A 64,792-nucleotide genomic window follows, 5' to 3' on the forward strand; every position below is an offset into this window, starting at 1 on the left:
CAGCGCTGCTCAGCTCCAATGACGCGCTGGCTCCAATGGAGCCTTTGGCTGAGGTGCTGCCAGAGTGGGTCTCTGCTCCCGTCTTCCCCCACCCCAAGCCCTCCTCTGGACATTTTTCTCAAAAGGTGGGCACAGATGACATGTTACCGGGCCGTGGCACTCTGGCATTGCAGGGAGGGACCCAGCTCACATGGAAGAAGCTGTCTGGTCCTCACCCCTGTGTCATGGAACTCAGCGCCTCCTAATCCCCTGGTGTCAAAACCCAATTCATCCTGCTGGATCAGGTGCTGTCTGAGTTCCCTAAGCCCCCTGAGGAAATCACAGGGAAGAAGGGAGGAGAGCTCCAGTCTTTTGTCAACTGTGGCAAGTTTGGGTGATTAAGCTAAAAAAGCAAAGTCATTTTGGTCCAGAGGATTAGTTTTGAGGTGTGTTGCAAATCTAGAAGTAACTTATTGCCTGCGAGGCAAACCAAACCCAAGATGACTCTCAGCTAATTGCCTGCCTTTCCTTGTGCCAAGCCTAGCTCCTTGGTATATAAAGGCCAGCCTCCTCTTCGTCCCCATCCTCTCCCTTCATCCCCCTCGGCTTTTGCTAAGTGATTGTTATCTGACCTCCAAGCTCTCTCACCATGAACAGACAAGTCTGCAAGACATCTGGTGGCGGCAGCCAGGGCTTCTCGGGCCGCTCCGCCGTGGTCTCAGGCAGCAGCAGGATGAGCAGTGTGGCCCGCTCCGGGGGAGCCAGTGGAGGGGCCTGCGGGTTCCGGGGTGGAGCGGGAGGCTTCGGCAGTCGCAGCCTCTACAGCCTGGGTGGCAACAAGAGCATCTCCATCAGCGTGGCTGGTGGCTCCCGGGCTGGTGGCTTTGGGGGAGGGCGTAGCAGCAGTGGCAGTGTCTTTGGGGGCGGCTATGGAGGTGGCTTTGGTGGTGGCAGAGGAATAGGAGGTGGCTTTGGAGGAGCTGGTGGCTTTGGAGGAGGAGCTGGTGGCTTTGGAGGAGGTGCTGGTGGCTTTGGTGGAGCTGGTGGCTTTGGTGGGCCCCGTGGCTTTGGTGGGCCCGGAGGCTTTGGTCCTGGTGGCTTTGGTGGCCTTGGTGGCTTTGGTCCTGGTGGCTTTGGTGGTCCTGGTGGCTTCCCCGGGGGAATCCAGGAGGTGACTGTCAACCAGAGCCTCCTGCAGCCCCTCAATGTGGAGATCGACCCCCAGATCGGGCAAGTGAAGACCCAGGAGCGTGAGCAGATCAAGACCCTCAACAACAAGTTTGCCTCCTTCATCGACAAGGTGAGGGCAAAGCTCAGAGGTGCCGTGGAGGGTTTGGGCTGCTCATGGGGTTGGTACATGGAGATGCCGGTGGGATCCGCCAGGCTTACAGGCGGGGGTATTGGCTTCTTGTCCTGATTCTGTCTTGGGCCCCTCAGACAGCAGGCATGTCTGTTTTACTCTTCAGGCCCTGTTTTCCCAGCTATGAAACAGAAAGGGATTTTAGCTTCTGATTTCCTTCTAGGGATAGGACTAAGGAAAACTAAGTGTGGGTCCATGTTTTCAAGAGAACATTCAATTTCTCTTGAAAAGCAGCTTCTTGACAATCTAAACCAGTTGGTAATCAAACTTGCATTAGTAAGAATCTTGGGACTGCCTCTCAGTGATGAGTGTTGGCAACTGACTTACTTTCCAAATGGTGCTATGTTGTAGTTGATAAATTTATATTTTATACATATATCAAAAATATATATTATATATATATTGGCTGATATATATATTTTAAAGATTTTATTTATTTATTCATGAGAGACACAGAGAGAGACAGAGACACAGGCAGAGGGAGAAGCAGGCTCCCTGCGGGGAGGCTGATGTGGGACTCGATCCCAGGACCCTGGGGTCACACCCTGAGCCGAAGGCAGATGCTCAACCACTGAGCCACGCAGGTGCCCCAGCCGATGTTAATTTGAGCTGTCTATGCTGGGGCAGGGAAGGGTGTGCTGGATCTTGGGGAATGAGCCTGGGGTTTGAAGTTAAACCCAGGTCAGCTATAAGCTGAGTAACTGAAAGGGAAAGCAACTAGGGAAAACGTGAAACAACTTAGGAAAAGTTAGATCCTGCTGACTATTTTCACTGCCTGTAGGAAGGTAAAGTTTTCACTTAAAAAATAATTACAATTAACTGTATTTACGCTGACCTTCTATACTTGTGTTCTGAAGGATTCCCATAGACTAGGGCAGTGCCGGCGGTGACTCTTAGCGTGGTCACTTAGTATCCAAGCCACTTTGGGCAACTTAATGTGTTAGAGACTCTGTTTCCTTATCTACGCAGGGGATAATCACATCTCTTTTATAGGTGGTTGTGAGGATTAAATGATTTAGAATAAGTGAAAATAGTGGGTATAGAGTCAACAACACATTGTGGCTCTGTCTCGTCTGCATTCTCATCCTTCTCAGTTAAACAGAACAAAACCCAGAGGGTGTTACAGATTGAACTAGGTTCATTGCCACATTTCCACTCTTTGGGACGCATGATTCCACTTTCTCAACTCAAGAGGCTAACTCCTTTTCTTTCTAACCTAACACAGGTGCGGTTCCTGGAACAGCAGAACAAGGTCCTGGAGACCAAGTGGGAGCTGCTCCAGCAGCAGACCACAGGAGCTGGCTCAGGACCCAACAACCTGGAACCTTTCTTTGAATCCTACATCAGCTTCCTGCGCAGGCAGTTGGATTTGGCTCTAGGGGAGAGAGGAAATCTGGAAGGAGAGCTGAAGAATATGCAGGACCTTGTGGAAGACTTCAAAAAGAAGTGAGGGCCCCAACTGGGGAGTTTCCCCTTCCGGGGGATTAACAGGAAGGCGTAGCTCCAATTTAAGATTTTAACTGTTCCAGACTATACCTTCAGTCAATACTCTTGGATGGATTTGTTGGGTGAAGTGTGACTGAGTGGAACGGGGTGAGAGGGTGGGGACTGAGACTTCTAAGTGGCTGATTATGACAGATTTCTCAGGATCCAGGCAGACCCCCTTCTATACTAGCCTCGATGGATGAGAGAATCCTCCCAGAGTTAAAAGCTGTTTGGGATGGAGAGCGCTCCACACTTACTGTGCATAGGAGTCACCTTGGAAGCTTGTCAGTCCTAGATATTCTGAATCAGTAGGTGTGAGGCATGTCCCAGGAGTCTGAGTCCCCATAGTTCCCAGGGGTTCCTGGCAGATGGTCTAGTACTCTTTCAATGTGCCCAATACTCTGTTTCTGGAGCTTCAATCAGTCTCCTGCATGTTCGGGGTTGTAGTTGATACCCTCTGAGGTCTATGAGAGGCAAATAGGGCCTCTCGAGGTGGGAAGGAAGTTCCAGACATCCCCAGGCTCAGGACTCACAGTGGTGGGCATACCTGCTCTGGGGAGGCCCCATTCTGGTTCAACTGCACAAACCTGATGGGCACCTGCTCTGTGCCAGGCTCTGTGGTGAGCTCTGGGAATCCAGTGGCAACTCGGATTGACATTGCCCAGGAACCTCTCCTCCTGGAACCATTTCCATTTTTTAATCTTTATGAGATCTAGACCCTGGGTGGGAGATTATAGTCATTAACAAGTAGAGGTCTCATAACCTTGATGCATTTGGAAGACAAGAGTTTATTCTTTCCTAAATTCCTGTAAGAAGCAGCTCTAATTAATGGGAAGAGACACAGAACAGAGGCAGAAAGCCTCTTCTGAGCAAATACCTCTCTGGATCTCATATACACACGTTGCACTTTGTGATGTCTGTAGAGTCAGGCAAGTAGTCAGCTTCCTTGATGTCTTCCCCCACCCTGCCTACCCACACTTCAGCCTGTTCCCAGACTTCGCAGAGAAGGTTGAGGCAGTGGCCTGAGCTCTGAAAGGCCTCTAAGCAGGACTGGCTACATAATCCTGGGGGCTCAGTGCAAAATGAAAATGCAAGGCTCTTGTTAAAAAATTATCAAGAATTTCAAGATGGCGCCAGCAGAGCCATTAGATGGAATGAATGTGAGGACCTTCTGAACTCAGTCAGAGCTCCGTGTAACTGCCTAGGTCACATGCCCATGAAGCTGTCTTGTCTCTGGGTGAGGGGATTCCACATGCATGTTTGGGATCCTCATTTTTTTTTTCTCTGTCCCAGGTATGAAGATGAGATTAACAAGCGGAATGCGGCTGAGAATGAGTTTGTGGGGCTCAAGAAGGTAGGAGAACTGGGAAGAGCAGGTTGAGGCTCTATTTCTGGGCACTAACCCCATGGAGTCAGCTGCCCTGGGGCCCAGGGACCCTATGCTGCGTGTAGATTTTACGTTTCTCCTTATGTTTTTGGAAATGAAGGAAGTTGCTCTAAATACATTGTTGATGAGGAAAACATCTTACAATGTTACTGCAATTAATTAATCAGTTAGTAATGTGAACTAATAATGAAGGTTTTATGTGTAGCATTAATCAAGGTTTTCAGCCTACAAGTGTACCCTGGATGTTATTAATAATAACAATCATCCAATACTTGCAGCTTACTTAACCAGTCATCATAAAGATGAGGTAGTGAGAAGAATACCCTCATTTCTATTCAGAAGGTTGGTAATATAATATCCCAAACCCAAAGTCACATGTTAAATAAATGTGATTTTCTACCCTTACTCCAATGCCTGGCTAATATGGTTTATATTTTGTTAAAGCATCAGGGTTTAATTGGTCAAGGCAACTAAAGGGAAGAAAACCGCTTTGATTTTCTTTTAAAAGGGAAAGTGAGGAGTGGAAATTAGGAGGAGGACAGGGGAGGGACAAGGAGGAGGGACAAAGGCTTAGGAAAGACCTGTGAGTGATGGAGGGGCAGTGGGTCATTCTTTTGGGTTTCTGATTTCCTGCCTTTATACCCTGCAGGATGTGGATGCGGCGTACATGACCAAGACGGAGCTGCAAGCCAAGGTGGACAGCCTGACAGATGAACTGAACTTCTTGAGGACCCTCTATGAGATGGTGATTCCTTGATTCCTTGGTTTGCCAAGCTCCAGAGCCTTCTTTTCTGCATCTTCCCAGACATGCTTCCCAAGTAGGAGTTTAGGGGATAGTCAAGTAGAAGAACACCCCCAAATCAGCAACAGGGCTTAGAACTCAACCATGCCCTGCCAGGGAAATGCTCATTTAGGTCTCCCAGCCTGCATAGACCTGGGCCATAGAGCCAGGGTCCCTTTCTGTCTTCTTTGTTTTCCTTCTGTCTTGTCCATTTTGTTCTACACCTTCCTTTTGGCTCCTAAACCAGTACCATAGCTAGCTCCTTCAGACTCCTCCTCCCTACTGCAGTCCCATGGAAACCCCACAGTTGAGCTCACTGGCTGATACTCTCAGGCTGACAACCTGATTATATTTGCACATTAACTTTTTCTTTTAACATGGTTTCTAGCAGCCTTTTGGCTATAGCGGGATGGGGCCTGAAATGCAAGCTTATTTTTCTAACTATCTCATTCCTGGCTCCATTGTTGGGATATATCTGCTGGTAGGAGATTCTTGGACTTCTTCATTCCCAGCATCTTCTGGGGCCAAGGGATGGTGAAAATGATCATGTTCCCCATAGGAGCTGTCTCAGATGCAGAGTCATGTCAGTGACACATCTGTGGTCCTGTCCATGGACAACAACCGCTGCCTGGATCTGGACAGCATCATCGCCGAGGTCAAGGCCCAGTATGAGGAGATTGCCCAGAGAAGCAAGGCCGAGGCTGAGGCATTGTACCAGACCAAGGTGAGAGCCCTCTCCTTGCCCCCATCCTCTAGGTTTAGGTCTTGCTGACCTTCATCAAGAATGTTCTAACACTGCAAAACCATGTTGATTGGTTTCTCTTCTGTCAGCTTGGGGAACTTCAGACCACTGCTGGCAGGCATGGGGATGACCTGAAGAACACCAAGAGTGAGATCGTGGAGCTTAACAGGATGATCCAGAGGCTGCGGGCTGAGATTGAGAATGTTAAGAAGCAGGTGGGTCTGGACCTAATGGAGAGATGCTGAGGGTCTTCTGGGCCTTGGGGAGAAAGAGAAGCAATAACTGCCTCTGTCACATGCTTTCTCTGTCCTTTCATGGTGTCACATGTGGGATAGCAGTCTCTGGGAGAGTCCATTCTCCCAGAGATTCCTTCTGGAATTGGATTCTTGGAAAGCTCCCTAAGGAGATATTGTTGCTCATTCTGGCTTTCCCAGCAAATCTTGCAACTGTAGGGATGGCCTTAAACAATTTCAGTAGAATCTGCCTTCAGCGAACTATTTATCATGTACTTCACAAAACCTCAATGGCTAATTTGTATCACTGGAATAAAGTGATTAATGAGGCAAGGGAGTTTTAAACAGTCTTGCAAAAAAGAGCCAGTTACTAGACCACTACTACCTTTACTAGCAAATCAGTGTTCTTATCTTGATGAGACGTGAGTTAATTTCAATGGGCTAAAGATAAATAGACCAATTGCAAAATGGACTTCTGTTTTCTGGCCATGTGCAATTGCAATTTCTAAGGTAGGGGATGGAGGGATGCTGAACGGGGAAGAAAGTTTTCAGGAAAGATCAGTTGTTTGTTTCTTGGTCACTATGCTAATCGGTCTCCTACCTCTCCCTGCCCCAGAATGCCAACCTGCAGGCAGCCATCGCTGAAGCTGAGCAGCGTGGGGAGATGGCGCTCAAGGATGCCAATGCCAAGCTCCAGGGCTTGCAGACCGCCCTGCAGAAGGCCAAGGATGACCTGGCCCGGCTGCTGAAAGAGTACCAGGAGTTGATGAATGTGAAGCTGGCGCTGGATGTGGAAATAGCCACCTACAGGAAGCTGCTGGAGGGCGAAGAGTGCAGGTGAGAGAGCATGTGGGGTCAGCATTCTCCAGATAAGATTTTAGAGTGACCTTTGATAATAAAGAAAGAGAGCAAGATGATTGGAGAGGACAACTCAGACAAAGAGTAAGGAATCTCCTGAATGACAGAATTTAGCATTCAAGTGCCATCATTTTTTTTTTTTTTTTGTCAATCAAGATCGTCCAATTCTCCATTTTACCAGGACATCGATGTTGTATTACATAGGTCTGTTGATCCTCCTTAGGAGCAATAAGTAAGGAAAAGTGCTTTGGGGTTATGACAAAAGTTATAGTGCTGTCCACTGGAACTTTCTGAGATGACAAAATGTTCTGTGTGCTGTCCAAGACAGTAGCTATTAGTCACTTGAGTACTTGACTTGTGGCGAGCGCAACTGAAGAACTTAGTTTTATACTTAATTTAATTTTAATAAATTTAGATAGCTTTATGTGGATATTGGACAGCACAGTATAGACAGTCCTGCAGCTTTCCACCCCTGCGGCTGTCCATAGGGAAAGGGGCTGATGCACACATACTCTGGAAAAAATAGCACAGTATCAAGTAGCAGATAAGGGCTTAGTGAGTGGATATCAAATGCCAAAGAACTATCAAGGGTTGAGAGATCCTTCTGCTGACTAGCTAGTTGCTCTAAGCATCCTGCATTGTCTCTGTCCTCAGGCAGTTCCCAATCTGAGGGAGGAAGCAGAACTCAGGTGTGAGAAGGAAACTTAAGGATTTTATATAAGTCTCTATGAAAAGGAGTGGGAGTGATGATGGTGCTATAAGTGTCGGGGATTGTGGGACGAAGACAGAGTGGTTGACGATAGTAAGGCACACAGTGGCAAGGTGCACAGACATGCTCCATGTGTGCTCAGGCATGTGGACATGCCTGCTCCATAAACAAGAACGAGGCACAAGAAGAAGGGCTGTGTGGGCAGGACATTTTCAGACTCATCATGTGTTGGGTGTCAGCTCTTCTCACATTTTACCCATATAAACCACTGAGGGGCTAACCAACTGGGGGTTAGGTGTTGAGCAGTCAGCCCGGAACAGATTCTCTGGAAACTAAGGGGAAGAGGATGGACAGATGGAGAAACAGGATGGCTGGTGAAGCTCCTGAACATCTTAACTCCCCCAGAGCAGCCTCTTTTCCTGGGGAGATGTGGTCATGAAGACTCTTGGAATAGCCTTTCTTCCTTTGGGGGCTTGACTCCTAGTGAGGCACATAGGGGCATGGCTCCCAGGGTTATGAACCCTCAGCTCCGTGGCTAATGACTCATGGCGGAAATAACCCACATCTTCTTCTCTTCCTTTTTAGGATGTCTGGAGAATGTCAGAGTGCTGTGAGCATCTGTAAGTCTCCCTTCAAAAATGTTCTCCCTGGGTTGCAAAGCGGGTGACCAGAGACATCCTCACTGACTGACCTATAGCAGGAAAGCTTGGCCTATGCAAGGAGTTCAGGCCACTAAACAGTGCTAGGGTCTCGGGCCATGGTCACACACTCCCCTGCTAGCATAAGTGGGGAAACCCTCTAACGCCAAAGCTAAAATGCCTGTGGTCTTGGGGAGTTCCCTAAGTTGGAGAACCAGAAATTTCTGTGGATGCTACTGGCTCTTGTTCTTGGGGGACACTAGAAGGCCAGGCTCACTCTTGTCAGGGAAGTTGAGCATCTTTCTCAAATTTGCACAACAAGCAGGGTAGGGTTGTCATCCAAACCCAGGTCTTTGCCTAAATTGAGTGCCTGTTCTCCGCAGCGGTGGTCAGCAATGTCACCAGCACAAGCAGTGGCTCTGGTGGAAGCCGTGGAGGGTTCAGTGGTGGCAGCAGCGGTGGCTACAGAGGCGGCAGTACCAGCAGAGGCAGCAGTGGAGGCTACGGAGGAGTCCGCGGTAGCAGCAGTGGAGGCTACCAGAGCGGCAGCAGCGGGGGCTACCAGAGCGGCAGCAGCGGGGGCTACCAGAGCGGCAGCAGCGGGGGCTACCAGAGTGGCAGCAGCGGGAACAGGCTCAGCAGCGGAGGAAGCAGCTCTGTGAGCCAGAGTGGAATTGGCTCCAGCTCTGGTGGCATCCAGACCTCAGGAGGCAGCAGCTATAAGTCTGGCAGTGGAGGCAGCACCAACATCCGCTTCTCTCAGACCACCAGCTCCAGCCAGCACTGCTCCAAGTGATCCTCTGGGGTTAAGCGTCCATGCCCACCTGCATCCCTCTCGGCCTGCCCACAGCACTTCCCACTCTGCCTGGCATCAAAAAATGCCAACCTCCACCTTGCTTTTCTTCAAGTTCCCTGGAGAAGGGGCTGAACTTCTTCCTGGCTCCTCCATCCCCACGACCTCTCCTAGGCCAGGGAGGTCCAACTGCTAATCCCAGATGGTGGTGCCTCTAGATGAGCCTATGATGGCTCCTGAAGATGGTAGCAGTACGTGAGCCCAAACAACTATGGGCCTTCCCAGCCTGGTCTGTTCCCACCCTGACCCATCTCTCTCTCTCAGAGATGATGGTAGTTGATGGTCTGAAGCAGGCATGTTTCAGCCCCGCTGAGGAGGGGGGTGCTAGAAGGTGAATGGTCAAGTTCTCTTGGACTGTTGGTTCTCAGGGTGCCCTCCCCACATCTGGGCATCATGTCCTGACTTACCTCTGCCCCTTTAATTCCCCCAGCTGTGGATGCTCTGGTGATGATTATTTTGCACTTTCTTTTCTCAATAAATTGCACTGTATTTCACATTCGGGTGTTTGGCTTTCATTCAAGGAGTCATAGAATAAGCTGAGGTTCAAGAGTGGAGAGAAATCAGGTGTGGATGGTGGTCTTCCAGAAGTTCAGTGGTGGGTATAAAGGATACTCAATAGTCGTGTCTTCTCCTTTATCCATTTGCCTGGGTTCTTGTGATAGGTCTGTCCGAGAGTGTTAATGTTGCTTAAGTGGGGGCCTCCACCCCCATCCATCCTCTTTGCCTCTGAGTTGACCTCTTGGACCCAGTCTTGGAAAAATAAGGTTTTGCAGTTCATCAAGAGAATAGATTCTACTCGGCCTGCGGTTCCTTTGCTCCAGCTCTCATGTCAGCCAGACAGTGAATTCTCTTGCTGCAAACGCAGCTCCTAGAGTCTGGAGGGATCAATGCATAACACCCTCTTTTCCCTGACCAGATTGTGAGCCAACTAAAAAGTAAGACAAAGGAATACAGGACCTGAGGATTAGGCTAGATTTCCCACCCGGGCAGACACAACATAGGGCCATCATGGCCTTCCCTAAGGGGTGAGGCCCTTCATGGGAGATAGGAGAGCAGAACATCAGCTTGTTATGAACAGTCAGATCCTAAGAGATGGAGGGGCAGAACTATGCATGCCCAGTTCTCCATTCCAAATTAGCTTTTCAGAAAAGAGAAAGAGTAAGAGAGCCACTAGTGGAGTTCACTCCAAATGGGTATAAAATTAGGATTGAGGAAGATGCATACTTGCCCTTACACTGGCATTTCCTGGCTGTTCCTAGAAAGCTGAAACCCAAACCTAGGGAGGAGAGGGACAATGAGACAGCCACTGAAGGAAGCAGGGGAATGGACAGCTTTGGTGGAGTCTCTGTTCCTTTCCCCACGCCCCAATTCAATCCCATCTTCGTGCCTTTGAGCGTGATAACATTCTGGTGTGTAAGTCACTGTGTATCATACATTATCTCCCCACACCCATAAGTCAGATCAGAGCTGGACTAATGAGAGGTCATTTGTACACTAACTGATGGGCCAAGAAGAGTGCCAGGACCTGGTCTCCATGTTCTCGAGCCTGATCCAATCTCCTACACTCACCTCATCTGATCTCCAAAATACAGCAGTTGGATCTCAAGCCTTGGAGGATACTAATTTTAAAGTTCCTATCCTTGAAAGTGTAATAAATCCTTGCCTATCTTTTCAAGGCCTGCTGGCAGAAGGTAGCCCCCTTTCCCATTTACTCTTGGCACAGCTCTGGGTACTGTGGGAGCAGGAGAGGCCATTCTGGTTTGTTGCTCTCACAAGCCAGCAGGAGACATTACAAGAAACATCACCAGCCCCTAGGAAGACACCCCAGATGCTCTGCTCCTTTGTTGCCTAACTAACTTCCTGGGTAGAGGCTGAGTGCACTGGACTAAGCCAGCTCTCATCAGACTGAAGCAGCAGAGTTTGGGGATGGTTGCTCAGTCTCTTTTCCATCATTCCATGTGTGGAGAGCTTGTTCCTGGGTGCTACTTCAGGGCCCTGGGGCATGCAGCGAATACTTAGGGCTTAACTGAAAAAATGAAGAGAGTCATGACAGCCAGACCTCCCTCCCCGCAGCCTGGAATAGGCCACACTCCAAGGCAGGATGAAGCTGAAAGTTGACACTGAGAGCCTGGCAACTTCTTATGAGCTCTTGTGAGGAGAGATGGTGGAGGGGGTTACAGAGGGAGGTGATGAAAGACTACAGGATACTTGGAATCAAGAAAGGGGGTTGATCAAGGCGTGTTGGAGAGGAAGCCTGGAGCAGGCCTGGCAAGAAGAGTCTGGGCAACCTGGAGGAAGGGCAAGGTTGTAGAAGAGATATCCAGACCAAAGACCAGGAGAATTCTGGGACTAGCATCATGTTTTATATTCTTGACACAGGCTGGGATTAAACCATGTGCTGGTGGAGCAGGGAAGCTTCCAAGGTGAGGGCCTCATTTTTGGGTCCAAGCTAGAGGCTGGAGAGAATCAAATGTCTCTAAGTATATGGGAAGCTGGCAGTCCTGAGCTTTCTGCGTCATTAAGAATCCCTCATATTCATCTCCCATGTGAAGATAGAGCTCTGGCAACTTTTTTGCTTTTGAAGGCAGCCAGGATATGCAGAATAGGTATTTACCTTACGGAATGGCCAGAGGGGTGACAGGAGCCTTCCCAAAGTGAAGCTTGAAATCCTACCAGTTATGTCTTTAGGATTAAACAATCTGTCTCCTAGAGGCAACTGCTTCTTCATTCTCTATCCTTTATCCTTTCTTCCTTTTTTTAAAAAAGATTTTATTTATTTATTTATTTGAGAGAGAGAGAGAGAGAAGTGTGGGGAGAGGGAGAGGGAGAGAGAGAATCTTGAACAGACTCTGTGCTGAGTGGAGCCCAATGTGGGGCTTGATCCCACGACCCTGAGATCATGACTTGAGCTGAAATCAAGAATTGGACGCTTCACCTACTGAGTCACCCAGGCGCCCCTATCTTTTATTCTTTATTCTTACTTTTTCCCTCTTCTTCTGAAGATCTTCCTCTATAGGAAGATCTATATCATTCCTCTATGATAAAAACAACACATATCTGTAGCAAAAATGCATAAAATTTAGCAAAGTAAAATAAAAAGATGATTTATAATTCCATCTCCCTGTGACATTTCCCTATGTGTATGCATGTGCACACCCTCCCCCCACACACATACGTAGAGATAGGTGCAGGCAGATGTATCCTCTTTTACAGAATAAAGTGTTTAACAATACATATTGCTTTACAAACTGGTTTTTCACCTAATCTATTGTGGAATTCATTCATTTAGTCATTCAACAACTAGACTGAGTGCTTATCATTTTCCAGATATTGTGCTGGGCTCAGGAATAGAGAGGAGAACATATGTCATCTCTGTTCTCATGGGGTTTATAGTCTGGCTGGGAAGAAACTTACCAAATGATATCTTTCTACAACAACCAATATAGATGGAGATCATTATTTTACTTTTCAGTGCAGACTTTTATTTTTTTTAAAAGTAGGCTCCACATCTAATATAGGGTTGGAACTCACAACCCTAAGATCAAGTCACATGCCTCTACCCACTGAGCCAGCCAGGTGCCCCTCAGTTTCTTATTTTTACTTAAAAAAACCCCACAAAGGTACACATTGGGGATTAAACTACATTTTTTCCTTTTTTAAAACAAGATTTAAAACATTTATTCATGAGAGACACACACACAGAAGGCAGAGACACTGGCAGAGGGAGAAGGAGGCTCCACGCAGGGAGCCTGATGCAGGATTCAATCCTGGACCCCGGGATCACACCCTGAGCAGAAGGCAGATGCTCAGCTGCCTCCCAGGTGTCCCTTTTTCCTTCTTTGTAGAGGTGTGGCATACATGTTTTCTGGTCATTAATATTCTACCAAACATTTTAATTAAACTTAAGCCAGACAGAGGAGCATTATTAAAGCTTTTTGGAATCCCCCTTCCATTCAGACTGCATTAGACCAGTGAATGTCACTTTGGCAGGGAGAAGAATAGAGGTGGGAAGGCACAGCTTGAAGAATCACATTTTTACTAAACTCATCCTAATTCCAACCCAAAACCTAAAAGCTGATTTATACAAGAAAGGATTTTAAGTGAGTCTGCATAAATACTTACTATGCTATACGGAAAGGATGACTTTAGTTTATATTCAGCATACAGTATATATTCATTGGTGTCCAATAAAACAGTAACTCCAAAGAAGAAAATACTTTTGCCTTCATAGCACCAACAATTAAAAACTACAGCCATTTAATACTTAGATCTTTAAGTAGGTAACCACAGACATTTTTTAAAAAAGATTTTATTTATTTATTCATGAGAGACACAGAAAGAGGCAGAGACACAGGCAGAGGGAGAAGCAGGCTCCATGCAGGGAGCCCGATGTGGGACTTGATCCCGGGACCCCAGGATCATGCCCTGGGCTGAAGGCAGATGCTCAACAGCTGAGCCACTCACGCGTCCCAATCACAGACATTCTAAGATTAAACCTACCAGATTAGTCTGAGTATTAATCTACAAAAAGTATTTTTTTTTAGTGGTGGCTGGCTGGCCCAGTTGGTAGAGCATGTGACTCTTGGCCTCAGGGTTGTGAGTTCAAGCCCCACTCTGGGTGTAAAGCCTACTTAAAAGAAAAAAAATTTTTTACCCCCAAAATGATTCTTGTTAAAAAAAAGATCTTTTGCAGCAGTGGTACTACATCAGGACCAGAAGAAGAAAATGATAAAAGAACTGCAAACTTAAGTCTAGGAGTTGATTTTCATATGTAGCTTTTGGGTAAAAGACATCCTTTTTTAGTTTATTCCCACAGCCAAGACTAGTTCTGATTTTCCCATAATGGTGGGCTGAATATAGAGGAGTTTCAGAAATCTGAAGACAAGGGCAGCTGTTTATGTTTTTTTTTTTCTGTTTTGTTTTTGTTTATGTATTTAATAGATGCTGAAAGCAGTTAAGGATAGGGGCACCTGGCTGGCTCAGCAGTTGAGCATCTGCCTTTCACTCAGGTCATGATCCCGGGGTCCTGGGATCGAGTCCCACATCGGTCTCCTGGCATGGAGCCTGCTTCTTCCTCTGCCTGTCTCTGCTTCTCTCTCTCTCTCTGTGTCTTATGAATAAATAAAATCTAAAAAAACCCAAAACAATTACAACAAAATTCCTAAATAAAATCTCCATACAGGTGGGCCATTGGGTTTGAAGGACTGAAACTCTCAACCAGAGCTGTGAGCACGGGGAAGATTTATGCAAAGCCTGCCTGTGGTACTTGGAACAGGGAGGGTTTGTGATTGTGTTGTTCTACTTGTCACAGGAGCATGTATTCTGGGGGCAGGGGCCTTCTAGGTGGAACGCCTGACATAGTCTTGTCCCAGAGCCGTCTGACTTTCAGAAGCACCTGAGAGAGGTGTCTGTTTTGGCAGGAGAACTAGGGCTTACTGAATAGAAGAGGAAAAGAAGACATCCTGGGAGCCTCAGGAAATTATCGTTCTGACCCATCAATACCTGGTGTTAATAACCCCTGTAAAACGGGGCCAGCCTTTCCAGGTGTGTTCTCCAGTCACCGGGAGCAGAAGCCTCTCCTGACTTATTCCCGCCTTGTCCAGGAGGCCGCCACTGCTGCAGGTGGGAGCTGATGCTAGAGATTGCTCCGGGGAAGGGGCCATGGGAGATGATTTGCACAATGAAGTCACTCCTAAACCACTGCTTAAGGCCAGCCTTTGGCCTTCTTTTTCTGCTCTATAGTCCAGAAACATCTGGATGCCAGAAAGTCCGTAAATGTGAACAGCATGTTGAATAGGTCATTGGCCACCTCATCTTCACGGTGCTGTGCTGTTGCTATGGAAGCCACCTTGTTGAATTTGGGAATCCACGCCAGCAGCTGTTCTTCAATGTACTTTTCTACCAAAGAGAGGTATTCATTACAAGCGGGTGTGTAGGTGAGTTCATTCTCTACCTCCTGGTAGTATCTGTCCATGAGGTTTCTCAGCAGTACCTGGAACTCCGCATCCATGACAACGTCCTGGGTAGAGCCAACCACAGCACCAAATTGACCTTCAGAGATGGAAGAGATGGACGATGAGAAGCTCTCTTTTCCCAAGACTTCTGCGGCCTCCATTGGCCTCGGCTACTGGCCGGCGGGCTTCCCCGCAGCCAGGGCTGGCGAATCTGCACTCTGCACCCGGCCCCCATGACTGACTTCCAGGATCCACAGCCCGTCAGCTGTCACAGTGGCCGAGATCATCATTCTTAATGGCTGCAGAATATTCCATTATGTGGATGTAACACATTTTGTTGTGTATGTTTTTTCCACTGTAATAAACATTGCTGCAGTAAACACACATGTCTCAGGACACTTGTCCCATTCATTCTTTAAGGTAACTTTCGAGATGTGGAATTGCTAAGCCACTTTAAAATTTTGATTTATATTGTCAGTCTACTGTCCAGAACGAGTGTACCAGTTAGTAATTTTACAAATAATATATAAGACTTCCTGTTTCTCCAGTTGTACATTCTGTGATATTCTTTTTTTTTTAAAGATTTATTTATTTATTCATGATAGACATAGAGAGGCAGAGACACAGGAGGGGAGAGAAGCAGGCTCCATGCCGGGACTCCAGGATCACGCCCTGGGCCAAAGGCCGGTGCCAAACTGCTGAGCTACCCAGGGATCCCCTGTGATATTCTTTTTAAATTTTGAGTTTGTATGTTTGATTTTCATTTCTCTGATTGCTAATGAGATTGAACCTTATAAATATGGTACATATTATTTAATTATTAACATTTTAAATATATTAGCTATTTAATTTTCATTTTCTGTAAATTGTTTCCATTTATTCAGTCCATTTTCTCTTTGGATGATCATTTTAGTTTTCTTATTAATCTACTCGTCCAAGACAAGGGTTCCAATAGCACCTGAGCCACTCAGAAGGCTAGAATCTAGGCAACATTCTTAATTGGGCCAGGATGAGTGCCCTGTGGGGGAAGTAGGGGTGAGGAAGGCAGAACCTGGCCCAGGGACAGGGAAGCCAGAGGGGGCTGACAGGATTGCAGGGAAGTGGGGCCAAGTTCCAAGTGGGGGAAGTCACCTCTAAAATCATGTCTGCAATGGTGGATGAGATGATGAAGTTGGGAGGCGGGGTGGCTAAGAGAGAAATGGAAGCTGGATCAGTCCCATAGGATGAAGGGTCTGCTGTGGATGGCCCTCCAACACTAATCCTGCTTTATTCACTTCCCTACAGCATTGATCCTAAAAGCACTCCAGTACATTTTCTGCCCACATTTTCCATCTATGAGGAGGAGGAGGAGGATGAGGAGGATGCCTCTCTTCAGGCAAGAGCTAGTTCTCCTGGGGAGAGTAGAGAAGACCCTGAGATCCTTTTTTTTTTTTTTTTTTGACCCTGAGATCCTTGAAGACCCTGGAAATGAAGAGCCAGTGGCAGTGGGCAGCTCATGGCTGATACCAAAGATTTATGACAAAATTCTGCAGGGATTTGGAAGGGAGTAGGTCCCATGACTTGCTGCCATCTGCTTAATTATAAACCTTTCCTGGGACATTCAGAAAAGCTGAGCTGTGGGTGGGACAGGGATTGATTGATGTGCTAACTGATTGGGTCAGTCTCCTCAGCCCACCTCCTACCTTGTCTGTCCATTCTAGACATTCCCTCCCCACTCCACCCCCCACCCATGGCTGAGTTTCTGAGGATTCCACTGTGATGCCCAAGGTCACTGAAGTCAAGACTTTATTAGCTGATCTTTGGCTCCTAAGAGATGAAGATAAACTCCTCTAAGAATTTTCCCTGCTGCTAGGCTGCTGGGGCTAACCTCCCCTAATCTACCTTTTACTGGCAACTGGGGAGAGCGATTGGCAAAGGTGTGCATTAAAGCTCCTTTCTCGTGCTACTGTTTAGACTAGTCTTTTGGTTGTTTCAAGACAGGTTCCACCTTACTAAAGATGCAGTTACTCATATGCAAAGCCTACACAGTACACATTTGAAAGCCCATAAATTTATTTCATGTACCTTTTGCTCTGAGAAAATAATTACGATGCAGGGTCTTATCTGTCCAACAGTAATCCTTCATGATGGAAATTCAAAGAAAACCTGGGACTTGAGGCATTTTTAACAGTTGTTTTCAACTTCGAATAATTATTACTGTTCAGTTAGAATGAAGTGCAATTTTTTTTTTTAGTGTGGGTGCAAAGGGAGAACAAGAAGCTCAGTCAGGCTTCATACCCCATGCTCAACATGAAGCTTGACATAGGGCTCAATCTTGCAATCCTGAGGTTGTGACTTCAGCTAAAATAAAGAGTTGGACACTTAACCAACTGAGCCAGCAAGGCACCCCAAGTACAAATTTTAGCAGAGTTGAGTGGGTCTGCCCAATTTCCCTATCTGCACATGGCTGATGCATCTGAGTTTTCTGACTGTAATCCCTGCCTCATCCACCACACACCTACACACACACACACACACACACACACACACACACACACATGCTTGCCTTTTTGAAACAGAGAAGCACTTGTTAAAAAAATAAAATTCAGTTGAGTAAATGTGAAGATCTAATTGGCTTTAAAAATGATTCAAGAGTTGGGCAGCATCCCATCTAGCAAGTAGAAGGGAGCTCAATGACCCAAACAAAAGGATTTTAAAGGCAGGGGGAAGGCATAAAAAAAGGAGAAAGGATTTATTAGTAAGGAATGCATTGTTCAGGCAAGGTTACCTTTCCAAGAGGAGTGGAAGGGGGTCTATCAGTAAATTTCCTGGTATTGACCAGGAAATTCTACATTGATTGGCTAAAGGTTGAAAGTGCAGTTAAGTTAGGTGTTAAGTCTTAGTTTACTGACTTGTCCTAGATGATGCTATTTTGGGCCTGTGATTTTTCTTTTTAACACTCCAGATAGCAAAAACAAAACAAAACAAAACAAAACAAAAACAAAACAAAACAAAACCAAAACCAAAAAAACCCCTCAAAACCCCAAAACCCTACCACACACAGATATGCACCCGATGAGGACGCTGGTGAGAGGTAGTTAGGTTATTTGTTTGATATGCAAGCGATGATTTTCTGTTATTGTACAGAGGAGGACACCATTAGCTAAGAGCTAATATGTACCAAATGCCTATTATTCATTAGGACCTGTTCTAAAATAATTCTTACAGGGTAGCCCAGGTGGCTCATCAGTTTAGCGCTGCCTTCAGCCCAGGGTGTGATCCTGGAGTCCCAGGATTGAGTCCTGCGTTGGGCTCCCTGCATGGAGCCTGCTTCTCCCTCTGCCTGTATCTCTGCCTCTCTCTCTCTCTCTCTGTGTGTCTCTCATGAATAAATAAAATCTTGAAAAAAAATAATCCTTACAACAACACTATGAAAGAGATCGTATTGTTATCCTTGTCTTATTGATGGAAACCAAGGTGTAGCATGTTAAGCAACTTATGAAAGTCATGTAACTAGGAGCTGGAGGTCATAATTTGAACTCAGGTACTTTTACTACAACATGGCTTGACTGACTCAAAGACCAGTAGGATACAAGGGAAGAAAAGGTTTTCTAGCAGTGGATTTTTTTTGCCCCAAAACTCATGATGCCCAACTCTGATGTTCCAAGGTCTCCTTGGCCTATCTGGTTTTTTTGTGAATTGGAAAAAGGTGTCTACTCAGTGCAGATACAACTCCACAGATTTGGCAGAGGACAGCACTTTGTGTAAAGTGAAAGATGCCTGCACTCTGGACTCCTATTAGCCGATTTCTGGCTAATAGCCCAAGCCATAGCACATAGATAGGTGACCAGAGTATGGGTCTGATTTTGGCCTTTTTACTCTTGACCTGGAACTCTTGTATAGGATACAACCCACACAAATGTACATGGAAGCCTTGGTGGTTTTGTGTCTGAGCTCTGAGATCTGGGGGGTGGGGGAGATATCTCTAATTCTTGTTGACTCCTTGGTTTGTAGTCTCTGCAGCTGGCCTGCCTCTGCACCTTTCCATTTCCGGGGTTGGCACTGTCTTTCTAGAATAAGACAGTAATAACACCTGCTCTCCAGTGACTCAGGGTCCCATGGAATCTTACGGCTTTAGATTCACCTCAGCTGGCAAAGGATGGGTGTGTGCTCTCTTCAGCAAGGAATGCTTTGTCCATAATCCTGACACATTGGCTCTATCCATGGTTTATCCACCACAAGCAAAGAAGAGTTGCCAAGTTACATGAGAATGAAGACTGGGAACCTATTTATGTGGATTGTAACCCTTTAAGGAATGAAGATATTAAAAATAATAGTATAGTTATTATATTATATAGATATCAACTTTAATATAAAGTTAGTGAAGTGACACTGAAACCAATGCTTTATATGTAGCTACACGATAACACCATGTTTCAACTGTAGCTGGGAGATCTGGAGAAAGAGGCCATAAGGGTATTTTTAGGAAGCCAGCAAGAAATGTACTCTCAGGAGTGTGGTGCTCGTGATACAGGGATTATGTATGGAGAAAGATTCCAAGGGTTTAGGAGTTGACCAGTGATGGGGAAATAGACACTGAATTTGGATTAACTGAGATCTTGAGGTGAGAAGGGGGAAGAGACAGACAGGATAACAGTGAGTAGGTGTCATGGGGTCAAGAGAAGGACTTTAAAGATGGGGAAGACTTGAGCATAGAGGAGAGATTGAGGACCTGGTGGGGAGGAGGGTAACTGACTGAGTAAAGACCTAGAGGAGGCAGGTGGGGAGGCTGTTGTGTAGCCCTGTACAAGAGGAAGAAAAATAAGGTGGGTGTGGAGGCAGCTAAGAGTGAAGGCACAGAAGAGATGACCAAAGGAGATCACTTCTGACAACTTGAATTTTCTCAGGGAAGTAGGAAGCCAAGTTATCTTCTTCTGCAGGCAGGACTGAGAAGGGGCTGGAGGAGAGTAGCAGAAACTTGGGACAGAAGTCAAGGGCATGGACAAGAAGCTGACAGGACAAGGGAGGGATTGAGCACCCAGCCAAAGTGGAGATCAGGACTCTGTTGTCCCCCTGATTACATGATTCCCCCAGTAGTGCTCAGCCTTTGTGATAGGAGGGGAAAGGAAGGTTGTAGCTTTGTCCTAGACATGGGACTTTGTTAGGCTGATGATGGAAGAATTAGCAACATAAGGAAATCAAGGATGCTGGTGAGAAGGTTGTTCAGACAGATGGTCACTAAACTCTTCCCATGAAGGATGGGACAGCATTAATTTTGTTCGCCACTCCCTACCACTGGGTCAATGGCTGGCACAAAATAGATGCTCAAGAAGTATTTGTTGGATGAATGAGTAATACTTAGGTTGGGAAGAACAGGAAAAGAGGCCAGGAGAGCACTAACAGAGTAGGAGAAAATGAAGGGATGAAGACAACGGGAGTCTTTAAAAGACTCAAGAGCAGGTGTGGTGAGAGGTAGGCAAAAATAAGCTGAAGGATGAAAGGTTATGGCCAGAGAGTGGGGATTTGGGGTTTAAGCTTCGAAGAGGGAATTGTTCCTTGTGATGATCCAGGGCATGGCCCTGAGTGGGTGGCCGAGGTGGAGGAGGAAGAAGATGAGTGTAATTGGGAAGATTAGGCACTCCTCAGGCAGGGATATGGGGTGGGTCTCACTCTCAGAGGCAGAACTCTCCAAGGATGATGGTGAAGGAAAGTCAGGCAGCATCATGGGATCCCAGAACTCGAAGGGTAGGAAAAACCTCAGAAGTGGTTTGGCCCAACCTCCTACCAAACAATAGCAAGAAATTGGCTCGGAGGGAGTGGTAAGGCTTTAATATTAAAGTGGGACGCTGGGGAGGGAGGGAGGAACAGGGGGCAGATGTGGAAGGGCATTGGAGGTCAAGAGAGAAGCTCATTCTTCTATAACAGGAAGCCTAGTCATTTTCTGGATGGGAGAGTGACATGTTGAAAGTGGTGTTTGCATAACATCATGTTGGCAGCAATGTAGGGGTGGAAGGGAGCAAGGAGAGACTAGAGGCTCCGGTGAGTCTCTGGGGGAGAAGTGAACCACATCCAATTCCATGACCCACCACAGTTTGCCAGGTTTCCATGACCAGCATAATTTCTTCCCACACAATGGGTCAGGCTGGCACACGCCCCTGCATCTGTGTATATAACATGCTCCCTCTGTTGCCTTCAGTAGCTTCTGACGACCCTGTTTTGAACAAAGCTATAATGTTTGCTGCACAGCCTGGTTCCTGCAAGTCTCTTCATCACAACATGTGGTACTGCTTGCTTTCTTCATCAATTTGGCTCACGATGCTCCCTCTGGGAAGCCTTCCATGGCTAACTTCCTGCCACAGTTCCCATTTCCGCCCCCTCCTGTAACTGCAGTAGACATGTGGCTATTACTGGCTCTGTCCCTGCTTGTCTCCTGTTCTGAGTGAGAGTGTTGACAGGTATATGGAGCACATAGGTGTATAGACCGCATCTCCTTCCTCTGAGCTCCTTGTACTATCACCTAATAGATGCTCAATAAATGCTGGAATAGACCTGCTTTTGCTTAAACTTTAGCTCTCATGCTGTCCTGGGTGCCTTGCAATGAGTATGTTTCCCACAAATCTTTGAGAACTGACTTGACATCCCATGAGGTATTCTCATGGTGCTGTCTACAGAGGCAAGGCATGGTGTTAGGTCCATGCAGATTCTCAGGTGTGAATAAATGTGTGTTTCAAGCCCAGTGTAAGCTCTAGAAGAGCTCTGTAAACTCTAGTACACCAGGGCTTGCCTCCCTCTTTCCTTCCCTTTCTCCTTCCCTCCCTCCTTCCCACCTTACCTTCTTTTCTTCCTTCCTTCCATCACATGTAACTAGAAGGTACTCAAGTCCCTCACTCAGGATCAGATGGTAGTGGACTTGTGTCTGACACTCAATCATGAGATCCTTTCCCTCCAGAGGAGATGCCACAGCAGCCTGGAGTGCTCCAGGTCTCCTAGCCTTTCTGTTGGGAAGGCCTTCCACATCACTCCCACTGTAGTGTGTCCTTTTCCTTGGCCCGTGTTCACTAGAAACTGATCTCTCCTTGTAGCTAGGATGGCTGTTGCTATTACCCCAAGTGTGGAGTTCCTAATGAAATCATCTCTCTTCTGTTTATTTATATTGAGGACGATGCAACCTCTCTCCCAGGCCCTCGAGGGAGTCAGGCTGCCACGACAAGCATCTAAGTGGGATGTGAGGGTGCTAACGAGGGGTAAGAGACTGTGGGAGTTCAAGGGAGGTTCAAAGCCTTCTGATCAGTTGAGTCCCTTCTCCTACCCATGGGCTTTCTCATTGTGTTTCCTGTACACTTAAAATGGGCTTGATACACCGGTAGCATTTATAGCAAAGAGGGAAGTCATCCACACAAATGCAGCTAATTTATCAGTCTGTGTCTTAAAACATTATCCTGAGCTTGTAGGTACAGGGCTCTGTCCTAAGCTTGGGATAAGAGATAGTCTTGGTGGGAGGAATTGTCCTAGGGGACAAGCCTTTCTTGTTCGGTGTGACAATGGAGGTGGGACACACACACAGGGACCGGCATAGAAGGGCAATACCAGAAGTAGGACAAGTTGGGCAACCATTCATCCTACAAAACTTATGAGCCCACCATAGGCCAGGCTCTGTGCTAGATGATGGGGTCACTGTTGGAGCAGACAGATAAGACCTCGCCCTCATGGAGCCTATTGTCCAAGGGACTGGGCTGCAGCCTTCCTGCAGAGAAGAGGAAGGAAGGGAATTCAGGCAGTAGGACCCACGGGAGTCTGAAAGGGGGAGGCTTCCTGGAAAAGGGGACTGAGGAGGCATATTTAAAAGGGGAAGAGATGTGGTATGGGAGTGAAATAGAGGATGTGGGGGACACCAAGGCAGTGGGTTGAACAGGAGCAATAAAACCATGCAGGAAACACAGGGAGATGGGGCACTAGAGCTCTCTTGGTCACCCAAATGGTGAACAATGCTCAGATAAATGTCTCTAGTATCTAGTCCATTCACTCAGGCCTCTGAGTCAGTCTGGAACGTCTGGCCTGACATCTACCCCTCTGTGACTGGGATAGGAGAGGGGCTGCTTGTGTCTCAGAGCTTGGGACAAGCCAGCAGAGGCTCTCTGGTGAGTTCCATGGGTACACACTGTGAGACTTGGAGGTGCTACAGTTAGGAGGGAGCCCATTTTCCATTCTGTCTCTCCCAAATACAGGAGTCTGTGCCAGCCTTGTTGGTTCTGGGAGGTAGACAGCATAGTGACACCAGTGGACGCCCAGGGTTTAGGGGGAATGAAAAAGCCACAGAGTCACCTATTAGAACCAGCTGCCTCCTGAGAGGCCGGTGCCTGAGGCCCTGGGACTGGGCCATGCCTGGCAGGAACCAAGCTCATTCATTAAGGGAGGGCCCCGGTTCGGTAGTGCACAAAGTCTACAAGAGGCTAATTACAGGAAAGACTTGAAATGGAGACTCCAGGATTACAGCGAAGGAAATTGGTATGGAGATTAGTTGTAGCCATAGAATGAAACCCTGGAAATCATCCAATTAATGAACCAGTTCACTGGGACCTATAAAAGAGGCCACCTCTCTGCCTATGTCAGAAGATACCCTTTCCTCAGAGGCTTCAACCAGGACATCTTTCTGTGGCCAGAGAAAATGATGAGCCAGCAGTCCAGCAGGCTGTCCCAGGCCACCAAAGGTTCTAGGGGCTGCTCTGCTGTTGTGGTGTCCGGGCAGAGCTGTATCAGCCCAGGCAGGTCCCAGTCAGCCTCGTGCTCTGGGGGACGCAGTGCCTCCACAGCCTGTGCCATGGTAGGGGGTGCCTTCGGCAGCCAGAGCCTGCACAGCCTCGTGGGGAGCAAGCTCAGTGTGGCCAGAGGTGCTGCCCAGACTGGGAGCTCAGCCTGGAGTTGCTCGGGTGCCCTTGGAGGGAGCCTGTGTGGGGTTGGAGGAAGGGGCATGAGAGGTGGCTCTGGAGGAGGCTACTTTAGCAGTTGGGGGAGACGTGGTGGTTTTGGAGGCATTCCTGGTGGAGCGCAGGGCCTTGGAGGTTCAGGGGGCTTTCCCCTCAGCATCCAGGAGGTGGCCATCAACCAGAGCCTCCTTCAGCCCCTGAACATGGGGATCGACCCACAGATCAGGGAGGTGAAGACCCAAGAGAAGGAGCAGCTCAAGACTCTCAATGACAAGTTTGCTTCCTTCATCGACAAGGTGAGGGCCCCTGGTGAGGATGGGGCCTGGGAACATGAGGCCTAGGTTGGGGCAATGTGTCTGCTCATGAGCCAGAGGCTGGGTAGGCCATGACCCCTGCCCCCTGATTGACCACAGGTACGGTTCCTGGAGCAGCAGAACAAGGTGCTGGAGGCCAAGTGGTGCCTCCTCCAGGAGCAGTCAGCCACCTCCAGGGCCACTGCCAACAACCTGCAGCCCTTCTTTGAGTCCTATATCAGCTGCCTCCAGGCCCACCTGGACAGGCTGCTGAGTGAGCGGGGTCAGCTGGATGAAGAGCTCAGCATGATGCAGGTGCTTGCAGAGGAGTACAAGAGGAAGTGAGTGATGGAGGTGCTGTGGAAACAGCCACTGGGTCTAGGTGATTGTGGGGGAGGTCAGGAGGTGTGGAGGCTTTCCAGCTGGGAAATTGTTGGTGCATGTCCTCAAGGATGACACAGGATGGGGTGTCAGGTTATGGGTCCGATGAAAGGAGGATCTGCTCTCCTTGTTGGTGCCAAGGAGAATAAGATCTGTGACAGCGTGGGCATCTCGGGGGCCCTCTTCCAACAGAGGCAGATATGAGGCACTTTGGCATTTAACAACAATGGATCTCATACTTTGCTGCTTGCCAGAATAACCTTGGGAGCTTTATGAATTTGGAATGTCCAGGTTGCACTCATGACTCATTGCATGAGAATTTCCGGGCATGGGAGCCAGGCATTGGTAGCTTTTACAGAGCCTCAGGTGATGCCAGCATATTGCCAGTTAGACAATGTGTTTGGGCTGGGTGATGAGGGAGATTCAAGGGGAGGTAGGACACAGATGGAGAAGGGAACAGCTGGGACCTTCGGGTATAGGTGGGAGGTAGCCTTGGGAGTGAGCACAGGCTTTGCTCATGAGGACTGGACTGATTCCCTGCAGTGGAGAATCCAGAGACCTGTGTGCTGCCCAAGGATACCAGGAGTTATGAGCCAATTCCATCACATCTCTTATCTTTTTTTAAAAATTTTTATTTATTTATGATAGTCACAGAGAGAGAGAGAGAGAGAGAGAGAGAGAGGCAGAGACATAGGCAGAGGGAGAAGCAGGCTCCATGCACCGGGATTCAATCCCGGGTCTCCAGGATCGCGCCCTGGGCCAAAGGCAGGCGCTAAACTGCTGCGCCACCCAGGGATCCCTATCTCCTTTTTTTTAAGATAAAGATTTTATTTATTTATTCATGAGAGACAGAGAGAGAGAGACAGAGAGAGACAGAGACACAGGCAGAGGGAGAAGCAGGGCTCCCCGGGGGTAGCCTGATGCAGGACTCAACCCCCTGACCGAGGATCATGCCCTGAGCCGAAGGCAGATGCTCCACATGTTTTATCTCCTATTTCCAATATCCTGGAGTGTCAGAAATGGGGTGCCGGTGTGCTTTTAAAGGCCCCACCATGGTAATAAAGCTTGCCACTCAACCAGCTTTATCTTTGATCGTATCCAGGGAATAGTCACCTGCAGCTCTGCCCCAGGTTACGTACCACCTCCTTTCCCTGGGCACACGTGCACGTACCCTTGGCTCAGCCACCCTCAGGCATGACCTCTTTCCTTTTTCATAGGTATGAGGATGAGCTTAACAAGCGCTCAGAGGCTGAGAATGACTTCATGGTTCTGAAGAAGGTGAGCAGGCCAGGGGGGGAGAACAAGCCAGCACAGGAAGGAGACGGCACAAGGGAAAGGGGGAAAGGTAGCATCTTTCCAGGGATGTAAGACTGGATAACACTTTGCCTGGGGCAGGAAGGATGGCCAGAACCCGGGACAGTGCCAGCCTGGCATTGGGGCCTATGTCTGAAGGGTTTTCCATCTTTTGTTTTCCCTGTAGCTAAGACATTTCTCCAGTGTGTTTGGCTCAACAATTGCAAAACTGCTTGGAGCCAGTCCTTACACTTCAGAGTTTATTGCCAACTATTAATAACGACCATCATCATTATTCAAGCTGCAAAAATGGATAATGATGACCTTTTCTAACAAGTGAATTCAATTATCAAAACTTCCTACTGCGTGTATAAATTCTGCTCTAAGTGATTTTTGCTCCCTCAACTATGTAAACATGATATCAATGTTATTATTAAATGCAATGCTGTCTAATGAGAATAATACTGAAGCTAAGAAGGTGGATTCTCTGTTTTTTACTTTCAGGATGTGGATACTTCCTACGCGACCAAAGTAGACTTGGAAATAAAAATGGAGAGTCTGATCAGTGAAGTAAACTTTCTGAGAACCCTCTTTGAAGCTGTAAGGACCTTTATATTTTCCTCTAGGGTGGAAGCCGTGATGTGGGGTATCAAAACTTGCTTGATTCTGGGGGTCAGTCTCCTTTGTGAAATCTATCTGGCAGCACTTTCCCATTTTAATACCTATTTCTTCTTCATTTCTTCGATTTTACACCTCCTTAACTTATATTGCTTATGCTCTCTCTCTCTTCTCCTTCCCATGGCCCCAGGTTTTCAGAATCTGCAGTTCATGCCTTTAGAATCTCCATGTGCATAGAATCCCAAGGGAAATCTGTAAAAGGAGAGTTAAGGACAATCCCTCACTGCCTGCTGGGAATTTTCTTGCTGCCTGGTTTCTGGATCACTGTCTTGTCCTCTTCCTTTCCCTACAGTAAGACTTGGTTTTCTAGACCCCCACAACATTCCTGAGCCAGTGCTTGGAAGGTTTAGGGCATCCTAGAGAGGTGGTGACACTGCCCAATGGTGTGTCCTTGTGTATGTGTAGGAATACAACCAGGCCCTGTCAGAGTCCAGTGATATGTCTGTCATCTTGTCCATGGACAACAACCGGCATCTGGACCTGGACAGCATCATCACTGAGGTCAAGGCCCAGTATGAGGAGATCACCCAGAGGAGCAAGGCTGAGGCTGAGGGGCTATACCAGGTCAAGGTAAATAGGTGTCCCTGGATCTGTCTAGACTCACAAGCTTTTTCCAGGGCTCCTTCACCGCTAGCCCCTCCTGTCACCATCCCAGATAATGCACATTTTGTTCAGTGGGAACCCACTGAATTATCTTTCACAAATACCTATAACTTGCAATGTTTTTCATTCCACTGCCTAATATGTTTAAGGGCAACTGTGATTTTTAGTTAAGCGATCCTTTCCATCCTAAATGCCTGACGGACCTCCATGCTATATTAGGACTTTCTGGATTGACTGCACTTCTATTCTCCTTTTCAAACACATGTATTCAAGGGTTAGGGATAATTTCTCCCTGTCTGCTTCTTACCCACCAGCTTGGGGAGCTGCAGACTACAGCCAGCAGGTATGGTGATGACCTGAGGAGCACCAAGAATGAGATTGCAGAGCTCAACAGGATGGTCCAGAGGCTGCAGGCCAAGATCGAGAGCATCAAGAAGCAGGTAGGTATGGCTCCCCAAAGCCTGAGATTGTAACTCTGATGACAGTGGTGCTCTGAGGTGCCAGTGGGGCACCTGAACCTAGCAAGCTGGAAAGTCTTTCTGGTCCCCATTGGAACCTACAATGGAACTCCCCAGGTAATACCATACAGAGTGATGGCTTCTATATGTTACCTTTACTCCCACCCATCATCTTCAAGATAGAATGGTCTTCACTCATGTCATTGGTTGTGACCCCAAGACTCCATGAAATATGTGGGACTGAGTTTTTGGGGTCTCATACCATGAGTTAATCTTTTTTAAGAGGTCCAGAAGCAGGCAGCCTGGGTGGCACAGCGGTTTAGCATCGCCGTCAGCCCAGGGCTGGATCCTGGTAACCCAGGATCGAGTCCCACGTCGGGCTCCCTGCATGGAGCCTGCTTCTCCCTCTGCCTATGTCTCTGCCTCTCTCTCTCTCTCTCTCTCTGTGTGTCTCTCATGAATAAATAAATAAAAATCTTAAAATAAAAAGAGGTCAGGAAGCAGGTGATCAATATCTCTGGGCAAAGATTCAAATGACCATTGGAATTTCCTAGAATAGTGTAGCTATACTATGAAGCACATAGGTTAGAAGTTTTCATTAAGGAGACAGATGGAGACCTATGCTCACCTGCCATGTGCCCAGGTAATTTTAGAGATTCGATCCTTCTTTCTTCTCCTACTTCAGAATACCAACTTGCAGGAAACAATTGTTGACACTGAGCAACAGGGTGAACAGACCCTCAAAGATGCCCAGGCCAAGTTGGCAGAGCTCAAGAAAGCCCTGAAGCAAGCCCAGAAGAACCTGGCCTATCTCCTGCGTGACTATCAGGAGCTGATGAACATCAAGTTGGCATTAGATGTGGAGATTGCCACCTACCAGAAGATGTTAGATGGCGAAGAGTGCAGGTGGGTAGGGGCTCTGGTCAAGGCAAGGAGGACAATTTGAGAATCAAGTTTCAAAGGATTGTATGTATGGTCCTTGGTTAGACACAGTGGCAGGGGACAAAGAGGCTCTCAACAAATGCTTGATTAACAGAATGATACTACCTAGCACTCTCCCCTTTGGGCTCAGGGACACCAACTTTATTTGCTAGAGCTGAAAGCTTAGAGCTTCCCAACAGGCAGGTAGTGCACCCCAAAGGCCATTGTCAGCCAATCCTGATATAGTGGAGGATACAGATGAATACCAGTGGGTCCTAGTAGCTTGCTCCTCCTATTGTCCAAACTGGTTTCCACTTCCCTCTGCATCGGTGACTCTTCTTTGCCTCTCCATCTCTGGCACAGAAAAGAGTTGCATCACTTTTGGTATAGGCCAGGCACTGTGCCAGATATTCTTTATGGTTTAATTTACTCTTTTCAATAAACTGATGAGTCTATTATTCCAGGTTTTCCAGTGAGGGGAACCCAGGCCAAGGCGATAGCAGAATCAAGTATCCGGAGATACATTATCTCTCTGCTTCTCTGCATCCCCATCCTAGCATCCCAGGGAAGCCCTTCTCATGGGTAACTTCAATCCCTGATGCTGCAGCTCATATTACTGTACTCTGACATCCCAGGGGATAATTCTGAACAGAGATGCTGAGAGGAACCACCATGAGGTTTCCATGATATTTATTTTGTTTTCCTACACAGGATGTCTGGGGAGTGTCAGAGCCCAGTGTGCATCTGTGAGTATCATAAGCACTCCATTTCCATTGTGTGAGATGATTTCTCATGGCTTTGCTTCAGCTCTTCTACCCACAAATTTTTTTTTTCTACAGCCTGATTGCCAGGGTAAAAGAAAGGGTGGGGGGGTGAAAGGGGAGCCAGATTTGGGTAGGACTTATCTAATGTCCTGTGGAGTGTATGTCCTGGATTTGCCTTCAGACAAAGAACTCCCTCCCGTGAGAAGGGGGTTTCTCCTTCTCTTTTTTGGTTTTCTCTGCCACTCATTCTTCAGACAGGAATGCATGCAATGGGCATTTAGACAGACGGGGGACACTGAGCAGCCCATTCTCATTGCAGTTGTGGTCAACCACACATCCAGCAGCAAGAACATTAGTCCTGGGGGCAGCAGCAGCAGCAGAAGCAGCAATGGTATCTGGGGCAACAGAGGTGACCAGGGCATCCGAGGAGACAGTGAGTCCACCAATGGGAGGAAAGGCATCCAGTCCAGAAGCACAAGCACCTCCATGGATCAGAGTCCCAGACTGGGCAGCTCTTCCTCCTCCTTGGCTAAGATTGTGCAGATCACCGCCAGCAGCGACCAGCGTGCCTGCATCAAATACTGAGACTGGGCCCTGATGCACGACTATAAAAATTTCCCCTGCCTTTAGCCACATCTCTCTACAATCACTCCTCTCTCCCCAGGGTTGGTGATACTATACTGTCATCCGCTTGGAGGCTGAAAACCAAGAAGGGGCCCAGGTAGACGTTGTCAAGTTAGGAGTTTGTCCCTGAGCCCATCACACATTCCACTACTACCTATTGTCCCCTTGTATATAAACTTTGCCTTGCCTCCTCTCGGCTCTCTCTTTCTTTTTCTTCATTAAACTGCAATATGTGATGATGGATTTGACTATTTGACTCTGAGTTTTGCAGAATAATAGGAACTCATGATGTTTGCTGAATCAGAGGGCAACACACTCAAAATGTGGCCTGCAGGAAGTTATGTTAGCAGCTGTGCACGGAGTAAGTGAGAGATGAGGAGAGAATGAGGGTGCTGAGGGAGTTTTTGGGGTTAAGCCAACTGGGCCAGACTTCACAATTTGCCCAACTGCCATGCTGTGCTTCACTCTTTCTGTATCTATATCTGGGCAAGCCACACCCTGGGGCTGGAACACTTCTCATACTGGCATCAGTCATCCTTGCCAAGAATTCCAAATGGCTCAGTGATAGCCAAGTAATTGCACTGCCCAGCCTGGGTCACCTCAGGGGGCAGCCTTTCTTCATCTCCTCCCTTGGGGGTTTTGGACCACAGTGGTGGGAGAACATGGTCAGAAGCTCCCCCGTGTCCTCATTCCTTATGGCTCGGGGGCATTTGCCCCTTTTCCCAGCAAGACTCTGTAGGATTCTGCTTCTCTTTCCCTCTCACATCCTGAGATCTCAAGGCTCTGGAAAATCAATAAATGAAAACAAGTTTTATTTAATAATTTTCACCTGCTCAGACATTGTTTTGAGAACTTCACACATAAATAATCTAATCTTCATGATGATCCTATGAGGTAAGCACGATAGCCTCACTTTACAGATGAGAAAAAGGACCACAGAGACATAAAGATCACACTATGCCAATGGTTGCAGTTAGCAAGTGGTACAGCCGGGGTTTGAACACGAGTAGTTGGGCCGTAGAGTCCATATCTGTAACTTGCATGGTGTACTAATGACACATGTGTGGTTCTTTTTTTTTTTTTTTTTTTTGATAGATTTGGGGGGTGGAATATCTTTGGTCTTTGAAGGCAGAGGCTTACTTTATGCAGATCCCTGCTCTGTCCTTGGTTCTGAAATCTGGTCCAGATACCTGGGGGACTCTTCTATTTTAAGAGGCTGATACTTGTCATCACTAACTCCAAACTTGACTTCTCAGTCCCACCTTTAGTTCCGACTACCGCATGCGCTCACAGATTTTCTGTTTAAGATCAGGTAAACATTTGTTTCAAAAGCTCAACTTTAAAAAAGACCCAGACTTGTCCATTTTGTTTTATTACCTTTAAAACCAAGAACAACAACAAAAAAGTCTCAAGGTCTTTTCTTTTTATTAAAAAAATATTTAATTTATTTGAAAGAGAGAGAGAGAGAGAGTGAGAGCACAAGCACAAGCAGGGGAAGAGCAGAGGGAGAAGCAGGCTCCCCGGCCGAGCAGGGAGCCTGACATGGGGCTTGATCCCAGGATCCTCAGGATCATGACCTGAGTCGAAGGCAGGCACCCAATTGATTGAGCCACCCAGGTGCTCTCAAAATCTTTATGGATAATAAAACTTACATAATTTTGCATGTTTACTTTTTTGTCTCAGTTGCTGGGGGATATTTTTCATTGGATGATTAGAATACTTGCTTCCTTTTTAAACACATTGATGATGATGATTATGAAAGAGAGTGGGAGTGAGAAGGGGGAAGAAGGACAGAGACAGAGGGAGAAAGAGAATCTCAAGCAGACTCCATGCTTGGTGCTGAGCCCATCTCGAGACTTGATCCCATGACCTTGGGATGACCTGAGCTAAAATCAAGAGTTGTACACTTAACTGACTGAGCCATGCAAGGTGCCCCTGGATTATTATTTTTAATTTAACTCCCTTATTATTGGCATGGAAATACAAATAAAGAAAATTGAGAAGACAGTCTTCTCTCGATTGGAGCTAGGCTTATGATAAGCACATTGGAAACTGGGCACTCACAGAGGAAGAGAGTGATTTAAAATATTAGCTGTTAGTATTATGGTAATAAAAATAACATCTGCCTCTCAGGGATGTTTCAAAGCATACATGAAACAATGTACGTGAAAGTATCCTATAAAATGAAAATACTCATATATTGTGCTACATGTATGCAAATTTTGATTAGCAAGTAGATTATAAGCTCTTTAAAGAGAGGAACTATGTCATATATTATTTGTAAGTTATATAATACTAAAAAACGTTTACTTGTTGACTGATGGACTGATTAAATAATATAAGGCATGCCAGAGCTCAGCACAATTCCTAGAACAAGAAAGGTACTCAATAAATGGGAGATATCACCATTATTATTTCTTTTTTTTTCACCATTATTTCAAGGATTACTTTTGTTAATTAATTTGTAAAGAATCAGACTCTCAAGGCTAGAAATGACGTCAGGGGCCCTGAAAAAGAATCCCCATTTAGATATTGAAGTCTTCTCTAAAACACCTTTCTGCAGTCAGCAGCCCACCCTCCCATGGAAGCTAAATCCTTCTTCATTTACCTTGTAAATTCTGCTCATCGGTCCAAGTATTTTTTTCCCCTCTGTGACCATCAGGAACAATTCTGAGTCCTCTTGTGCATGACAATCTACAAATGTTTGAGGATGGTTTTTCCCTTCCTTGGATTTCTTCTCCAAGTGGAATACCTCCATTTCCTACTCTGCTTTGGGGCGCCCCCTGCATCCTGGGTGCTTTCCCATAGACATCGCATCATCTGGACATCTGGAGCCCGACCCAAACTTCCAGACGTGGCCTGACTAGACTAGCCCAGGAAAAGGGTGGTCATGGGGTTTCTTGCTGTGTACCCTCCAACCTTGTAGGTGAGTTTGGCAGCTCCTTCCTGTCGCTGACTCATCCTGAGCTGCTGCCATTTTATACAAGCCATTAGGAAACTGTCTCCCGGTGCTGAACCACACAGCTGCTTTGCTTGAATACATCTGTAGGGTTTTATTTTACATTAATCTCTGTTAAATCTTTCTTGTTAGATTTGGCACTAGCTCTAACCTGTCAAATTATTTTTGGATTGCCCATCAAGCCATCCAATTTATTACTCCAACCATGTTCAGACCAGTTGTAAATGTGAGCTATATGCAAAGCTGTCCTTGCTTGGGTGTACTAGAAAGAGAAACTGCTATAAAGGAAAAATGACTTATTTTTAATAGAAGGGAAAGGTGTTGTTATATTTAATCTTAAGGGAAGTAGCTTTTGATAAATCTTTTAATTATAGAAAGTTTCAAATAAATATAAAAATAGAATAATGCAATGAATGCTTGCTTCTGTATCCATCACCTAGCTCAACAATTAACTCATTATTCTGTTTCATTTCTATTCTCCTCACTCCTTTTACCCCTCCAGATTATGTTGAAGCAGGTCCCAAACAGAATACCATTTTATTCATACGCATTTTTAAAGTTTCTCTAAAAGATAAGGACTCTTTAAACAATATAACCATATTAATGTTATCACCCTTAACAGGATAAACATTAATTCTTTAATATGATTAAAAAAATCCAGTCCAGTGTGTCAACTATATTCAAATTAAAAATAAAAAAAAAAATCCAGTCTGGGTTCACAGTTCCTATAATGTCTTGTGAATGTTTTCAGTAAAATCACCTATTTGGATCAGGGTTCAATGTTCAAATAATGTTCATGCATCACAATTAGTTCATAGCCCTCTTTTTTATTCCTTGTAATTTATTTGTTGAAGAAACTTGGTCAGTTGTCTTGTGGTTTTAGTGTCCTACTAAGTTAGTGGCCCCCCACCTCCACCCTTCCGCTGTGATATTGTTCAACATGTTCCTCTTTCCTTTGTCTTTACATTTCATGATAACCCATTAAAATGGACCTTTTAGGGTGAACTATTCTATAAATTTTAACACAGTTATGCATGTATAGATTCATGAAGCCACCACCCCAACCAGGGTACAGAACACTTTCATCGTCCCACAAAACTCCCTCATCTTATTTTTGTATAGTGCCACATTCCCTCCACCTCTAACCATGGGCAACCACTGATTTGTTCTCTGTCACTACAGTTTAGTCTTTCTGAGAATCTCATCTAAACAAATCACATAGCAGGTAAACTTTTGAGATTGACTTCTTTCCCTCAGCATAATGCCTTTGAGATTCATCCAATTTGTTGTATCAACAGTTTGCTTCTTTTTATTGCCAAGAGTATTCCATGGAATTGATGTGCTATGGTTTGTTTATCTCCTCAAGTCTTGAAGGATGTTTGAATTGTTACCAATTTTTGTGATTATAAATGGAGATGCTATAAGCATTCATGTGCCTGTTTTCGTGTGAACGTAAGCTTTTATTTCTCTAGGGTAAATTCCCAGCAATGGGATTTCTGGTTATAGGGTAAGTGTGTGTTTAACTTTATAAAAAATTGCCAAACTGTTTTTAAAACTAGTTGTGCCATTTTGTATTATATGAGAATTGCAGTTAAATTGTATTCTCCAGAGCAAATGGCGAGTATTTCTAAACTTCAGCTATTCTAAGACATCTGTATCGGTATGGTTCTTTGTTTTGAAGAATATGTTGATTCTTTGCTTTTGAAAGGTGAGATCCACTCCCTCCCTCTGCCCCTGAAGTCTCGGGAGGGTGAGAAAAATGGGCATTTGTTACTCTGCATATAAAGTTAGAGGGATTTTGAATTTTCAAGGGAGGTCCAGGAGAGAAGGACAGAGTTGCACCATGGAGAGAAGAGGTGGGTGAGGAGGGCTCAGGGAGGAACAGGGGTCCCTGCAGCAATGTCAAGAGATCACATGTAGGGGCCATTTAGGGATGCATTTCCCAGGGGAAGTATTTTTCAGGGGATGGTGATGACATTTCTATCACAGGGATGCCATATAAAGAAGTGGAGTCATTCCTGGACCGTACCACACTGTCTCTCATTACTGTACATCATTGGCAAAGGAAGAGGGCTAGAGGGCAGCTGTGGGCCAGAGTGGACTGGGGGCAGGATAGTAGTCTCGGGGACTGGGACCAACAGGTAGGAAGAAGATGTGTGGTAGACTGACTCGGGAAGATCTGGCTCAGGGCTCCAAGGCGTGTGGAGAATAGGGAGGTACTGAACCCCTGCAGAACTGAACAGGGGTTGGACTTTTGGTTGATTATTAAAGGAAAGGAGGTTGGAGGATTGAGGGCATCTGGATTACATTTAAAGAACAAATCTTACCTTATTGTTCCCCCATGAAGTCCTTTAATGCTCCCCACCGCCTGAGGATGCAATCTGACATCTTCACATGACATATCAGGCCTTCTCGAAGGGGTTCAGCCTATTTCTCCAACACTGTCCCCGGACACCACCCTCTTTTGTGTACTACCTGTACCAGTGAGCAAAATGCTTCCATTTTCTTAAATACTCTGAGCTAGTCCAGCCTTGAGTCCTTTGCACGTGCTTGCCTTTGGCTGGTATACTCTCTGAGACCCCATCTTCCTTCAGTTCTGACATCTGCTCTTGTGGATAGATCTCCATCTCCATGTCTGCCCCTCATCTGTGTCACCAGCAGGCCCTGAACAGACCTCTGTCTTTTGCGGTATTTTGAATTGATATGTCTGCCTCCCTTGCTGGACTGTGACCCGGCAGTCTGAGAGGCCAGAGCAGGCAACAGCCATTTTTTGTTTTTGTGACTGTGGCACATGGGCAGTCCTGGACCCAGAGCAGACACTAGATAAATGAATGAGGGCTGAGGATGGAGCATCCCTTTAGGGGGCACTGTCTAGATCAGAGAATGGGATTCAGCTGGGCATGGATGTGTCACAGGTGCTATGCTCCCTCCAGGTATTTTTCCATCTGTTTTATGAACAGCCCAGTTGACATCTTTCTGAGACCCTGTTTCCCTACCCCAAAGCATCCCCTTGCCTTTGGGGTAAGCTGCTCCTATGGAAATGAGATAAAGTTAGTCCATCATAATGTGTCAGTAAAGATTTGCTGGCCCTGAGGTCTCATGGTGTGTGTGTGTGTGTGTGTGTGTGTGTGTGTGTGTGTGAAGATCTCCCCAAACGTATCTTGATCTCGTATCCTGAGGCTCCCATCTCTGCTTTCACACCAGGGCCTGTGTCTCTCAACGTCCGAGGTGTGCTTCCCATTCCCTTCGTCAATATGGGGAGCTTTCAGTGGACGAGGCTGCATCTCACCTTCTGCATCTTCTCCCCCCATCCCACCCTCCACTATCCAATAGTGAACTAATTGAAAAGGACATGAGATGGACTTCTTTATTGATCACGATACAACATAACCTTGTTCTTCGGAAATGCGACACGATTAGGGAGTAGTAGTCTGCACTGCAAAGTCAATGCCAAATCCTGGTGGCTGGTGCAGAGCTAGAAGGCAGTCTACCTGGTTATACTAAATATTCCCTACAACAGACAAATTGTACCACTTCCCCAGCATTCTTACTGATTTCCACCAGGGCTATAGCACGTGTTTATGTAGCTTTACCGAAAAGAGCTTCAAGATCAGGAGGCACCTGGGTGGCTCAGTGTCTGGCAAAGGATTGATGAATTCTAATGAATTATTATTAATTCATATTGATGAAAGGCCCAGAAACCAGATTATTAATAATAATTATCTTATTTTTTTAAGATTTATTTATTTATTTATTTATTTATTTATTTATTTATTTATGATAGACAGAGAGAGAGGCAGAGACACAGGCAGAGGGAGAAGCAGGCTCCATGCAGGGAGCCCGACGTGGGACTCGATCCCCGGACTCCAGGATCGCGCCCTGGGCCAAAGGCAGGCGCCAAACCACTGAGCCACCCAGGGATCCCCTAATAATTATCTTATTATTCCTATAATATACTAACTAAAATGTGCATAATGATAAAGTATATCAAGTGCTTAGTCTGAGCCTGGCCCTGTGCTAGGCACTGGGGCTTCTGTGACTCAGGAGGTGGTGCGTGGTCCCTGTTCCCATAGAGCCCTCTGTCTGGGGACCAGATCTGCCTTGTAAGGCAGCAGCAGCGGAGCTGGGCCTCAGGTGTGGTGGCGGGGTGCTGGGCCTAGACTGAATGAGAGGCTCCAGAGAAAGAAGCCTGGACATTTGGTGATTGATCCATGGAGAGAACACTGGATAGGAGCCCTACCTATTGCTGAGTGATCATTTGGGGTTTACCTGTCCTCACCGTGTGACTGAACAGGTTCCACCTCCTCTTTGATCTTCATGGTCCTTATCTTTCCGAAGAGACCTTTGGAAGTCTCTAATCTTTGGGGTATTTCTTAAGTCACCTGGAGTAGGAGGTGGCTCTATGTTTGTTTTTTCTTTTCCTTTCTACAGCAGGATGTCTGGGGTGTGTCACAACTCTAAGTGCATCTGTGAGTATCTTACACATTTTTTTCCCCTTGAGGTTGGGTTAAATATTGCTCCTGAGATTGCATAACTACTTCCCTTAGGACAAAGCAGAATGATTCAAACTCACACAAAGGGAAAATAGGTCTCCATATAACAAAGGCATTACTGAGTTTCCCACATTCCCACCTCTTGGAGCTGGAGGAAAAGAAGAATGTATCTGCTGTTATTCCTTATGTCAGCTCTGCCACAGCTGAGCTCACCTGCTCACCACCTGCCATGGCCACCTACCCTCTAGTACACCTGTGTGCCTCTCACTTCCCACCCCTCAGCCCGGAGCACCTCCACCTTCTCCATTCATCCATGGAACCAGCACCTAAAGCAGGAAACAGACATTCTCATTACCCCAGAAGTCCCCAGCCTGTTCTCTCTTCCAACCATCCCTCCCGTAGGTTAGTTTTAAATGTTTCTGTATTTTATAAGAATATATCAGTAGAATCATACAGTTTGTGTCTGGACTCTTTTGCCTAACATGATATAGCGAGATTCCTCCAAAACCAACCAGGTGGTTGCAGATCTTTTGTTCTCATTAGTGTGCTGCTGTGTGGTTAAACCCAGGTATTTACATAATTTACTACAGTCAGACATGGGGTTTGTGTCTCGTTTTCAGCTATTATGCACAATCCTGCAATGAATACTCTAGTACACGTTTTGTGGTGAATACATGAATACGCTGAATGGTTTGTGTACATCTAGCAGTGGAATTGTTGGGCCCACAGGGTATGGTGTGTTCAGGGGTATACCAGATACTCCAAACACTTTCCCAAAGCAGCCATCCTCATCCCTGATGACACTTAGTACTTAATATTTCCTTTCTTTGGTAGTTTAGCCTTTTTGGAGGGGGTACTGTTGTCTATCTTTGTGGCTTTAATTTGCACATCCCTTAGTGGCTAAGGAGGTTGAATTCTTTTCACGTGCTTACTGGTCATTTGAGTACCCTCTCTCATGCCAGTCTTCTGCCCATTTTTTAGTGGGTTGTCTGTTCTTTTCTTGAAAATTTGTAAGGGTTCTTTATATGTTCTGGATATGAATCCTTTGTCAGATATATGAAGATTTCCTCCCACTCTGTGGGTTGCCTTTTCACTTTTTAATGGAACTTTTTGACAGAGTCACTTAATTTTATGAATTCATCATATATATATATATATATATATATATTTTTTTTTTTTTTTTTTTTTTTTTGCATCGTGCTTTTCATGTCTCGTATTCAGCTCTGTACTCTAAGGTCATGAAGACATTCTCTGGGATCTTCCAAAAGGCTTACTGTTTTACCTTTCTTTTTTTTTTTTTTTTTAAAGATCTTTATTTATTCATTTTTATTTATTTATTCATATTTATTCACAGACAGAGGCAGAGACACAGGTAGAGGGAGAAGCAGGCTCCACGCAGGGAGCCTGATGTGGGACTTGATCCCAGGACTCTAGGATCAGGCCCTGGGCTGAAGGCAGTGCTAAACCACTGAGCCACCCAGGCTGCCCTGTTTTACCTTTCATGTTCAGATCTGCTGTTGACTTTTGTGTATCTTTCCCCCCATACATACATCAGTTCGGAGGTTCTGTAGCATTCAATCACCAAGAGAGACGTCCATCTGGGTAGTCTTGGTGGTAAGCAAACAGTTGTTTGCTATGTTGCTTTCCGTATGATTGAAGTATTTTACAATAAAAAATTAAATGAAAAAATATTTAAGCATTAATATTTCCCTGGATTTCCTCTTCGATCCACTTTTCTTTTCATGCTACACAGTCTTCCAGAGTCAGTTTGCCTACTTCCATCCTATTCATCTATTTATTTAAATTTCATCAAGCGCCAATTCAGTCCATGTACCTTGACGTTGCTGGCCACAGAGATGAATATAACAGGGTTGTCCCCTTAAGGGACTTGCGGTCTGGTATATATGGTGACAAAGAATTGCAGTCAAGGTCCTTAGAATAGCCATTCCAAAGAATAGCTCAGAGCTCACTCAGGTTCTTTTCAACATGAGTGTTCAGTCTTTCCTTCTTCCTCTTCTTGTCCCCTTTTAAAAATCAACTTCACCGAGGTGTAATTTGCATACAATGACAGTGCAGCCATTTCCGGAGCACATTTCAATGAGTTTTGACAAAGGTATATCGCAGTGTAAATACAGCCACAATTAAAATATAGGATATCTTCCAAAATTTTCTCCCATGCCCCTTTGCTGTCAATCACCTGCCAGCCCTCAGGCCCAGGCTGGGCCCTGCTTCCTGTCGCTATAGGTTAGTTTTGCCTCTTCTAGAATCTCACATAAATGAAATCATACAGACACACTCTTTCTGTATCTGGCTTCTTTCCCTCATCATGATGTTTTTGAGGTTCATCAGATACATGTATGCCCTAGGCTGTGGTTTGCCCTTTCTTGCCTTTTCTCAGTGATGTGTTTCGAAGCTCCCTGCACTCTGGTTGATGCCTCACATTCTTCAGCATTCGCACCTATGGCAAAGGCTGGCTGCTTGGCCCAGCCTCTTGGACTAGGTAGAAGTCTCTATATGATCTGAATTCAGGACACCTGAAGACAGGTGAATCTCTCTTACTGCTCCCCGAACCTTTCATAAAGATGTAGAAGTTTTCCTTTTTTAATGTGGTTGCTTATGTTATAGGAATTAGAATGCTAGAATCAGCAAACTGGAGCTTTAAAAAAATACCAGTGCCTGGGCCACATTCTCTAAGACCCTGATTCAGGAGGTCAGAAGTGAGGCTTGAGGATCTGGATTCTTAAAAGCTGCCCAGAGGTCCTGATGTGCAGTCAGCACTGGGGGCCACTGCCCACAGAGTAGACTCTCGATTCTGCAGCTTGGCACAGATCGACCATCACGATCAGTTTCCACTGACACCTTCAGCTCCTTCTGCATCAGCTGTCCTCCTCTGCCACGTTCCCTACTCTGCAAGCATGCGGGACCTCTCACCAACACTCTCCCTCCCCTGTATTTGAAATGTTTTCCACTCTGGCAGGGATGCCTTTCTCTTATTGTCCAACCACTGGGCCCACTCCTACTCATCCCTCAATACTTCACTCACAATGACCTCCTCTATGAGGCCTTCCATAGCCTTTCTTCTTCTTATGCCTGTACTACTGAGGTCAAAAACACGGACCCTGGTGTGATATAAGAGTTGTTGATATTACTGTCTCCTCCTTCAGTACAACTGTGAGCTTCTCTAGATGATGGACTCTCTCTTGTGCAGCATCATGTTCCCATTGGGTAGCCTGGTGCCTGACACAGTAGGTGCTTAACAAACGATTGCTGAGGGAATGAGTGGACGTTTGGAGAGATGACCGAAGGGATGGTGGTCCTTGATGTATCCCTCAGGGGGGTTGAAGTCCCAGGGGAAATAAGGGCTGGAGACTTCTGTCTGGGTTCTCCGAGCACTGAGCCTGACCCACACTTCCAGCTCCGGTTTTCAAGCCTCTTGGGAGAAAGCAGAGTCAGAGGGTAGGCTGGGATGGCTCCTGCCTTCTGACTGTATCAGTCTTCAAACCTACTTCATGCTTAATGCACTTGTCATTTTCATTTGGGGCTACAGGTTGTTTGAAAGCATTCCGTCTGTGAGTCATGAGAGGGTGTGCGTCTGTGTGTGGCATGTTTGCCCATTTGTCTGTCAGTTCAAATAAGTGAAAGGACTTTAAAAAGTTGAAGACGCTCCACAAATGTCAGATGCTATTACGTGTTGGCACATATACTTACGAGGCTGGGGCTTGGCACTTTTTGGAAACAAGAGCTTCTAAAGTTGTACAAGGCTGGCTGGCTGCTGGGGGTAGACGGACTGTTCCAAGAGTAGGGCCTGCCCTCCATGGGCTTTCCCACTGATTGAGGGGAGGAAACACATTCTCATTTGACTTTGGGCATCGTAAGGGCAACGGTGTCTCAGGAGCTGTAAGGACACAAGAGCTCAAGGGGCCAGGCTATTCATACAAGACATCGCTGTGGGGCTGGGCTGCTTGCTTGTTCCTAAATTATGGGTCAGTTTGGGTGTAAAGAAAAGGGGGAGGCGGTTTTAAGTCAGAGGACCCTTCATGGTCCCTAGGACAGAGGAGGAACCATTCAGAAGAGGTCAACAGAGTCCCCAGCCCGGCAAGGTGCTCCGGAAGGGTGGCTGGGGAGTAGGTGAGGGGGAGGGCAGAGGAGCCTCACAGGAGGGCTTCGGTTAGAGGCGGGGCTACTAGCTGTGAGCTGCTTAGTGTCAGCGTGGTGGTTCGTGGTGGTTCGTGGTTCGTGGCTCTGGCCTGTGGACCATTGGCTTGCAGATTGGGAGTGTGACCCTGACTAGGAAAAAGGGAGGTCGGGGAGCACAAACTCTCCCCTCTGCTGGGGTACCAATGCCAAATGCCCTTGCTGGCGACCACGCTTAGAAAGAGTAGGGTCCTGTTTGCGCCTTTTCTCCTCGTTCTGCACTCTGTTTCATCTGCCATTTCCCAAACTTGGTCAAGTCCGAGTCAGTTGTTCAGAGTCAGGGCCTGTTCCGTGAGCTGGGCTCTGGGTGGGAACACAGAGCATCCTGTGGGGTCCCCAGAAGGGAGGCTTTTCCAGAGGCCTGAGTCTTGCATGGCTGCTCCCCAGACATGGGCTCCCGACTGGGACAGAGCTGCACCCGGGCCGCTTACTGTCTGTGGGCCCTCGGACAAGCGATGTAACTGCTGAGTCCCAGTTTTCCTCTTCTGTGAAATGGAGCTACGGGCCCTTCCCTATAGGATGTGGGGCGGGTGGAAGGGAAGAGGTCTGTAAAGGGCAATCACAGCCCGCCCCTTGGCCAGCATGCCGAGGCTTGCCTTTCTTGCCTTTCTGCCTCGATTACACTCCCTCCGTTCCCTCCGTTAACACAGCACATTGCTCTTCAGTTAACAAAGCCCTTTGTTGCACTGACCTCACCTCCGACCCCCAGCCGCTCTGCTCCAGGCTTGGAGCAGGGTTTTCTTGTCTCCACTGTGATTGGCCACCCGGCAGGGGCTCCGGAGCCCAGGAGCAGGGCTTTCCGTTTCTGTCCATGGTGCACTGCTGGACGGCCCCCGCGGTGGCAGGGTCTGGGCACTTTGAGGAGGCCCCCCGGGCAACAGGAGCCCTGTCCTACAGTTCTAGAGTTCTAGATGCAGCGAGGCTGGTCCCTCCTCAGCACCGCTTGGCTCAGAGCTCGCCTGGTATTGGACAGCAGTTCCCTAGGGAGTGGCGTCCCTCTGATTGCAGGACACAGGGTGGCAGTTGGTCCCCGACACCAGAGCTCAGTTCCTCACCGCCCCCCTCCACCCCATGGCCTCCTGAGCCAGTGCCCCCCCCTTCCTGATGCAGCCCGTGCAGGCTTCGACCTCCTCAGCTGCACTCACCAGCTCCACTCACCCCCTGCTGTGCCACGTGTTGCCAAGCTGGTCCTTAACCCTGAATGCCTGCATCTGAGTGTCTGGTTTCCCAGAGAAGCTGGGGCTCCCTGCAGTCAGGAGCAATTTCTCCTCTGTGCCCCTAATTCCCCCAGTGAGGGTCCAGCTTCCCCAGAGAAGAGGGGGGCCTTGGTCATGGCACCAGCCTGCGAGGCATAGCCACGCCCAAGGAGAGGAAGGGCTGCGGGACCCTGTGTGTCTTCAGAAGCGCCTGTGCCCTCCCCTCTGCAAGAGCCCAGCTGGGCTAATTCTGTTAGCAGCACGCTGGGTTCCTCTCCCAAAGACGTAGCAGCGAGGAGTGCAGGTAGGCTTTATAGGCCGCAGGTGTGGGGGATTAGCAATGGCTTTGCCAGGAAGAAGGGATTTGGGATGGGCCCTCATTAGAGCCTCCAACTTCCACCCCAATTTCTCTGGAATTTGTTCTTGATGTTTAAAATGCAAACTGACTTCTCAGCATATTCAAACTGGGCCAGGTCGTTGGCAACTGTCAAGGGGTGGAAACCACTGAATTGTTCTGAAGTGCTTCCCTTCATAGCAAGGCTTGGAGAACCCGGCAGGCAGGGGCAGGAAGCCAGTGTGGGGCATTTCCTCATTTGCTCTCCCGGGTCTCTTTAGGCATGGGCCATGACGGAAAAGCAGCGTTTGGATTTAGGAGTCAGGACCAGCCTCGCAGCCCTTCGAAGAGAGCGGCTTTATGCATGGTTACGAAGTCCCCTCCGCACAACCCCTGGCCACCAGCCCACCCTCCACCGGCTTTCCCCAGGCTGACCCTGTCCTCAGCATCACAGATGGCAGCAGGCCGAGGCGGCGGAGGCAACGAGGCTAGGACACTGGGGCCCCCTTCTCCCAGGCCCATACATCCTTTGAACCCCGGGCTTTGGTAGGTCCAACGTGAGCCCCCTGCTGGGGTCTGAAGTGCTGGTTGTGCAGAGGAAGAAGGCTCAGGTGGTGGCTGCGGCGAGACAGCACCTGGGTAGTGAACCCTGTGCCCCTATTCAGACCCAGTTGCGGTGTCTTGGTTTTTTCAGATCAGCGAGATGCTTGGAGCAAGCATCAGGGCGTTGGAGGAATGGGGCACGTAGGTTTTGAAGGGGGCAAGGAGGGCAGCTCCCATCTGTGTCCTAAAGGAAGAGAGAGTGCCGGGGCGGCGGGGGGGGGGGTGGGGCGCGGGGCACGGACGATAGTGTGTGTGGCTGTGTGAGTCCGTCCTACAGTGCGTTAGCGAGAGTGCATGTAGACGTGCTGGGTTTTGCTTCTCTGTCTCTGCAGGTCTGGTGGTCTGAGGATCTGAATTCCGAGGGTGGGAGGGCTGGATGAGTCAGAACCTCCACTTGCCCAAACTTGCTTAGCCCGCCTTCCTTGAGGGTCTTCTGGACTATGTGTGGTTGAAGGGTTTTGGAGCCACTCTAAGGTTTGGCCGGTCACTGGTTTAAACCAGTCCTCGCCCCAGTGAGCTCGTAGGGGAGCTGTTTCCTTGCACTCCTGGTGTTAAGAGTAGGTGTGTGGCGGCCACAGGTGAACGGGGTGAACAAGAGGAGGGGCTGAGATAGATGAGAAAGGGTTTGGGGTGGGGGGAGCCTATATCTGAGCATGGAGGCCAGATGGGAACAGAAGAGGGGAGGCTCACGGTAAAGGGGGACGGCGTCTGTGGAGACTCATTTTCCAGAGAGCACCTCGGGCTTTGCTGCTGGAAGCAGAGTCATCAAGACTGGCCTTTGCTGTTGAAGGGAAATCGAAGACAAGTGTTAGAAGAGGGACCTGCGCTCACCCTGCACACGATATACAGAGAGCTTTACTCATACGTGATCCTCTACAACCTGAGGCAGGGCGTCCTAGAAAAAGGATTAGAGATGAGGACAGGCCGGTGGGAGATACACGGCGCAGTGTTCCAACCTCGTGGAACACGGAGTCCGAAGACAGCGGAGACGTTTGTCTCTCACATGGAAGAAAGAGCAAATGTCAAGAGTCTTAGGACAAAGATCTACTCCTTGGCCATGATGTGTTCGATGTAACTGGCCCTGGAGAATACATCACGGTGAGAAATGGGGACTTCAGAAAACTCATGATGGAAAAGAGCCTTCGTTTGCATATGGTCTGAGTTACGTGGCCACTGCCCGGCTGGAGAACAGAGGTGATTTTTATAGTTCTCATTCTTCTTTTTTTTCCCCCCCAAATGTCCAAAATTTATTTATTTGTTTATTTATTTTTTATTTATTTATTTATTTATTTTAATAAATTTATTTTTTATTGGTGTTCAATTTGCCAACATATAGAATAACACCCAGTGCTCATCCCGTCAAGTGCCCCGCTCAGTGCCTGTCACCCAGTCACCCCATCCCCTATCCCCCCGCCCACCTCCCCTTCCACCACCCCTAGTTCGTTTCCCAGAGTTTGGAGTCTCTCATGTTCTCATTCTTCTGAAAATTTCCTGCGGAGGAACCCAACGTTCCTAGATGGGGAAGGCGGTGTCTCAGGTGAGCCGAGGGAAGGCCGCCTTGGGAACCCTGCACTCATTTTCCTAACATGAGCCTGGAAGAGGAAAGGCTGGTGGTCTCTCGGACCCGGACCAGGCGGTCTAGACCCCTCTTCCTGGCTGGATCGGCCTTCGTCCAGCTTTCTCCTCCCGCAGGCTCCTCCCTCTCCTCTCCATCCATTGCACGTGCCTGTGCTTCTCAGACTGAGCCTTCTCTCTTCCCACCCCAGCTCTTCTTCCAAAGCCCTCGTGGCCGAGAGCTTGCCCTGTGTGTGCTTCGCATGCCTGCTTCTCTCCTCCCTGGACGGCAAGAGCCCCAGAGGCAGCTGCTGCCCCTGCCCTGACTTCTGCATCTCCCTCCACCTCCTCAGTCTTTCTCCTCCTGGCTCTTCCCTTCTCCCTGCCCCTCCTCCCCCCTCCCTCCCTCCAGGTCCTCGCTGGGGCCCTGCACTCATCCCCATAATCTTCTGAGGCTGGATGGGCTGGCAAAGTGGCCACAGGGACGCAGGACAGGTTGAAAAATGCTGACCTGTCACACCCGGGGGCAGCGAGGGTGTGTGTGGGGGGAGCTGTAAGTTTCTTGGGGATTAGGGGCAGTGTCCAGCCCTGCAGGATGGCCCCTCTCCCAACTTGAGCTTATTTCAGGTGAGTAACCCTGGGAAAACAAAGGAATTTGGAAATTTGGGGTGATTACCAAGGTGTGTTATGAATTTTGGACTCAACTTCTTGCTGCCAGGCAAACGAAAGCTGATAATACCTCAATTAGTTGCTTGGCACCATAAGCCGGCCAAGCTCCCTGGCCCTATATAAGGGCCATCCCTAGCCCAGAACTTCAAAAGGTATCTGAGTTTCCTCTAGCCTTTCCATCCATCCATCCATCCATCCATCCATCCATCCATCCATCCTTCCTTTGGAATACTTTGCTGTCTACCATGAGTCGCCAGGCCAGCCACAGCCAACAATCTTGCAGATCTTCCAGCGGGGGCGGCCGCCAGGGCTTCAGTGGCCGCTCAGCTGTGGTGTCGGGCCAGAGCCGGGTCGGCTCCACAAGGTCCTCCTCGACGTCCCGCTCAGGCAGGGGCAGTGGTGGGTCTGGTGCCTGTGCCATGATGGGAGGAGGTTTCGGTAGCAGGAGTCTCTACAACCTTGGAGGCAACAAGAAGATCTCCATCAGTGTGGCTGGAGGCAGCTCCCAGGCCAGAGAGTTTGGGGGCACCAGCAGGGGAGGTTTAGGAGGCAGTGGTTTTGGAGGTGGCGGAAGAGGGATGGGTGGGGGCTTTGGTGGAAGGGCTGGGGGCTTTGGAGGAGGAGCTAGAGGCTTTGGAGGAGGAGCTGGGGGTTTTGGTGGAGGAGCTAGAGGCTTTGGAGGAGGAGCTGGGGGTTTTGTTGGAGGAGCTGGTGGCTTTGGAGGGGGAGCTGGAGGTTTTGGTGGAGGAACTGGTGGCTTTGGTGGCCCTGGTGGCTTTGGTGGCCCTGGTGGCTTTGGTGGGCCTGGTGGTTTTGGTGGGCCTGGTGGTCCTGGTGGCTTCCCCGGTGGAATCCAGGAGGTGACTGTCAACCAGAGCCTCCTGCAGCCCCTCAATGTGGAGATCGACCCCCAGATCGGGCAAGTAAAGACCCAGGAACGGGAGCAGATCAAGACTCTCAACAACAAGTTTGCCTCCTTCATTGACAAGGTGAGCCCATCTTGGGACCGCTGGACATTAGCGAACCTGGCCTAACTGGGATGATCTCCTCATTGTGAATCTGAGGAAGAACTTGTGGGTTCATCCTCTGTGCATGTCAGCAGGTGGTGTAACAGCAGATGATGGAAATATCTCAGTCCCCTATTGGATGAAGTTACTGCCCCCTCCACATGCCCCATCACTGTGGTTCGTCAGAGGCACTGCTGGGACTGGTCGTTGCCACCATGGATGTCCCCTCACTGTTGCCCTCTGACACCCGAGCCCAGAAGTCGCTCTCTATGCCAGGGGAACCGTGAGCTCCGTCCCTTTGAAGGAGAGGCTGACTCTGCCGAGGCTGGTTTTGTCTGAGAGAGGAGTTCACCTGCCATCAGCCTAAGGCGAGGGATGCACGGAGGTTTTGGGAGGTGGGATGGGTGAGGGGAGGGGTACCTCCTCCTTGGTGGTTCTCATAGGAAGACTTCATTGTGAGGAGCTGTGGGTGTTGAGGCCATTTGACACTTGTATACAAGTGCAGGTGTGCAAGCAAGGCTGAGATGTTTTCTAGGGATTTCTGTGCTTTGGGTATTCCATGCAAGGGCCACTATGATAATGTTTGTGGTCACCAGGGGGTAATGAGGTTTGGGTGGCAGCTAACTGAGCGTTTCAACCATACTGTTGAGTAGGATGTGGGGAAATCTCTTTGTGATCCTGGGACAATATTAGGCCTTAAAGAGAGGATTTGTAGGGCTTATCTGGAGTCCCATCACCCTACCTAAGTGTCCTGGGCTAAGCTGAAGGAGGAAAAACATCTTAACACCTTTATATAGGTGAAACCCTTCAAAGTCAAGCGACCTGCCTGTTCCCAGCAGAAACCGGGGTGTCCAGAGAAAGTGTTCACAGGAACGTAGACAGGGTGTGGCATTGCTGTTCCTCCACAGAAGGTGGGCCCAGGAGCACCTCAGCAGCAGCTCTCCTCATCCTTCAAGGAGGATTCCTAGCTCTTGGGTCCTGAGTGTCCAGTATAAGGCCTGGCACAAGCTAGGTGCCTTGCAAGTGTTTGTTGAATGGCTGATTGATTGATATTTGTTCCACATGTTTCTGCAGTTGGCCTTGAACTTGTGTGCAGAAATGTTTTGTAGAATGGAAGTTTGAGACACGTCTAGCTAGCGGTGCAGCGTAAACGCAGCTGAGTCCTACACTTAACCAGGCTTGACAGAGGGGGCTGGCTGACTCTGGGTGCACCTGGACCCTGTTCCTGGGTCAGGGGCTGCCTACATGCCATTTCCTCCACAGTATTTGTTCTTTCCCACCTACGTGCACTGGGCCCACCTGTACCGCAAACCTCCTTGCAGGGACTATGTCCACTCTAGGATGTTGGAATCTCCTATTTGTTAAATACTGAATGATTGAGGCATGAATGATGGAGGGATGGATGGATGAATTAATGAATGATATAGCAGGAAGATCATCGAGGGTAAGTATCAGGAAACCGCAGTCCTGTTTTGTTACTGACTTGTGTGACCATGGTCATCTCTGGGTGCAGTTGGGCTCTGTCTCCCTCGCATCACGCCAACCCCGCTGTCCACATGGGGGTTACACTAAACCCTTGCAGCACTCAAAAAGCAGCCCTGCAGGAGAGACCAGGAACCACCAACCCCCCCGGACCTTCTTTAGGGAAGTCACGAACTGCCATGACTGGGGCTGGCCCCAGACAGCTCCTCGATGCTCTTCTCATTGGGCTGCAGGTGCGCTTCCTGGAGCAGCAGAACAAGGTCCTAGAGACCAAGTGGAGCCTCCTGCAGGAGCAGGGCTCCAGTTCTAATACCAACAACCGCAACTTGGAGCCTTTTTTTGAGAACTACATCAGCAGCCTCAAGACTTTCCTGGATGGGCTCCATCTGGAGAAGGACAAGCTGCAGGGAGAGGTGAGGGGCATGGAGGAGACGGTGGAAGACTTCAAGAAGAGGTGCGTGCTGCAGGGCTGGGGGGGGAGGGCAGGAAGGGCTAGAGAGTGGGAGGGGCAGGTGGCAGAGGGCCTGGGCTCTGGCTTAGCTCTGTTCCAGCTGGCTGAAGCTAATAGGGATTTATCCCACCCTAGTCTCTAAAAGAGAGGCTCACGGCTTGCTCGAGGCAGAGGTCCTTTTGAGGATTTCACGGAGGGGTACATACGTATGATATAACCTACACACGCTGAGGCTCAGTCACGAACTCACGGACTCAGGAAACATCCTCTGTCCTTCCTGGCCTAGATTGCCTTCAAGTTCCCCTCCAAATAGGAATTTTATTTCCCCTGTCGAGAAGCCGCTCAGCGAGTAACAGCTTGCTGTGCCTCGGTCAAGCCCCATTCTGCTGCTTATGAGCCCTGTGATCTTGGGCAAGCACCTCGGCTTCTCTGTGCCTCCGTCTCCTCACTGTAAAATGGAGATGATAGTGGTGGTGTTGACCCTATTGGGTATAATGAGGATTGAATGAGTTAATACAAGTATAATTCCTAAGGCAGGACCTGGCACATTCTCCTCCTCCTCCTCCTCCTCCTCCTCCTCCTCCTCCTCCTCCTCCTCCTCCTCCTCCTCCTCCTCCTCCTCCTCCTCCTTCTTCTTCTTCTTCTTCTTCTTCTTCTTCTTCTTCTTCTTCTTCTTCTTCTTCGATTTTATTTAGGCGGTGGGGAGAGGGAGAATCAGGCTCCCGAGCCCGACTTAGGGCTTGATCCCAAGACCCCAGGATCATGATGTGAGCTGAAGGTAGACTTTGAACTGACTGAGCCACCCAAGCGTCCCTAGGACCTGGCACCTTCTTAGCGATCCATTACTCCAGTGCCCAGTAATTACCATGGCCCTCGCTAAGTGGTACCTGGTGCCTAGTGGATGCTCAGTAAAGTCCGTTGCATGAGCTCTCTCACCTGAATCCAAAAGGCTGTGCATTGCCATGACACATGTTTTAAGCTAAACTGAGTCCATGTTACTTATGAGAAGTGCTCGGGGGCCGTGGGGACATCCCAGAGAAGGTGGATCAGCGAGGGACTCTTTCCCCCAGATATGAAGAGGAAATCAATAAGCGTACAGCTGCAGAGAACGACTTCGTACTCTTGAAGAAGGTGAGGCTCCCCCCCGCCCCCACCTCCCAGCCCAAAGCCCCACTAAGAGGAGTAGTTTGAAGGTTGAAGGGAAGTGCAAGTTCAGTCCTGCTAAGCTGAGGGTCTCCTGTAGGCCTAGCGGTTGAGTGCGGAGGCCAGAGAGGGAGCTCGCCGGGCAGGGCCTGAAGATTCCCGAGGCAGGCTATAGAGGGCCTGCCAGACCTCGGCCGTGCCCCTTCCTGGTGGGCCCGTGGGGTTGATGAAGCTGATTAGGCCTTGGGTTTTGATTAGAAAATGGACAAAGAGAAGAAATAGGGTTTTGTTTCTTCAGGAGTACGGTTCCAGGAGCTACTTAAAGAGAAGCTTTGAGTGTTGCAAATTTAGATTCTCCCTCAGACCCTCCTCACAAACCTTCCTCATGTGGGCCCCGGGTGGCGGTCCCAGCCCCGCTCACCCTGCCCCTCTCAGCCTTAGCCTCTTGTGCTCATCTCTGGCCTTGCTCCTTGCCAGGCCAGCCTGCCAGACAGTGGTTTAGTCCTGTTAGGACATGTCTGCCTCATTTCCCTTGAGTGGGAACTCCTGGGGGGGCAGGTTCCCGACCCAGGGCTGAGCCAGCCCACGGGTTGGAGGGGATGGTGACGAAACGATCCCCCAGGATGTCGATGCTACCTACATGACCAAAGTGGAACTGGAGGCCAAGGTGGAGAGTGTGACAGATGAGATCAACTTTTTGAAGGCCCTCTACGATGCCGTAAGTCTGACCCTCACCTCAAGCCTCTGACCCACCTGCTTTCCACCCCCTGGGGAAGAAGGCACTCACCAGAGCTTCATCAGTAGGCACTTGAGTTACATCTGTGCTTCTGACAAGAGTGACCCCTTCCCACCGGGCCCTCAGTCAAACCCTACGCCTCCTGAGCTGGTGGCTCCCCATCTCCTGGTGTGCATCTGCTCAGGAACGGGCATGTCCGCCTGGCACTGCAGGAGCTGTCCCAGATGCAGTCAGACACCAGTGACACGTCCGTGGTCCTGTCCATGGACAACAACCGCTGCCTGGACCTGGACAGCATCATCGCCGAGGTCCGTGCCCAGTATGAGGCGATCGCCCAGAGGAGCAAGGCCGAGGCTGAGGTGCTGTACCAGACCAAGGTGGGTGACACCATCATGAGACTCTGGGGACTTGCTCCCCCATCAAGCTATCTGGGTGGCCCTTGCCTCCGAGTCATTCTCTTCTATATCTCCAGAATGGTGGTTCCTTCCCTTCCACACTGGTGTGGTCTCACCCACATGCATCTCCCTTCCTAACCAGTGAGCTCTGACTTTGCTCTAATTTGGTGTTTCTTAACAGGAGGGGAAGGCAGGATTTTCTCCCAGGAGACATATGGCAAAGTCCGCAGACAGTTTTGGTTGTCACACCTGGGGTGTGACACTGCAGTCTAGCAGGTAGAGGTCGGAGATGCCACTAAACGTCCTATAATGCACGACCCCATTGCCCAGCAAAAAATCATCCTGCCCAAAATGTCAGTAGCACCAAGGTCGAGAAATCCCTCTCTGCCTGCATTCCCTTTATTGCTTTCAATTTCCACTTGCATTTCTCCTCCACCAATCTGCACCTTGTTATGAGCTCTGATTCGATCACACCGAGGGATTGAAGCCAGTGTCTGGAAAAAAGTGGGGGGAAGGAGGAGGAGATTGAGCAAATGAACCCCAGACACCAAGAATTCTGTCCCTTTCTTCCCATCCTAAATCTGAATGGGGCACACACTGGCCCATATATTGCTGACTCTTCTGGCTTTTCTGCCTGCTGGTTAAGAAGATGGTTCTAGCATCTGACATGTTTGCATTCAAGTTCCAGCACTTTCACTCCATAGCTGGAGGAGGTTAGTCATGGGATGTAAGCAGTCTGTGTCTCAGTTTTCCCATCCTTCAAATGGAGATAATCATACCTTTCTCATCAGGCGGTTGTGAAGTATAATGAGGTAAAGCACAGGGCCCTGGTGTAAAGTGTCTGTTGCACAAACACAACTATGGTGCTAGAAGACAGGTCCCCTGATGCAGGGGAGGAAGCACCTGGTGACCTTGGCCAAGTGTTTTGGTGTTTCTATCTGTGACCTGAAGCGTTGGGTTGGGGGATCCGTAAGGCCCCCGCTGGCTTTCTGAAGGGTGACTCTTTTCCTGGACACAGTTGGGGGAGCTGCAGACCACGGCCGGCAGACACGGGGATGACCTGAAGAGTACCAAGAGTGAAATCTCGGAGCTCAACAGGATGATCCAGAAGCTGCGGGCCGAGATCGAGAGCATCAAGAAGCAGGTGGGAAAAGGAGGAAGAGCATGTGTCTGAGACCGTGGGCTTACGCCTGCACCGTAAAACTCAGCGCCCAGCACTTACTGGAGTGAAATCATGTCCTAGATGCAGGCACGCTAGGATTGAGCAGGTGCAGTTCTGGGCTGGGTGCTGAGCAAAGGTCCTGGCCCCCCGGGAGTCTGGTGGCTGACGCGGGTCAGGAATACTGAATACTGCGGCGAGATTAGGGAGGTCGGGGAAAGCAGCTGATTGTGTGAAGACTGAATTGGGAGAGTAGCCTAGGAAGCCCGCATGTCGATGGGCTAGGGCAGAGGAAAAGTTTCTCTGATGATTCAGGAAGACTTCTTGGAGGAGGGAGGTCTTCAGAAGATGCTCAGTCTCTGACCATGAAAGGTGGGAAAGGTGAAGGAAGAGTCTGACCCCTCATGAGCCTGGGCTAGATCCTTGAGGCCAGGTGTCACTAATCCCATTCCTTCAGGTACTGGGACCTAGATGGAGGCGCAGGCTTTAGCCTCTGTGGGCCGCGGCTTCCTCATTTGCCCCATATCAGGTGACCCACGTGTAGGCACCAAGCACACAGGGCAGGCCCTCAGTATACGAATCTAAATTGGACTCCTGCCCCCCCCCCCCCCCCCCAGAATGCCAACCTGCAGACGGCCATCGCTGATGCAGAGCAGCGTGGGGAGCTGACCCTCAAAGATGCCAATGCCAAGCTTCAGGACCTTAAGGCCGCCCTGCAGCAGGCCAAGGAGGACCTGGCCCGGCTGCTGCGCGAGTACCAGGAGCTCATGAACGTCAAGCTGGCCCTGGACATCGAAATCGCCACCTACCGGACCCTCCTGGAGGGCGAGGAGTGCAGGTTAGTGGGAGTCCCTGCGGTTCCCAAGAGCCCAGAGGCCTGGTGGCTTTCCTGCCTGAGCCTGCCGCCAAGGGGTGCGTGCGTGTGCTCAGCGCTGGAGGAGGCCGTGGGCCCTTGGCAGGCCCAGCCCCTTTCTCTTCAGGCCGCAAGCTGCCAGGCCTGCCGGAGAGCTGTGCTCCTGTGCAGTAGCCTCACACCAGAGCCTATCTTGGACGGGCTTCCCCACCTTTCTCGTCTTGTGTTTCAGCTGCAAAACACATGTCTGCAAAGAGCAGTCCTGGCAGGAATCTTATTTCTAGGGCATTTCTTTCTCATTGCCCTAAGTGCAGGTTTCTGCAGAGTAGGCTCCTGCAGCCTGGCCCCTGGTACCCCCTGGGTACGGGCCCCTGGCCCACGTGAATTTAAATAGGATTTACTGAATCAAGATGATCCCGAGGAGTGGTAGGAGGCTGGGTACCGAGGTGTGCTCCTTGGCGGTTCCTCTGTAGAATGCTAGTGGAAAGGCACTAATTGACCCAGAAAAAAGGCTGCACGCCATGATTTTTCGAGCACCTATCCACCTTACTTATTGTCACCGTCAGTGGCTGCTGACCTGGCAAAGTGCCCCTGGGAAGGGAGGAGCTGCACGGGTCACTGACGCTGGGGTCTGGTCCTCCCGCAGGATGTCTGGAGAGTGCCTCAGCTCCGTGAGCATCGGTGAGAACCGGGGCCTTTCTCTGGGACGGGGTTGGAGACTGTTTCTCAAATCACTGGCCAGCGCTGGTGTGAGATCATCCTAGCGGGGCTGGGATGGACTCGTGGGTGGCAGCTGGGTGACCCAGTGGCCCTGAGTCCCAGAGTGGCCAACCTCCTTCCCCTGCAGGCCGCAGGCCCTCGCCACCCTGGGCTACCCTGGGCCACCCTGGGCCGCCCTGGGCGGAGTCTCTGGGTGGGACTCCGGGGGAGACCGGAGGGCAGGGGGGTAGCCCCGGGGACTGGAGGCCGCCCCGCAGGCTCCCTGACCCCACATGCCCTTTGCAGAGATGGTGCACAACAGCAGCAGTGGCGGCAGCAGCAGCGGCGGAGCCCTGGGGGGCGGCGCCCTGGGAGGGGGCGCCCTGGGGAGAGGCGCTGGGGCCCGCGGGGGCCTGGGGGCCTCGGTGGTACGCGGGAGCTTCTCAGGTTCTGGGGGCTCATGTGCTGTCAGTGGTGGCGGCAGCAACAGCTCAGGCCGCATCTCTCAAAGCTCTTCCCAGAGCCAGCGGTCCCACCACAAATTCTGAACGGGGAGCCTCAGGTGTCCCCAGGACCCCTTCACCTGCCTGCACACCCCCGCTCCACACGCTACTCCACACCCCGTGGGGCCCTTTCCCAGCGCATCTTCTGATCTGTGCCCTGGAGCCCCCCCTTTCCAGACGACTGGTGCCACAGCCCAAAATTTGTTGGGAAGGAGAATTGGGTTGAACAGCCATCTGTCCCCACAAGGCGATAGGGCAGGGCTCAGGAGCTAGGCTGCTCCATCACCTCGCCCCACAGGTGCCCTGGCTCCAGCCCCACACCCCACCGCCTTATGGGAAAGCCCCAGCCAGCCCCTGCATGCACCCCTCTCCCCATCTTTTAGTCGGGGACCCCTCGGCCCTCACTTCCTGCTGGTGCTCGGGTTTCCCATGAGTGGTACTTGTCCCTTTTTGATTCCAAGAGAAGAACTCTCTGTGCTCTATCTTCAATAAACTGCATTGTGTTTCAGACACGGTGGTAGATTTTTCATTCTGGATTCATTCCATGGTCACTGGTTCTAATGTCCACGCCGGTGGGTCATGGCTGTGTCTTTCCCACAGAGAGTTCTGGGGCTGAGCCTGGAGGGAGACTTCTAGCAAGGAAGTTCCAGGGCTCCCAGGCAAGAGAGGCAGGGCTTCCAGGTGGAATGGATGATACAGATCGACTTCCTTTAAGATTTGGATTCATAAAACTTTCATTATATTTGAAAAAAAGTTGTAGGCTAGACTTCCTTGCTTTTCAGTCATTCCAAGTGTGTCTGAAATTGTCCATTAGTTGCAGCTCATTGTAATCCACCGAGTTGCTGGGAGACAAATATTTTCAAAAAGCAATTATAAAAATTCAAATACTCTATAGCAAAAGAATATATATGCCGAGGGTTATATTTCATCGTGTTTGATATGATGCAGGGTGAAGCCTTCTGATATGAAGAGTTATGAGAGCTGACAAAGAACTCAGAATGGCCTCATGACAGGTCACTCCCCACCCCTGCCCCAGACACAGCACCCCCCTCAAGGCAGATCCAGGGGTACTTGGATAGAACACGGGTTTAGTGCAGGGCCAGGGCGGCCTCTCTCAAACCAGGGACATATAGGTGGGAGAAGCACAGTAAAAGGTGAACAAGCATATGCGTAGGTGCATGCGTGCCTTCTTCATAAATCATGGTCCTCATTAGCCTAAAGGACTGACAAAGGATGTCAGATAAACAGAAGACACACCTTAGAGTGATCACAGAAACTCTTAGCTACGTAAACACACACCTGCGACGGAGCCAAATGCTCACCAGGCTAGATAAACACAACACACAGCTGCAGCTTGGACAGAGAATGTTCTAGCTCTAGAGCGAAAGTTTACCTGGAAGAGCCAGAGCAGACAGAGAGGGAACCGTAGGGCCCGTCCCATTGCAGCCCATCCTCATGGGCCTGCAGCCTCAGCTCTCAAAAGCAAACCCATTGTTGCCCCCCCCCGCCCCCCGCAACGGGCCGGTGAACGCGGCCTGGAGAGACATGCCTTCAGCCTTGTGGCTTGTTGCAAACTTGCAAAAATTGCCATATTCCTTTAAATAGGACGATTAAAGAAGAAAGCTTTCTGCGTCTTTCGAATGACTTACAAAATATCACAGGACCATGTTTTCTTGCTCACGGTGCCATTCCGATTGGTCAAGGGAAGCTGCGTGGAAAACACAGTTTTTGTGTTCATAGAAATTTGCATATATTGTGCAGCAATGGAATCTTGGTTAGGACCGATGGTCTCTTAGGATTTGCCTGGCGCTCTGCTAGCAACTTTTTTTAAAAAAAGATTTTATTTATCTATTCATGAGAGACACAGAGAGAGAGAGAGAGAGGCAGAGACACAGGAGGGGGGAGAAGCAGGCTCCATGCAGGGAGCCCGACGTGGGACTCGATCTCGGGTCTCCAGGATCATGCCCTGGGCTGAAGGCAGGTGCTCAACCGCCGAGCCACCCAGGGATCCCTGCTAGCAGTTTTTTTTTTTTTTTTTTTACGAATGAACTCATTTAATCTCCACAGAGGCAGGCAGTGTTATTATCTCCACTTTACAAATAAGGAAACTGAGGCACAGAGCGATTAGGTGGGGGAGCCGGGATTCGAGCTCAGCAGCCTGGCTCCAACGCATCCTGAAACTCCCTCTGCCAAGCGGAAAGCGATACAGCACAGCGGGGACTTCTCAGGCTTGGAGGCAGCCGCCCTGGTGCCTGGTGTGATCTGGGCTTCCCGCTGGCGAGTCAGGTCACTGCGGGCAAGCCGCCTGGCACCTCCCCCCGCGCTGAGTCTCATCAATAAAATGAGTCTGTTCGGGTTGAATGACGTCACCTGTTTTAACTCCTGGCACGCTGTGAGAGCTCAGTAAAGGGTCATTACTATTTACGGACAACATTTCAGGAGCGCACCTGTTCGTTGAAGGAGGAATGGTGATAAATGGTTAATTCCTAACGTTTGTGTCTCTCCCACCACCGGCAAGGTGAGACGTGATCTGGGAGTTTCCCACAGGTCTCATGTCCCCCCCCATCCCCCATGGGTTTGTGATTCTGGTTCCCACCGCGCCACTACCTAGCCCTATGACCTTGAGTCTCTCCCATTTTCCCCTTTAACCCAGCATGTAGAAGGATCCTCTGCCAGACAACCCCAGGCCCCTACTGGGGACTCCGAGTTTCTCTTGGGAGTCAACCCCAGTCTCACCCACAGCCTTATTTTCCTTTGGGCCTACACCCGTGCAGCTGCTCCCTCTGCCCCCGAGACAAGAGAGTTGCCAGCTTCAGGAATGGCTGTGCAAATAGTCATGACTTCCAACGTGCCGGATGGAAGAGCAAGAGCTTCATGTGCCTGGAACAATATTATCTCTGGGCCTTGGCCATGAGAACGTGCAGGGCTGCTCTGAGACCTCGCGAGGGCTTGTGGGCCCGGAGCACCTGTTAGGTTTTACGAGGGCAAGAGACACTGCTCGATCCTGAGTTTCCAGGGGGGCCCTGGGATTCTAGTCAAAGGGATAGCGGAGGTGGGGGTCCTGGCTGACCTGGGGCCTGAGGAGAAGCTTGAAGGCTTAGATGTTGCCCCAGATGCCAACCGTAACCCAGAAATCGGGAGTCCCCAGGGACTCGGGGATCACGCAGACGCTCAACCGCTGAGCCCCCCAGGTGTCCCTCTAGCAGTTTTTTTTTTTTACAATGAACTCATTTAATCTCCATTATCTCTTCTTTACGAATAAGGAAACTGAGGCACAGAGAGATTAAGTGGGGGAGCCGGGATTTGGAGCTGGTCCTGTATGCCCAGCCCCAACCTCTCACCCCTGCAAGCAGGGCCTGCTAGATTTTGGAGGTGAGGTGGGGCTCCCCTATGTCCCTGTCCCCAGGCTGCAGGAGCACGGAGGCTGTGGGAATTCTTCAAAGGCTCATGTTCTTCTTGGATTGGGAGGGAGGGTTCCCAAACTCTGGTTCTCTGCACCCCCAATTTCCCCTGTAACCTTGACTAAGTCCTTGCTGTCTTTGCAGCCATTTCCTTCTTGTAAAATGAAGGCTCTGGCTGGCGGCCTCTGTCGCCCATCCGGGTCTGACATTCCCATGTAGGGGGAAGAGTGATCTGAGGACGTGGAGGCCAAGGCCAGGAGCTTCCATCCAGTCCCAGGACACTGCGCACCTGCCTTCGCTCCCTGTCCCGTCATTGCCTTCCTGTGCTGCCCAGGGGGTTCCAAATCCCATTTTAGGGAGATTAAGGGCCTGGGTACCTGCACTCCTTCCTGGCAGGGCTGGTGCCTCCCTTTCTCGGTCCCCACACCCCTGCTGTACTTCTGTGCTGTTGCTGATACCCGCCTCCAGGCCTGGGAGCTGCAGGCTGAGACGGAGAGCAGATCTGCAGGGGCTGCTCCTGCCAGTCACACCAGCAGATCCTCCTGGACCCTGCCTCCCGCTGCTGCCCGAGACTGTGATCGGGTGGCTGATAAGTGCCCTGGGCCTCACCCTCTTGGCAGCCCTGGGTTTCAGTACCTGGGAGTCAAACAGGGCAAGGTGAAGCCCTCAACTGCCTTGCCCCTCCTTTAAGGAGAGCGCTGGGGGCAGGTGGGCAGAGCGTGGAGGGGATGACGGGGCACCTCTTCCACCAGAGACCCCACCTCTTCTGCAATACACGGGGGTTCTGGAGTGGGGGTGCTTGCCGTCCAAATCTCCATGCCAGCACTTTCATCTGCGTGTTCTTGAGCAAGTTACTCGATCTCTCCAAGTCTCCTTTACCCCACCTGTAAAATGTGGGTTATTATAAGAAGGACTTCCTCATAAGGCTGATTTTTGGGTTGAGACTCTCCACGTTTTAGACCTAGCAGCGCGGCCCACTGAAAGCGCCCCATTAGCAGTTAACTATTAGGATGATGGTCAGTATTATTCTTTGGTTCTGAATAGACTCTCAAGAGGCCATTTCATTGGTTCTACTGCTTCCTCCAGGCCAGTGATCCCCAAACTGCTCATTAAAACCCTCTGGGACCTTGAAAAAATTCCAGAGCCCAGACTACACTCCAGACTGGTGAAATCCCGGTCTAGGGTGAGGGGACCTGGGGGAGGCACAGGCAACAGTGGTGGTTGAAGCTCTGCAGGGGAACCCCAACGTGTAGCAAGTTCAGCCACCACTGCTCTTTGTCATCCAACCAACTGGTTGAGGGGTGTCCTTTAGGGATAGCAATTTGTTGTAATTTAATAATTCCCCATATTCAGCGCAAGGGTAAATATAAACCCTGGTGAGCTTCCTATTTATTTAGTTGGTGGGAGAGACGCATGTGAAAGGGTTAATTATGTGCAATCTTCACGACAGGGGTTGAAAGTGAGTGGTGCAAGAGAGCACTGTTGCGGGTGAGAGAGGGGAGGGCTCACAGGCTCTGGGGTGTTCAGGGAGGGCTGCATGATGAACCCTCCCTGCATGACTCTTTGGAATTTCCAACATGCTCTTCTATGTTTGATCTTAGCTGCTTATTATAATCACCCTGTGAATCTGGTATTATTATTATTATTATTATTATTATTATTATTATTATTATTTACAGACCAGGGAAGTAAAGTTCAAGGAGTTAAGAATTTGTCCAAGTCATGGGGCTGGGAAGGGTGGAGCCAGGATTCAAAGCTGAACCCAAGGATCTTTTCCCCACACCCCTGCTCCTTCCTGCCTGGGACTTACCATCCCTTCTTCATATCCCCTCTGTTATCTCTACATCTTCTATCTGCCTCTACCTGACCCAGAATCCTTGCCTTCAGGTACCCCTCTTACATGGACCCATCCCCAATCCCTAGTTCCACTCTCCTTTCCTTCCTTTGACTCCCCTGGTCTTCTCCTTATGTCTCCCATGGCCAGGGGCTGAGCCTTGGCTTCCCTCTCCTACCGAGAGCCCCCATGGGGGCGGGGTGGGGGTTAGGTCAGGACTAGGGCTGTGTAGACCTAATTCTGAGATGCCAGAACTAGGGTGGCAACTGTCCTTACTTACCTGGGACTAACCTGGTTCATGCACTAAAAGTCCAGGCAAAGTGGAACCCGTGGTCATTTTACCAGGATCCGAGAGTAACTACGTCTATGCTTGTTTAGTGTATTACAGTGTTCTGTGCTTTTTCACATGCCTTATAGCATCGAGAAGTTTCCTTGAGAAAGAATCGCTCTGATTCCTTTAAGGACCTGAGGCTCTGGAGTTAGAGAGTTGCCTAAGGTCACAGGCTAGTAGAAGCAGGGCTGGAAGCTGAAACCAGTTTCTGTGACTGAATTCCAGGCTCACTCTCTGTCTCACAAGGTCTCCTGGAGACGGTCACTGAAACAGTTGCCGAGCAGGTAAGGTGTGGAGGCCCGAAGCTGCCCACAGAGCCCCTCCCAGCCTACGGGGCCTTCTCCTCACTGAGGCTCCCCGACACCTCTCTTGTTCTTTCCCACCACCTGCCTTGCCCACCTCTGCGGTTGTTGGTAGCTGTGGTTTCAGCTCCAACTTTTGCAAAAATATTTACTTATTGCATAAATACAAAGGACAAGGACATTTAAAATACTAGGGAAAAACCCCCTCCTGTAATCCTTAATAAGTTGATGCAGTTTTTTGCTACTTTTTAAGCCTCCCTTCTGTGCATTCTTAATTTTCGTGAGTTCATAGGCCAGACACCCATGTATTTAGCTTTCTTCATTTAATGTTGTATCATAAGTGCCTTCACCAATGCTTTATCTTCTCCTTGAAGATAACTTTAAATAACTGAATCTGGGCAGGCAAGCATTTACCATTTTTCTTTTTTTTTAATAAATTCATATTTTATTGGTGTTCAATTTGTCAACATATAGAATAACACCCAGTGCTCATCCCCTCAAGTGCCCCCCTCAGTGCCCGTCACCCAGTCACCCCCACCCCCCGCCCACCTCCCCTTCCATCACCCCTAGTTCGTTTCCCAGAGTTAGGAGTCTTTCATGTTCTGTCTCCCTTTCTGATAGTTCCCACTTATTTTTTCTCTTTTCCCCTTTATTCCCTTTCACTATTTTTTATATTCCCCAAATGAATGAAACCATATAATGTTTGTCCTTCTCCGATTGACTTACTTCACTCAGCATAATACCCTCCAGTACCATCCATGTTGAAGCAAATGGTGCATTTACCATTTTTCTAAGTCTGGACATTTAAGGCTATTTCCCCCACATTTTAAAATAATAATAATGATAATTATTATTATATAATATTAATTATTATTATTATTAAGTTTTGGGTGAAAGCCACAATCTGTTTGAGTCCAGAGGGAAACACATTTTTGTTGGCTGATGCTGATGTGCATCGAATAAGCTTCATTCCATGCTTGCTGGCGGTGCTTTCCAGAATGTGGGTCCATACACCTGTGCTGGTCCATGGGCACTTTGTTACAGGTTTGAGAAGAGATAAATACAGAATTTGAGAATAACCATTTGGAAACGTAATTAATTTTTTCCCTTTTAACAAGAGAACAATTTTATATCTATTGAATCAAAAAATAAAAATTGAGGCTTGTGTATTGTATATCTTTAAAAAAATCTCCTTTTAAGGGAAATTTTAAAAACTTTTATTTTACAGGCATCCCAGGTGGCTCAGCGGTTTAACGCCACCTTCAGCCCAGGGCCCTGATCCTGGAGACCCAGGATCGAGCCCCACGTCGGGCTCCCTGCATGGAGCCTGCTTCTCCCTCTGCCTGTGTCTCTGCCCCTCTCTCTCTCTGTGTCTCTCATGAATAAATAAGCAAAATCTTAAAAAAAATTTTTATTTTACAAAAACATTGGTCTAAAATACATTGGAAATTAAAAAAAAAAGATTTTACGATAGTTTGCCTTTTGGTCTAGAAGACTATGTTCAGTCCCGGTGGAAGCCCAATGCATCTGAAACCACAGCTCTTCAGCGACACAGGTCCTCATCTGCTTTGTAGAGGAGGAGCCCGAGGCACATAGAGCAGCACAAGATGCACCCAGCAAAATGTGAACAGTTTTGGGCTGAGTCCCCCAGCTTTCACTTGCACTCAATGACCACAATATCATATTTTCATGTGATTAAAAGTTGGGGTGCACATAGTGGTGATAAATAGTAACAGGGCGAAGAAGCAGGGGGAGGGGAGCCCAGAACAAAACTTTCATCCGACCAGGGTAATTCTATGGCAGTAGATGTCTCCACCTGTGTCCCAGCTGTGAGCACAAGGCAGCTAGACAACCCCTAGCGTCGCCCCAGATCTCCTGGTCACACCCCTAGACAAACATCTCAATGGTGGAGTTTCTTAGGAAGGTATCAGCTATATCAGCTAATGATTTGGGGGAAACTGTATAGGAGTTTCCAGCAGCTCGGTCCTGAGAGATCACTGCACTCTGATCTCTAAGCGGCAAGAGATGAATGATAAATGATCAAGTTGGGGAAGTTTATCTACAGTACAATTTCTGCAACTCATAGGTGTGAGACTTTAAACAGATGCTGCTGGCAGGCCAACTAAACATAAATATTCCCCTCCCAGGATTCGGAAAGTGCCCAGCCCAGCCAGCACATGTATATATAGGGACTGAGCCAGATCTCTTGTCAAAGGAGTCCTAGCTCTTTCCCTCCTGGGTCTCTGCCTCCTTCCAGCTGGGACTTTTCTTTTGGCTACTTCTCTGGATGCTCTAGCAACCATGAGCCGCCAATTTAGCTCTCGGTCAGCATTTAGCTCTAGGAGCAGGCGGTTTTACAGCACTGGCTCCTCTGCAGGCTCTGGTGGTGGGAGTCGGGCTGTGGGGTCTGTGTGTCAGGTCCGGGGCAGGTGTGGTGGTGGTGGTGGTGGTGGTGGTGGTGGTGGTGGTGGTGGTGGGTATGGGAGCCACGCCAGGGGGTTTGGTTCTAGGAGCCTCTACAACCTGGGAGGCAATAAAAGCATCTCCATTAGCTTAGTGGGGAGAAGTGCTAGTGGTTTCTGCCAGGGTGGGGGAGCAGGAGGGAAATTTGGAGGCGGAGGCAGAAGTTTTGGGGGCGGTGGCTTTGGAGGCGGTGGCTATGGAGGAGGTGGCTTTGGAGGAGGTGGTTTTGGGGGTAGCAGTTTTGGGCTTGGGGGCTTTGGTCCTTCCTGTCCCCCAGGGGGCATCCAAGAGGTGACTATTAACCAGAGCCTCCTAGAGCCACTTCACCTGGAGGTGGACCCTGAAATTCAGAGAGTCAAGACACAGGAGCGGGAGCAGATCATGGTCCTCAACAACAAGTTTGCCTCCTTCATTGACAAGGTGAGTACCTCAAGGCAGGTGGGTCTCTGGCCCCCGATCAAATACCCGAGAGGGCCTTGTGCTTTGCCACCTCTTACCACCTGGTGCTGTCTCAGTCTGGGGCTGACAATCACCTCCACAAGTATGTGTTCTGGGGCCTTGAGAAAGCATTCATCTCATTAGGCTTCAGTTTGACTTATTGAGGGGATTTATTTTTATCTTTTCCTTTTGGCAGGAAACCAGGTAAGAAATGTGAAAATACCCCACAGAAAAAAAAATACATGGTGTAGTGACTTCATTTTCATTTATCATTATTCACTTTTCATCTACCCACTCATCCATCCATCCATCCATCTACCCACTCGTCCATCCACCCATCTACCCACTTATGCATCCACCCATCTACCCACTCATCCATCCATCCATCCATCCATCCATCCATCCATCCATCCATCCGACAAACATTTAATAAGCATCTACTATATGTCAGATAGAGTGCCAGGTATGACAGGGTGACTAGAACACAAGTCCTGTCCTCAAGGAGCCACGGCACAGCCTAGGCGAATGCCCTGAGCGTATCACTGAGGGCTAAAGTGAATTGCATACTCAGTAGGATTCTATTAGAGTTCCTTGTTTTAGTTCATTCAAGGCCAAGAATGGACCAGATGGGGACATTGTAGCCGCTCTCCCTAGTTCCCTAATTAAACCTCAGATTAGAGCCAGTCCAGAGCCAAATCAGCAAGCAGAGGCTTCTAGATGGTAAAGAACTATGGTAAAGACCTTCCTCCAGCATTTCCTTTCGTCCAGAGGTGGAGGCACAGTAGCCCCTGTAGGCTTCCCAGGAAGTTCTTTGCTCTTAGGGATGTAGTAGGAAGCACCCTGGGGCATAAAGGCCCTTGGATACTAAGTGACCATCCTTCAGACCCACAGGAATTCAGTGTTGAGGCCAGATCTTGACCTGTGGTCTAACAGCAGATCAATCAGGGCTGGAACCCACCACCGGGCTGTATACCCAGTCTCTGAGGTATACAGAGAGGACAGAGTGTGTGAGCCGGAGGAGGAGGGATAAGAGTGTTGAGGCCAAAAGAGAGCCAAACAGGAGTTCAATAGAGCAAAGTGCTTCTGGCTACTTCTGATCACCTTGGATGGGAAATTTGGCTGAACATCATCATACCTCAGGCATTGGCAGGGGCTGGGAGGGCTTCACTGGAGCAAGGGGGTGGCAGGTGAAAGAGACTCCACTGGAGGCCAAGACTTAGCTTAAGGAGGAGCTGAGAGACAGGAGGGCTTGAGGTCAGTGAAATGGCCAAGGGCTATTGACAGCCAATCTCCCGGGACTCACTTGATTGTGGTTCTGCCATTAATATCAGACATTTGTTGCATCTAATGGCATGGCCTGTGGGCAGAGGCCAAGCTGCAGGAGACTGTGGCAACCTGTCCCTCCCCAAGAGGATGGCTTGTCATGACCATGAGGAAAAAGCCCTCATCCAGGAGGACTCTGGCCTGGCTGGAAGGGAGAAAGCTTCTACTGCAGTGGATTCTGACTCTAGTTTCTGATCTGGTTTTCTGCTTTCACCCTCAACCCCATATAGTCCATTCTCAGAACCACACGAGAGCCATCCTTAAAAAACATCACATCACTTCTCTGTTTGAATCTTCCATTGGCTGCTCATCTCATTTGGAATAAAAGCCAAGATTCTAAAAGGCCCTGTGTGATTTGGCCTCTGCCCCACAG

At 48.9% G+C, this 64,792-nt stretch overlaps 4 protein-coding genes and 1 pseudogene across 4 annotated transcripts in view; 4 read left to right on the forward strand and 1 right to left on the reverse strand.

Annotated features, from left to right (window-relative positions):
• The first annotated feature begins 622 nt into the window (after window positions 1–622).
• On the forward strand, window positions 623–9,466 carry LOC140617033 (keratin, type II cytoskeletal 2 oral-like). The gene is made up of 9 exons (XM_072797818.1): window positions 623–1,279; window positions 2,565–2,785; window positions 4,118–4,178; window positions 4,861–4,956; window positions 5,552–5,716; window positions 5,824–5,949; window positions 6,584–6,804; window positions 8,120–8,154; window positions 8,556–9,466. The coding sequence occupies exons 1-9, from the start codon at window positions 629–631 to the stop codon at window positions 8,966–8,968; spliced, it is 1,989 nt and encodes a 662-aa protein (XP_072653919.1). The 5' UTR covers window positions 623–628; the 3' UTR covers window positions 8,969–9,466.
• A 5,054-nt stretch (window positions 9,467–14,520) lies between these two features.
• Window positions 14,521–15,140, reverse strand: LOC140616929 (ADP-ribosylation factor-like protein 2-binding protein pseudogene; annotated as a pseudogene).
• An 8,636-nt stretch (window positions 15,141–23,776) lies between these two features.
• LOC140616930 (keratin, type II cytoskeletal 3-like) lies at window positions 23,777–29,980 on the forward strand. Its single transcript, XM_072797585.1, has 8 exons — window positions 23,777–24,178; window positions 24,296–24,516; window positions 25,774–25,834; window positions 26,354–26,449; window positions 26,933–27,097; window positions 27,445–27,570; window positions 28,274–28,494; window positions 29,555–29,980. Exons 1-8 carry the CDS (start codon window positions 23,777–23,779, stop codon window positions 29,856–29,858), a joined length of 1,596 nt encoding a protein of 531 aa, XP_072653686.1. The 3' UTR covers window positions 29,859–29,980.
• A 16,164-nt stretch (window positions 29,981–46,144) lies between these two features.
• Window positions 46,145–54,372, forward strand: LOC140616931 (keratin, type II cytoskeletal 2 oral-like). The gene is made up of 9 exons (XM_072797586.1): window positions 46,145–46,888; window positions 48,622–48,842; window positions 49,910–49,970; window positions 50,605–50,700; window positions 50,931–51,095; window positions 52,132–52,257; window positions 52,890–53,110; window positions 53,772–53,806; window positions 54,131–54,372. The coding sequence occupies exons 1-9, from the start codon at window positions 46,145–46,147 to the stop codon at window positions 54,370–54,372; spliced, it is 1,911 nt and encodes a 636-aa protein (XP_072653687.1).
• Window positions 54,373–62,383: 8,011 nt separating this feature from the next.
• The window catches only part of KRT77 (keratin 77), a 13,756-nt gene continuing 11,347 nt past the window's right edge, over window positions 62,384–64,792 (forward strand). The window contains exon 1 of the mRNA XM_072797819.1: window positions 62,384–63,078. Within this exon, the coding sequence (XP_072653920.1) occupies window positions 62,497–63,078 (582 nt within the window). The 5' untranslated portion in view covers window positions 62,384–62,496. The remainder of the gene's footprint in view (window positions 63,079–64,792) is intronic.

Source organism: Canis lupus, chromosome 25 (genome assembly GCF_048164855.1).
Source record: "Canis lupus baileyi chromosome 25, mCanLup2.hap1, whole genome shotgun sequence".
NCBI lineage: Eukaryota > Metazoa > Chordata > Mammalia > Carnivora > Canidae > Canis > Canis lupus.

Coding starts and splice junctions, on each gene's coding strand:
- LOC140616930 (XM_072797585.1), top strand. CDS start 23,777: ATGGTAGGGGGTGCCTTCGGCAGCCAGAGCCTGCACAGCCTCGTGGGG. Junction 26,450..26,932: donor TGAGAACCCTCTTTGAAGCT/GTAAGGACCTTT, acceptor GTGTATGTGTAG/GAATACAACCAGGCCCTGTC. Junction 28,495..29,554: donor TTAGATGGCGAAGAGTGCAG/GTGGGTAGGGGC, acceptor ATGGGCATTTAG/ACAGACGGGGGACACTGAGC.
- LOC140616931 (XM_072797586.1), top strand. CDS start 46,145: ATGAGTCGCCAGGCCAGCCACAGCCAACAATCTTGCAGATCTTCCAGC. Junction 49,971..50,604: donor ACTTCGTACTCTTGAAGAAG/GTGAGGCTCCCC, acceptor ACGATCCCCCAG/GATGTCGATGCTACCTACAT. Junction 53,111..53,771: donor CTGGAGGGCGAGGAGTGCAG/GTTAGTGGGAGT, acceptor GTCCTCCCGCAG/GATGTCTGGAGAGTGCCTCA.
- LOC140617033 (XM_072797818.1), top strand. CDS start 629: ATGAACAGACAAGTCTGCAAGACATCTGGTGGCGGCAGCCAGGGCTTC. Junction 5,717..5,823: donor AGGCATTGTACCAGACCAAG/GTGAGAGCCCTC, acceptor CTCTTCTGTCAG/CTTGGGGAACTTCAGACCAC. Junction 5,950..6,583: donor TTGAGAATGTTAAGAAGCAG/GTGGGTCTGGAC, acceptor TCCCTGCCCCAG/AATGCCAACCTGCAGGCAGC.